This window comes from Rattus norvegicus, chromosome 18 (assembly GCF_036323735.1).
Source record: "Rattus norvegicus strain BN/NHsdMcwi chromosome 18, GRCr8, whole genome shotgun sequence".
Lineage (NCBI taxonomy): Eukaryota > Metazoa > Chordata > Mammalia > Rodentia > Muridae > Rattus > Rattus norvegicus.
The window spans coordinates 69,517,315-69,589,403 of NC_086036.1; the positions used below are offsets into that span (position 1 = coordinate 69,517,315).

Below are 72,089 nucleotides of genomic sequence, written 5' to 3' on the forward strand. Positions count from 1 at the left end.
TCCTTCCAAGGGCTCTCAGCTAATGGCGCGACAAGTTAAAATTTAACAAGATCTAAAGAGAGAACACTAGCCAGTTGCTAACAGACAGGGAGCAAACACACTTCACATGCACAGACACTTCACAGCATTGCAGGAAGACTCCCTTCTCCAGACTGTAAAACTTCAGTTACTTCCCCTCCAACGTCGCTAATACAAACCACACCATTCACCACAAAACTCAATTTTTAACTTTGAAATACAGCACGGCTAAATACGTGTTTGCTGATCCTGCGGGTGTGTTCCTCAGCAGCTGATCCTGGGTATGAACCTGCACTGCTTACAGGAGCGATGCATTAGGGCAGTGGAAAAGACTAGAAAAGCAAGTTCACGGCAGTGGTTTATCCTCAGCTCTGTGCAGCAGGAGTGGGAAAGGAATGGTTAAGGTAGATTCTGGCCTAGAAAAGAATCTACTTCCAAGCAAATAAAGGCAATACCATTAAGGACCTCTTTAATCATGCATAGAAAGGCACGAGACAAAAGTAGAATGGGGTTCAAACTGGGTGGGCCTACTTCACTCTCCCCCAGCGTAAATCTGAGCTATGACTTAGAAAAAAACCCACCCAGAACCATACTCACATCATAATCAGACTCTAAGAACTACAGAAACTATTTTATCTCAAAATTTTTAACCTTAGGGGAGTTGTTTAACGTCTTATTCAAAGATAGTGATGTATAAGGAACAGAAACAGATTAACTGAGCTGTCAGGGATTCTGGGCTCCTTAGAAGCACAGGACAGGCAAATTACAAACATCGTCAATAACTAGAAATAATTTCTATGGCTCTTAGTAAGAAAACCAAGACAAGGGCTTGGCTCTGAAGAGATCCCTCTTAGCAAATATTTCCCACATACTTTATGAAAATGATTAAATATGGGACAGTTTCCAAACTTTCCATAAAGTACAAAAGGAAGCATCAAGTTACAGCACTGCATGGTCGGATAGCCTGGGCCTTTAAAAATCTGCTACACTAAAACTTATTTTTCTCACTCCTAGTCCCCATTCATAATGAGACGGATCTAAAGGCAAACATCTCTAGAGAAGGTATCTTTTTATAATTCTGTCAATACAACATTTTTTTAAAAAAAATCAAACTTATACAGATAATTAGGTCTGTAACAGAAGTATTTGTAAGTACATAAGAGTAGAAACTGGTGAAGAAGCTTCTTACAAAACAAGATGTGTACGTTGGACTGAGATGTACACCAGTCGCAGCAGCACTCTGGTTTCTAGGAGCCTCCGGAACCTTCTGGCTTAGGCAGGCTGCAGGATGTGTTCATTTCTGTTGGCACAAAGAGAACGGCTATGCACAAGTGTTTCCAGAGCTCAAATGCCTATTGTAAGTTAAAATTCACAGAAAACTCTCAAAGAGTAAAAACATCTCAATGATGATCTTGGTTTTATTCACACTATTTTACTGTAGCCTATTTTTTTCGCTACAGAAAATAAAAACTCAAAAAATAACCAACTCTACACATGATCCATAATGTACATGGGAAAGTCCTGGTAGAGTGTGAAGGAAAACCAGAGCTGCCCAATACAACTGGCTGTTGCCTGTCAGTTAGTAGAAGGTGTCTTGCCACTGAGATTGGATTCAAAAGTGCAAAAGGAAAGCATTTTAAAAACCAAACCTAGAATTCAACTTCGTATATGGACTCAGTTTTATTCACTCTAGTAACTAGGTAAAAAGTATACATGTCTGTGGTACAGTCAATGCGTCCCACGCTTCTACTTCAACGTCTACAAAGTCACCACCAAGGGATCAATGATGGCAAACGAAGGGCTTAGGATAACCAAAAGGTATAAAAAAGTTTGCAGTCTTGCCCCAAGATACAAAAACTGAATTTTAAACAATGTCAAAACATACATGATTTAAACAGTATATGAAAAAAAGTCACACATCAAATCAAGTACAAAAATATCCAAACTACCTGTTACCAACTGCACGGTTTCCGTTATTCTGCACAGTCTTTAACATAGAATTTAGCAGTTTCCAAAATAGTCATTATTTCAGTTGAAGCACTGCCACCTTGCAGAACAGTGAAGCATCAGGCAGAGCAACTCTGCTTTTAGTGTTTTTATAAATACAAAACCTTCTCCCTATGAATTAAGGGAAAAAAAATTCCTCCCCTAGGCTTTGTTTTTTATAAGCAACCTTGCACCTAGAAATATAGAAGAATTCATGTACTGTTTAACAGGGCACAGTGTATCTCTCGGGGATGGCCATCCATTAGGGATAAAACTGTAATTTTAAATGGCATTTCTTTGACTGGTAATTGTAAGGAATTGTCAATATGCACACAGATTAGTGTTTTGTCTTGGGGAAAAACCCTAAAGTCTGCAAGACACTATGAATTTAATTCACCTTCACTGTTTAACTTGCAAACACCATTCTGAATAAAGACTGACAAAAGGCTTTAAGGGAGTGAAGCTGCTTTTGGAAGACTGGACTGCCACTTGCGTGCAGCTCGTTCAGCAATGACTTTGCCCACTAAGTAACAGGTGACTTAACTTTGAGAACTTCTCAGCCTTAAAGTCAGCAACAGTGAATTTATTCTGCAGACAACACATCAGTGTCCTGCATGTAAGGAGCTCTCTCTCGCATACTTAGAGGGCTGAGTTCCCAGCACTGGAATGACTCCTTCATACATAACAACCAGTGAAGACTTAGTAAAAATTGGATCTTCCTGATCTTCGAGCTCTGAGCCATGCCTGAAAGTTCTAAAATAGAAAAACAGTTTTAATTCAGTTTCTGTCTGCTAAGAGCAAGGCAGCAAACACATCTTTCAACCCTTTATGAAAAGACAGAGCAGAACAAAAATGCAATAAATCTTCAGATTATAAACACGAGTATATTTCATAGTCCACCATCCTGGAAATGGTTAGGGCATCCATGGTGTGAGATCTCAGTCTAAAGGCTGTGGGTCCGCAATGGGCATGGTGTGCAGGACTTCATCCAGGAGCTGCAGAGCTCGGTGGAGGTGAATCTCAATCCAGCACGGGGTTTCTTTGATGCTCTGTCTCGGGTAGTCTGGGCCCCAGCCCTTCACGAAGCTCATCCTGAGTATGCACAAGCGCCGGAGGTCGTCTACACCAATGCCAGCAGCAGCAGACAGACCTAACGGGGGGGGGGGGCAGAAGTGGGGAGGGAGTCAGGGAGCAGGGTCCTCTCTTCCCACCCTCCCCAGTCTGCCTTCTGTACTTATTTTCCTCTCAGCATACAACTTCTCTATCAAAGTGTCAACAGTAAGCACAGATCTAAACCTTATCACTGGCGAGTAAGCATTCAGTTAAGATAGTTTATATTCCACATATGTGTTTTAACTGCCAGAGAGTAAGTAGATTTCTACGTGCCACCAATAATTCCCCACTCTCCTCTTCAGAAGTAGAGGACAGGAGTGAAAATCAACTGATCTGAAAGTCAGGGCACGTCCACAGTTCTAAGAACTGCAGAACCTGCACTGCCATATTAGATCAGGACAGAACTAATAGTCAGAGGGCCATGTTCTTGGCCTCCCTTAGACTCTCCGTTGACTTGTGCTGTCTCTTGTTTTCAAATATAGGAGGGAGAAGCATGAATAAAATTAAGGAATTGAATACTAGTCTGAATTCTTAAGAAAACAGATCATGTCTACAACATTAAAACTAGCAAATGGTTTAGATCCCCAATCTTATTTAATTAGTGATGTCTTGTGTATGTCTAAATTGTGAACTCTTGAACGTATGTCCCAGCAGACTCTGTATCTCACTTCCTAGTCAGAACACAGTCATACAGTCAGTCCACATTTATCACTATTACCATGACACTAATGGGAAGGGCTTGCACGTGCTGTGGAGAAGCCTGCAGCGTCCGTCACTGCAGTTTTCTGAGGCAGTGTGATTGCTTACCACACTGCAGAAGTTAAGAACAGGGGTTGAATGAATCACTAGTTATGCCTTCAGACATGGAAGATGAGTGCCACGTGTTTCCATCATAAAAGTCTATAGTCAGGAGTTTAACTCTGCAGTAAAAAATTCCCCATCAGTGTGAAACCTGGCACAGTTCAGTTTTACCCTAAAATTAAGTCTACAAGTTATAAACTGCCACCCTCACTTTACTCTCTCTGTTTCTAAATGGAGGTGTACAGTTTCGAACCTTCAGTAGCTGTTCCCACCAGCCCGAAGCGTAATAGGAGACTGGTACCCCCTTAGGCCCTGATACAAATAGGCTCCTACCCCAGACAAAGGGGAACTGACATAGAAGATGTTTACAGATCAAATGTTATAACCCAGTAAAAAATTAATTTCTATTATTGCTTGAAACAACCAACTGAGTGAGTGAGAGTCAAAGTCACCGTTGCACTTTGAACAGAGAAAACCAAAGGCACACGTACTGATGGCCGGGGCTATTCCACCTACGGACCCAGGACCAGGGATGTTTCCTGCCACAGCTGCCGCCTGGGCAGCAGCTGCGGCTTGCGCGGTGGCCGCCTGCTGCTGCATCTGCCGGTGACACTGCCGCAAATCAAAGACCTTTTAAAAGCAAAAGTGTACGTTTAATATATGAGCACACTACCAAAGACTCCATTTCATCAAAAGCCAACAAGCGCTGTACAACAACCAGAGTTCCATTTGCATCTCGTAAGAGCGAACTACAAGTTTTCAAATTTCAGGGCCTTTCCAAAGTACCTAGGCTTGAGTCTCAGCAGCCACACGACAGTGTGTGACTATGTACATGCAGTCCTAGGGGATCTGATGCCCTCTTCTAGCTTCCAAGGGCTCCAGACACTCACTTGGGGCACAGACATACATGAAGACAAAGCACCCAGACACACATAATTTTTCAAAATAAGTTTTTAAAATTTTATAGTTTGGATATCAGCAAGAGGTGCATTTCAGTGTTTGGAACAGATCCATGTGAGTCAGCTGTCCCTTGCTTTGTAAAGAGCTACCTATCTGTGTCAAAAGAACAAGTAAGAAATTGATCTTTTCAGAATCAAACTACTAAATTGTCTTTTAAGCTACAAGGGACGGCTTTGATATCTGGCCAGTATCTTTGACAATGCTTGAAAGTGAAAAAGTTTAGCAAACTGCACTGACACTATATAAGAAAATATCTAGTTATTATATTTAAAACATTTACTGGTGTGTGTGTGTGTGTGTGTGTGCGCGCACACACGCGCACGTGTGTTTATGTGCGACGTGTATACAGATAGCTGTGAGATACCTCATGTAGGCTCAGAACCCATCTTGGGCCCTCTGGAAGACTGAAAAGTACTTTAAACTGAGACCCTAAAGCTTGTGGAGAAAGTACTTTGCCAACTGAGCCATTTCTCTAATCTTTACCCTAGAAGTTAGTTTTAATGAAATCCAAATTACAAACTGTTTTTATAAATCAAGCCTTTGATGTTTTATCTAAAATTATCATCATCTGGGTTTAATTCTAATAGCTTATATGAAATTCATATTTTGTTGTTTTACATTGCCTACATGCAATCGCTTTTTAAAAACCCATCACTAATCAAGTATAATACATGTAAAATTCTTCTTTGGGGCTTGGGGATAGAGAGGTCTCACTATGTTGTCCTGATTGGCCTGGAGCCCACAGAGATGTTCCTGCCTCTGCCTCCCAAGTACTAGACTATGTACCACCCTAGTCCATATGTAACATTGCTATTTAAACAAAGGCTAAAAAAAAAATGTTCAGCATTCCTTCCTACCCACCACAGATCATGAAGTCAACCAAATAATCCTCACATTTGGGCACAGTACAGTTGTGTTGTAAATGACCACCTATCCAGCTGGACGAACAGTACACCAGTGGCATGTATTACAAGAAACCACAGAAATGAGAACTGATGATGTCAATGTGAAGATGAATAAAAACAGTGGCCAGACACTGCGAGAAGCCTTTCTTCTACATGATTCATGTGGCTAACAATGCTAAGAGCAGAGAAGGGTCAGCTCTCCTGACTGGGAAAGTGCAACCACTGAAACACAGCCATCTTCCTTTCAGAATCATGTAAGTTACAAAACAGTATTTCTGACCCACCCTTCCTAAGCCAAGGAACAACTTAACTACAACTACTTATGATCATGCTTTCTGCAGTTACTCTCAAGTAAGTTTATTACAAACTCATTACATAACAAGTGAGTATAATATTTCAGTGTACTTTTTTTTCAATCAAGAGCCAAATTTTGCATTACTTTTATAAGCCTCAATTATAATTCTGCATCAGCTTAAACTATCATCAGGAAAGAGCCTAGAGAAGAAACACACAGTGGTGTAGTGCGTGCATCTGTATTAAGACTGCATACAGGATTTACTAAGTTACTGAACTAACTAAAGGAAGAGATCGAAATACGGGACTGAGAAAATGGTGCAGTGGTAAGAGCACTTGTTGTTCTTACAGAGGACCCAAGTTTGAGGCCTGGACATGATGGCTATAGCCATCTATGATCCCACCTCCAAGAGACCGCCAGTCATTTCTGACCTCTGCAAGTACTAGGGATACACGAGGTATGCATTCATACGTAGAAAAATAAAGAAATGTAATTAAAAAAAAAACTCAAAATGCAGATGCTGGGAATAAATTAAACTTAATGGGTTCCTAACACTTTTAAAGCTCTCTCTACATAAACATATGCTTGTTTTAAAAGAATCTTCTTCTTTCCCCCAACATGTGTACGTTCAAAAACAAAGCAGATTCAATATTCAAGAAATGCTAATAAAAACTGCAATAGGATGGATGAAAAACAGATAAAATGGAACCATCACACACTAATGAGAATATATGGTTTTTGTAAAACAGTCTAGCAGTAGCAGTCTAACGGTAGCACAAGTAGGCAGATCTTTAAGTTCAGAGCTAGCCTGCTCTGTACACACAGCTATCCAGTAAGATGTCTCACAAGTAAGTGAGGAGCTGGGCATGGTGGCATATACGTTTAATCCCAGTACTCAGGAGGCGAGAGACAGGAGGATCTCTGTAGTTTCAAGTCCGCCAGATAAATTCTGGAATAGCAAGAACTACAAAATAAATAAATGACTTTAAATCTTAGACAGAAGTAGGACAAAATAGGATATGGTCTCAATGCCAAATACTGTCCTACATTTACTGCAAAAATCTGTGATTACCAAATGTTCAATGAATGATTCAGCCAAAAAGTAACTAGCCAAAGAAACAAACAACCCCACCACACTAAACTGATAATACGAGAGAGAGCGAGTGAGAGATCGAGAAAGCGAGACAGAGAGACTGAGAAACAGCCTTACTTACAGTAGCCAACTGAGATTGGAGTCATTAGCACTTCCAAGGCAGTAAGAGGGTAAAGACAGAAATCCAGCTTTTGTACTATGGAAAGGGACAACAGTCTAGTTTTCAGGGCTACAACTAGGCATCTGTCAATGAATCAAATACTAGCAAAATAGTTGGTCAGGTCAGATATGCCCCTAGGGTACAAATACAGCCTGTATCAGAGAAACTCAAGAGAATTCAATTTTGTGCATATCTGGAGGTGGAAATTAGTTCCCCAAAGGACAAAGTCTTCCTACCTCCTATTTAGAAAATTGGGTTCTGAAAATTGGGTTCCCGTGGCAAGCAAAACTGCCCACCAACCGAGGTGAAGCACAGGTCATAAACCCACGGCCAGCCCTGGACTAAACACAGGTCTGGAGTGACTCTAGCATCCCGTAAACTGGGTGGAGGGTCTCATGTAATCAGACTCTGGGGGGAGGGAAGAGGGTCGGCAGTTCAAGGTCAACCTTAGCTACTTCACAAGTGTAAGGCCTGGGCTGCAGAGAAACTGCCTCACAGTAACACAGATGACAAAACCTAAAAATTCCTGTAGAAAAGTTATAAACTGCAAACCCTTTCTCCTGGAGTGTCCTATAAACAAACCAGGCAATGATCACTGCTGTGGAACTGCTCCTCAGGAAAATTAACACACGAAAGGAACACGACAGAAACAACAGGGACTGGTCAGATCAGCTGTCACGTCCATAAGGACACAGGCCCACGTGGTCACTTCCTCCACACTCAGTATGCTTCCAAGTTTCACAACAGAAGCCGGACGGTGGATCATATATGTCCTCAAGAATTCAAAACCAGGCAGAGATATGGAATGAAACACTCCAAAACCTGCTAAGGAAGCCACAGGCATCCTTCACAACTGTAACCGAAAGGCTGGAGCCGGTTAGCTACCGGAAGCCTCTCCCCTTCTGTGCACACGCTCTGTATCTACAGTGCTACATTCTCTGTAGCTGAAGCCCTTCCTAAAGAAGTGTTAAGGCACTCAGTCCCACCATGTATGACTGCTGGTAAGAAAGGAGCTCAGGATGAAAAATCTCAAATAAAATACAATTAACTCACTGCACCTATATTTTTCTTCCCAAAAGAACAAGTGTTAAAAATAAAATTGAACCGTGCTTAATATGTAAAAATAAAAAGGAATCTGTTTCTCAGCATCGTAATTTGCAGTTTTACGAAGGGATGAGACACTCCATCCCTTGACACAACTTTACAGCAGTCCTCCATAAACTCTTAGACACTGGCCGAAATGAAATGTTAATTTTTCACCAATTTCGTGTTCTAGAATATAGGTTTGGAGATTTTTAGTCAATGTTTTCAAGAATTTATGTATTAACTCTAAATGACTTCGAAAATCTGAAACCCTAGGACCACAAAACGAGCCAGCTGCTCCCAGTTCAGCATAGAACCCGAGCAGGAGCGCACGCTGCTGTGGTGGAGCTGCCGCTTGTTAAGACGGAGGCAGCCGAGGCTGGCCTGAGACTCACAAGCCCAGATGCCGTGAACTCAGGGGCCTTCTCCTGCCGTCCAGTGACTGTGCCCACTACAGCAGTCTCTCCTCCTCTGGACAAAACAGGTCAAACTCACACAGCCTTCTACTTCCTCACCTCTGTTTCCAGACTTCAAGCAACAGAGGTTTGTAAGCCTAAAATATTTACACGTAAAGAGGACTGACCTTTATATACGCACTCGGGTAGATCTTGTGGACGGCGTCACCAGGTGCTCGGCCAGCTTCACGGTCCAGGTAGTAACTCTGCACGAAGACGGCGTGGTCACTGAGGCACCTGACCCACACGTCCCCTTCACCTTTACACTCCAACTGCACTCCTTTGCCTATGTGCAACCTCAGGAGGAAAGACAGAGCCACATTCACCTCGTTACAGCCTGTCTCAGCTCAGGGCACAGCCAGAACAAAGACTGTAAGACAACACCTCAAAGACAGCCATTGTTAACAACTCTTACACAGTACTTACTATATAATAGTTCTCATACAAAGTTCATTTAACCAAAATAACACAGTGATGTAAATTCTATAGTTTTAAGATTCTGTGTGTTTTGGGAGAGGGCACCATGAAGGTCAGAGGTTGGCATCAGACCCTTTGGAGCTCCAGTTACAGGCAGTTGTGGTGCTGAGAACTGAACTCTACTCAGACAGTAGCATGTTTTTAATGACTGACCCTCTCTCCAGCCCTATATCACTTCTATCACAAAGCCATTTAAGATCTATGTAAATTCAGCTATTCACTCACATGAGCAATGCTTCAAGTATTCAAAAGCCATTTATGATTACCAGCTGTCGAATGGGATAGCAGAGACAGAAAGCATAGTTATGAAGCAAAGAAAGCTTGCTTTTTTTTTTACCTCTATATTTAGCAAGTACCTACAATTAAAATGGAAGCTCACAAGTTCTAAGTATTGAAAACGACCTTAACTCTATATTTAAGACTCCTATTCATAGAAAAACAATAGTCTTGAATAAAAGTTAATGTACTATTCAATTTTTACCATACCTTGCTCTCTCAATAGCTTCTGTCCTGTGGACATTGGAGAGTTGACCCAAGCAAAAGCGATCTCCTCCAGAAGGATCCACGTATCCATCCACAGTTACAATAGGACAGCTTGAAGGGACTTTAAATGTCTCTCCTACCTGAACATCCATTTCAAAGTAAGCAATGGAACACCAATATTCAGGAGCTGCAGAAGACAAAGGAAAAGGAACATGCACCCCTGTGACAGGTATTAGGGAGGGAGGCGCTGACTACACCAAACAAAACTAAACCAAGATGAAGGGGTAATGGGGTAAGGAAATGAAAGAAGTCTACTAAAAGAACGTAGTACACTTAAAGAACAGTGATTTCCACATTATACTCACAGTACTTATACCCTGACACTCTAAGGACCAAGTCACCTGAGAACTTAACAACATCAGAAATCAGACTCCAGCTGGGTGGCAGTGGCGCATGCCAGCACTTGGGAGGCAGGGGCCAGGGGCCAGGGGCCAGGGGCCAGGGGCCAGGGGCAGGCAGATTTCTGTGAGATAGGCCTGCTCTACAAAGAAGGGCTCCAGGACAGGCAGGGCTACACAGTGAAACCGTGTCCTGAGAAACTACATAACTAAGTCAATCAGACTCTAAAATAAACTGTTATTATGATAGTTCATTCTATTGCACATCTGTTCTGTGGTCTGAATTTTCAATTTTAAAAACTACACCAGCCCTAATACATAGTCTTTGTTATGTTTTTACATAACAAAGGCCCTAATTAGAAAAGTCCCTAAATCAACATATTCCTGCTTATACTTAAAATTATGTAGTTATTTTACAGGGAGATTACTGTCTCTCAAAAATCAAAGGTCATTCGCCCCACGTACACACCCCATGTATGCACGGTGTATTTCTAGCAACTGCTTCAGTGAAGCAGTACAACTTCAGCTCTGAGCACACACTTAGCTTGTCATGTGATGACTGTCAGGTGGCGTGGGGGAAGAGACAACACTTGGTTTGGGTTACAAATGTAGTTATTTACTTCTGATTCTGTTTGTGTTATTAAAGGAAACTCATACATGTAATTTTTTGTTTTCCTTTTATATTTATTTACCACCTATCAGGAGAATCTTTTGGTGATACACGGAAAACAGCAAATGAAAGAGTTTCCAGTCCCTCACAGATCTACCTCAAGCAGGTTCAGGTCAAATGAACAAGTGAATGTGAAATGCACATCATGAGTAACATTGCAGAGAGAATCGGAGGGGAAGAGGGAGGAGGGAGAGGAAGGAGAGGGGAAGGGTAGGCAGTGGAGGAGGAGGACAGACGGGGGTGTAGATAGGGTGGTAGAGGAGTGTCACAGAACAGAAGATGGCTGGAGGTCACCAGCTTACAAAGTTGAGGGACAATCTACCCGAAAAGTTGGGACCTGAGTAAAAAGCTCTGCACTGGCCCCAGAAGAGGAATTTATGAGAGACTAGAAAAGGAGTAACAGTTCTGTCTGCAGACTCCTCTGTATCATGGTATGTTATAGTACATAATAATCTGAATCAAAACTTTCAACAATCTAAAACATTACTTAACATGACAAAAAAGTCCCTCCCAAGGAAGTAATGACACTTAAAACTTAAAAGGAAATAATATAAATATAATACTAATGAATGAATTTCCCAAGAGAAAAATGTAATTGAGCCGAGAGTGGTAGATGTACACCTTTAATGCCAGCGCGGAGGCGAAGGCGGAGGCAGAGGCAGGTGAATCTCTGTTAGCTCAAGGCCAGCCTGGTCTACACAGTGAGTTCCAAGAAAAACAGGGCTATGTAGGAAAAAAGAAAAGAAAAAAAAAAAAAAGAAAAGAAAAAATGGAAAATTTTAATTAAAAATAAACAAACAAAAAACCTAAACAAAACACTTTATAGGATGCTGGTTAATACTGTCAACAGGATCTACAGTCACCTAAAAGACAAAGCTTTGAGAATGTCTGTGATAGTCTCTATACTGGGTCAATAACTAAGGTAGAGAGACCCACTATAATGTGAATGGCACTAGTCTAGAGAGGCTACCACTCTGGACTGAAACAGGAGGGGAGCAGGGCACAGGTACTGCTTCCTGACTACAGATGTAATGTGCTCAACTCCTAACCCTCTTGCCACAATAACACCCTAACTATGACAAACTGCACCCGAGCTGGAATTAAACCTTCCTTTCTTATGTCACACATTTCCTCAAACAAGCACAACAGAAGCACAGTACTGAAAAGTGGGGTCATTGCTGTGATCCGCTTGACCACGGGGTTCTTAAGCCTCGGGAACAAAGAAGAATGTGGAAGTTTGGAACTTTGATCTGGAAAAACCCTAGAATGCTGGACACGGAGCTTAAGGGGTCATTCTGGTTTAAGTTTGAAAGTAGAATGCCAAGAGAAATAAAGACAGTTAAGCCCAGGCACTGTATCTGAAACTGGTTAAAGCCATTCTCATTATAGCCTGGCTAGACTCTGGCTGAAGCCTGCCTGTGTTCTATAAACTTTAGTGAGGACAAACTTAAAAGAAATGGGTTCATGTGCTTGGTGGATGAAATAAGTCTTAGCAGAATATTCAGTCTGTGTCATAGTTACTGCTCACAGCTCTTATCAGATTCACAGTGAAAGAGAAAACAAAACAAAACAAAACAAAACAAAACCCACAATGGGCAATAAAACATGAAAAACACACACAGTTGGCCAAGAACAACAAAAATGTGAGCTTAAGTCACACAGAAGTAACAGCAGCAGTAAACACTGAAGAGATCAGGTACCACTGCACCTCAACTATGTATGGTGAACTACATTCTCAAACTGTGGGCCAAAATAAATCTTTTTTAACTTCTTTGTTGAGGTGTTGTCACCGCAGCAGAAGTAGCAAATACACAAAGGCACCTAAAGCTGTCACACAACAGAGAAAGTGCTCACCAACGACATTATCAAGACACACAAAGGCATGCCTGGGACACCAGCACCCAGGAAGCTAATGCAGGAAGAATGTGAGTGACGGCAGCCTGGACTACATAGGACTCTACGGAAGATTATGCATTAAAAAAGAAAAAGAAAAAAGAGTAGGTGACTCAAAAATGTTTGAATACTTTGTAACATCAATCCAATTAATTCACTGTAAATCTAATTCCTTAAATGTACTTGTTTAGGACATACAAAACACACCTCAATGACTGTTTAGAACATACAAAACACCTCAATGTTTTTAAACAGAGGTTTCTGAAACATTTCTGAAGTTACTTTCTATAGTAAAAATCTTTGAGATATATTTATTTTCATCTTGTTTGTCTGCATGTGTTTGTGAATTGCATGTGTGAAGAGGCCAGAAGAGAGCACCAGGGGCCCTAGAACTGCAGTTATAAACGGTTGTGAGCAGCTACCTGGGCAGCAAACCCAGATCCTTCGGAAGAGCAGCCACTGCTCTCAACTATAGTTAATGAAGAGATCATATTATGTTATAAACAATAGTAGTCAGCAAATAAGTAGGTATACTGGCTGAAGCAATTTAAAAACTACCCAAATTTATGACTGTAATAAAAACTAATACCATTTACAAGATCTCTGAGTAGATAGTGTAAAAACAAAAATTTTGTTAGGAAGTGAACATGATGCTGAGTGAGGCTTCCAATCACAATGCATTTCCAGTCTACTGAAGGCTGAGGCTTCTTAAAGGCAAGAGTCAACTCAAAGAAGAAAAAAGTAAGTTTTATAGCCTCCACATTTAAGAAAAATAAACCTTTATCATTGTCAACTGAAATATCTACACATACATGAAACCTTTCATACTTCCCTGCCACCAAGATCCCGCGTGCCGAACCCCAGACCCCGCCGGCAGCCATGCTGTAAGAGCTGCAGCCTCACTCAGGGCCCACACACTGCCTGCTGACAGCTGACAGGCGTTTACACAATTGAGAATGAAGAGGAAAGTGCATAGGTCACAACACAGAGCAACGATGGAAACCCAAGACCTAAGAAGGTGAAAGAAGGAGTCTCTGTCTCTGAGGACACAAGGCTACACGTAAGCTAAGTAGGGGACAGCTTGGTACTGCTGGGCGACAGACAGCCTACTTCACGAAAAGCTTCTTTATTCTCAGCAGTCAGAAGGCACTGTTTTTATTTTAAAAACAATGGAAAGCTAATAGAAAATACCCCTTAAGCTTTTTTGCATATATATCTTTGCTATTTTGCCTCAAAGACAAACCACATAAAAGAAACTTCTGTAGCTTCTAAGGAGTAGCAGGAAACAGGAAACTGGGACTATTCATGTGCAGGCAAATCCTGAGTGAGGGAGCCCAGACCGAGAAAGACACACATGGTGTGCACTCACCTCTAAGTGGACAATGGCCATAAAGTACAGGGTAATCATGCTACAATCCAGACCCAAAGAAGCTAGCAAGGAGGGCTCAAGGGAGAAAGCTTGAATGCCACTCAGAAAGAGAAATAAAACAGACATTGGGGTAGATGAAGGAAGGAACTGGGAGGGGGGGAGTTAGGTGCGGGGAGGTGAGGCAGCAGGGGAAGACTGGGAGAAGGAAAATTGAGGGGCTCCCAGGAATCTATGGAGGTGACCCTAGTTGAGACTCCTAGTAACTGGGGATAATGGCCACCTCCTGTGGCCAAGTGGGACTTCCAATGGAGGGAGGGGGACACCAATTCACCCATAAAACCTGTGACTCAGAATCTGTCCTGCCTATAAGATATACAGAGATAAAGATAAAGATTGAGGGACAGCCAACCAGTGACTGGCACAACTTGAGACCCACCCCATGGGAGAGAGCCAACCCCTGACACTACTAACCCCTGTCTGCCATGCTTGCAGACAGCCCAGCACAGCTGTCTCCTGAGAGGCTTCATCCAGCAGTGGATGAAAAAGGATGCAGAGACCACAGTCACACATAAGATGGAGCTCAGGGAGTCTTAGGGAAGAGTTAGGGGGAAGGACTAAGGAGCCAGAGTGGTTAGGGACGCTGTAAGACCTACAGTCAATTAATCTGGGCCTGTAGGGGCTCAACAAAGACTGAACATGTGTAGGCTAAACCTAGGCCCCTACACATCTGTGGCAAACGTGCGGCTTGGTCTTCATGTGCGTCCCCTAGCCTGACTCTGGATCACTTCCTCCTAGCTGGGCTGCCTTGGAGAGAGACGGTGCACCCAGACCTGCTTCAGCGTGGCGTGCCAGAGCGGGTGTGGGGGACTCCCCTTCTCTGAAGAAAACGAGAGGGAACAGTCGAGAGGGGGCTTATGAAGAGAAGGAGGGGTTGCGATTGGGATGTTAAAGTGAATAAATAAATTAATGAAAAAAAAATGAAGACAATCACATGATTTGAGGTTCTTTTGTTTTTGTAATATAAGAAATTCAGCTAAATACTGTTTGTAAAGGGGGTGTGGACTGTAAAGCACAGGTTTTATAAAAACTGTACAGTTGTAATGGAAAATGTATCTCTCCAAAGTATTCTTTAATTTCTGAAAATAAAAATGAGGTAATACAAAATCTGGATGGATACCTAATGGACTCACTGAGTTACTCTTTTTATTCCTCAGATCTGAATGTGAGCCTATAAATCTGGTATGAGCATATGAATATACTCCTGAACCACAAACACCGCAAAGACACTGAAGAAAACACAACAGAGTGGCTGACCTTCTAAAGAATATGTAGGTAAGGCACTGGCAGTGCACACCTTTAATCCAGTACTCCGGAGGCAGAGACAGGAGGATCTCTGGGAATTAAGGTAGCCTGGTCTAAATAGTAAGTTTCCAGGACAGCCAGAGCTACATGGTGGGGAGAAGACCATATCTATTCTACCTGTCCAATAAGGAAAGAAGATGTGACGCTGGTTACCGTGCATGAGTGTGGCTAGCATCAGGTAGCGTCGGTGGCACTGACAGGGGAGGGAAGGACACAGTTGAACGTTTCTTGCCTTGACCCTAACGTCTTCGCGTCTCTCTGACTCTGGATCTCTACTGCTGTGGGAACACACCGTGACCAAACAGCTTGGGGGAAAAGGGTTACTTCATCTTACAACAGCCTCAAGCTGCCTTCCATCCCTGAGCAAAGTCAAGGCAGAGCTTAGGTCAGGAACTGAAACAGAGCCCATGGAGGAGCCCTGCTAACTGGCTTGCTCCTCTTACAGCAACCAGAACCACCGACCCGACCCAGTAATGGCAGTGCTCAGAGTGAGCTGTGTCCGCCCATATCAATCATCAGGCAAAGCCCGAGCCCTGACCTACGGACTTCACTAGAAGGATAACTGCAGAACTGCAGCCAGGTGGACAAAGTCCCTTCACCCTTCAGGATGCATTGGCCACTTCTGTGATCTACTGAACAAGAGGTAGCCATGCCAGCACAGGTGCACAGAGGTATCCTCACGTACTGAATATTGTTCTCTAAAAGCAGGGGCTACTGTGAGAAGACAAAGCCAATCACTGCCATCACTTACTGCACTATGCATTCCACTCGTGTTACGTCTCTCTTCAGAACTGTTCCATCCCCTACTGAGCTACATATGAAACACTAAGTTATCCTTTAACTCATAGCCATATTTTGAAAGTCTTTATTAGACACACAGTTGTCCTGCGTCCTGTAGAGCCAGACGCCAAAACCTGCAGTTGTTCAAGTCTCTTACGTAAAATGATGCTTTGTTTGCAAATAATATACTAAAAGGCATGTGTAAATCATAGGAGAATAGATACCACATGGTCTTACATAAAGGGCTTGAGTAGTCTTAGAACTGGGTATCTGAGGGGCATCCAGGACCAGAACTCTGTGACTACAGAGAGGCAACTAGCTGTAAGTGTATCTTCCTGAGTGAAGAATGAGAAAAACTCCGGTTCCTATTGTCTGTGCCTTTGACATCTCAAGGTTTCAGGGTTTTCTGTGCTCAAAGTCTGTGTCTACCACATGGCCCCGGGAGTCACACCCAGTCCCATCAGACTTGGCAGCAAGCCCCTTCACCTACTGACCCACATCGCTGGCCTCCCCCTGGGTTTTAAGCCACACTTCGGAAGCTACTCTACTGCCGCTCAGTTTCCCTCTGCTGCGTATTTATGTATTCAATGCCAAAACCTGGCAATTCTATACATAATACCTGTTTTTAAAAGGTTTTTACGTTTCTTTCAGACAGTTAAAAACTATAGTCTATAACCATCACCTGCTCTTAAACTGCTGATTAAGTCAGTGATTATTACCCTGTCTGAGTCTAGTTACCCTGTAAATAATCCACCGGCATTCCCACACCAGTTATTCTAATAAATGTACATACGGGAAATCAATATTGAAATGCACTTACCAGGATGATTGGAAATGGGAGGCTGGAATGCAAGCTCATTGTGAACCGGCCCTAAAAAAAATAATAAAAACCCCATTTTATTTATTAAAAGTTTTCTAGTACTAAAACTTTTAATAAACCTTAAATACAAATATCATAAGCCTTAAAATTTATTTAAATCATTTATGCCAAGAATTTAAAAGTTTATTTCCTGAATTATTTTGTGAGATTAACAGCTAACCTCTTAGTGTTATCTGACAAATTCTATTTAACAATTTACCAGTTATACATGCAATATTTAATACAGATTATAAATTATTTATATAACAATAGTATAATTAATAATGCAATGTATAGTAATTTAAATTGCTAACCTTTCTAAAAATCAATGCTTATATTAAGTTAGGGGCATTTATATAATAGAACAGTAGCAATCATAATTGAAAGCTTACTTATCAACACACGGTGCTAAAAACTTCACAGAATTACTATACTCACTTTTTACAATATTGCTTCAAGCAGATAAAATTACAACCCTTGAGGCTTAGTAAGTTTAAACAAGTGACCAGCAATCATAGAGCAAACCCAGTAATTGTACACACTGGTCCAGGCAGCCATTAGAAATCACACTCTCCGAACACACGGGAAGGTAGTAATGTAACTGGTATGTAACAATAAGCATACATACATATCACACACACTCACTTATGTGACTGGAAGGAGAGAACACTAGAAGTATCCTCTAGTGTTATTATTTATGCCTTTTGTACTTTCCAATATTTTTGTATTATTAATCTTAAAATGAGAGGAAAAGTGGTATGTAAGACTTACATTCCTCACTTTTTACTTCATCCCTATACTTGTGATTTTTAAAGTCAAATGAACAGTGTTTCTATTCTACTGAAGCTGGACTGTCTGTAGGGTGTTGTCCCAAGACGCCTGTATGAAAAGGACACCTACACAGATCCAACATCTAAGATCTCTTGTATCTACTGCAGTGATTCTGTGGTGAGGGGAACCTTGAGATCGTAGTACTCAAGGCTTACGTCGACTGTGGGTGGGTACACATACAAGACCTAAAACATAAAGCAAACAAATGCATGGAGGTCGATGTAGTGTCGATGAGCCGTCAGCGACAGTGAGATGATGAACAGCGTGCAAAACAGACGTGTGACAATTAAGAACTGCTTACAAAAATACTGCGAAAGGAAAAAGCACTAATCATTTAACAAAATTAAATTGTAAGATGAATAAACGATGCAAAACCATTTTTAAGAAAATAGAAATCAAAGTACTAGCTAGAAAAGAAAAAGGCCCTGCGTACAATGAAAACAAGAGCTTACAGTAATGTCCAGGATGGGGCGGCATAGGCGGGTGGTGCTGAAGATGGCCGTTTTGGTGGTGAGGCAAATTAGGTGTGTATGGTGCAGTCCTACTTCCAGTCCAGGTGGTAGTGCTGTCTAAAAATTAAGGCCCATATGCATTAATTTGCTTTTATAACGGCTGCCTCTTTTTCTCAACTCTGAAAAGATTTAAAAGGCGTGTACATACTATGGTGGTAAGTAGCTGGCTGAGCAGTGAATCCATTCTGCTGCTGTCCTGGCTGAGGCCCTGAAGCTATCTGCAACAGTCCTTCACTATGGCTGCCTGCCAGAATGCTGGCCGGCTGACCTAGAGAGACAAGAAGACGTTAACACAGCACATGTGGAGATGCGGGTCTATGCTTTTATACAAAGACGAAGGTCTGATTATATCTGATGATCCACAATTATAAACGTGGGCCAAAGGCAGAACTCATCCATTACCTACCAAATGTAAAACCTAAAAGCATCTATAAAGGCAAACCTTCAGACGCTGTTCAAAATATCCCTTTCTTAAGCCATGTCTTCCTAACATTAGTAGCCTATTTCTTCAGACACTCTCAGATGCTGAGAAATGCAGCTGCACGGCTAGGCTATTGTGACAGCGTTAGAAGCACGTCAGTCAGCTCAACCAACCCTCCCGCACCTCACGCAGACCACGCTGGACTTTCCTATTAGGATCTTCAAAACCCAGGCAAGAAAATGCTGCCAACATAAAGTTAAATGTCATGGCACTGGTGCTGGTGATGGCAGGACAATGGCATTTAACAACAAGCACAGGAGGACATGTTTTAGATGGAATAAGATGGCAAGAGTGAAAAAGTAACAAAAATAAAACTAGTTCCACATCACACCAGTACAGCATTTGTAAAACAACCAACAGAAGCCTATCCGTCAATTTTAAACATTTTCATATCCTTTTTACAAAGTCAGAATCATGCGAACAATGTCACTGTACACCCACATTTATATTAAATTAGTTGCTCCCTCTGTAATACACCAGGAAAATAAGTTTCATTTGGCTCCTATTCTGTTCAAAATAAGTTTCATTATGTTTTATTATCTGGCATTTTAAGGTTTTATTTTGTAAGTGGAAAAGCGTATTTCTTTTTTTCTTTTTCTTCTTTTTCTTCTTTTTTCTTTTTTTCGGAGCTGGGGACCGAACCCAGGGCCTTGCGCTTGCTAGGCAAGTGCTCTACCACTGAGCTAAATCCCCAACCCCGAAAAGCGTATTTCTTAAAGCAAGCATTAAGTCACATTCATCCCGTGTGGAAAACACTGAAAGGTTCTCACTATCACTTGTCACCCACACTGTGGAGTGACAATCAGAAACTCAAAGTCACTGCAATCCAAACCATCAAGAAAGAGGAAGTTGCCAGGCATAGAGGCACGTCCACAGTCCCAGGAAAGCTAAGCAAGACGAATTCAAGGCCAGCTGAGCTATAATTACTAAGATTCTGTCTCAAAATAACAAAAACTAAAACAAGGACACTGTCTCCCCCTACATAGCATAACTCCTTAAAACCAAGGACCGCAAAGCCACTGCACTCATCCATCTCTAGTGAGCACGGTCACCAGTGGACACGATGTCACAGTGTAAGCCCAGTCATGCAAAGGCCTTCCCATCCCTGTTTGTCTAATTTCTTTCCGTTAATTCTATCAATATATCTTTTTAGATGTAGGGGAAAAAAATCTCACAAGTTCTAGAATCTACAATATTTATATTTCAATTACAAAAATCTACTTTACAAAGAGAATTGGATATATTTTGTTCACACCTTTTACTGGCCTTCAAGCACAACTTTCCCTGCAGAAGGAGAGGGACAAAAGGTGAGGAAGAAGTCATTTGGAAATCCCTGAACAAAGCCTGATTTTCAGAGACCATAACACAAGTGCACGGCTAGGCCCCAGAAGTGATCCCCACGTAGGAGGATGTCATTACATTACTCTCCCATCTCCACCGCTTCTGTTAGCCACACTCCAAATGAGTAAGCCTGAACACTAGGTAGGTGATATGCGGCCACACATGTAATGCTAGCATTTCAGAGATGGAAACACACAAGTCAGCAGTCTGAAGTTGACCTGGCTTATGGAGTGAAATCTTTTCTCAACCCCTGCCCCCAAAGAGCTACACACACACACACACACACACACACACACACACACACACACACACACACACGTCAAATGTGCTAAGGTGGTGACCACTGAAAAAATACTATACTACTTTCACGTGGTAGGAATGGACTAATGAGAAACTGTGAAAACATGACAAGGGCTGGGTATATCCAGTGGGAAACTTCTTGTCTATCATGGGTGACACACTAGCTTAGAATCCAGCCTGGGGGGGAAAGGGGTGGGGCAAAAAGTTCAGAAACAAACTTACTTCTCCCCAAGATTAGAAGTTCAATGTTGAGTCTAACATAGATAAAATAACATTCTCTTAGGTGGTAACAAAATATCAATCCTTATCAATCAAAATCTCTTGCCAATATAGGTTTTAAAACAATACTCTTAGCAATCAGTGCAATTAACATTATTCCCATGCTCTATAAGTCATTTAAATTTAAAAATAATAATTAGGGTCTAAGAAGATGTCTCAGTGCATAAAGCACTTGCTTCCCATGCACGAGGACCTAAATTCAAATGCCCAGAATCCACATTAGGCTACATAGAATAGCATGCGTCTGTATTTCCTCCTCGGAGGTAAATCAAGAGTCACTGGCTCACCAGCGACTAGCAGATGCAGCTCAAACAAGAGACCCTGACTCAAACAAGATGGAAAGAAAGAAAGGACCAACGATAGAGGCTGTCCCTGACTTTTCCATGTATACCACAGCACACACACCAGCATTCACACCTACACATATATATCATACACATTAAAAAGATTTTTTAAAATTTTAAATTAAACAAGCAAGTTGCTCTATTTTGCAAAGCAGGAAGTTGTTCAACCTTTGGTGTTGTAAAGCAAACAACATAAAGAAAACCAGATCACACTGTCTTTGTTGGGCTCCCAGAAAAACTTAGCCTAGGCTGAAGGTGTAGCTCTGTGGGCGAGGTCTTAATTTTAATTGAGGTGATCAAGAAACAAAGAAAGGAAAAGAAGGAAGAAAAGAGAACAGAACAGAAAGTAAGCCTCCTATGACACGGTGTAAAAGGTAACATTTTTACCACAAGAATCCTTTTCAGAGACATGGGTTTTAGTTTTATACTGAAACTGGTCAAAATACTTGAATGTCTCCCCACTGAAACCAAGTCTGTTTTAAGAGCCTTTTTTCCCAAGTAGTCACAAAAGAAAATTGAGAAGACTATTATAAAGTTACCTTATCAGATAAAATAATGGACTAAAAAAAAGGCTTCATGTGCACATCTTCATTATAAACATCTTGGTTGAGAGCTGTTTGCCGGTCCAGTGAGACGGCTCAATAGGTAAAGGCTCTCACTACACAAGCTTGGTAACCTGAGTCACCAGGAACCCATGTAACGGGAGAAGGAGAGAAATGACTTCACAAAGTTATCCCTGCTCATGCACATACATGCACACACACAATTACACATGTAAACACATACGGTAATAAAAAATTAAATTAAAATTACTTGTTAACTACTTAACTATTTCTCTAAAATCTCTCTGAAAAGTACAGGGGACTTTGTGCTCACACATACAATAGTAAACAACATGTGTAAGATTTCAACTGAAGATCACAGTCAAAGTCACTATATTAGTAAACAACATGTGTAAATTTCAACTGAGGATCACGGTCAAAGTCACTATATTTGACTGTGTGTCAGTATTAGAAACTTTAAACAAATTACAAACACTACTTTCTCCATAACGAATTCAAATACCAACCTAACATATGTTTACTTCCAGGCTGAGTGGTATGGCTCCAGAGTGAGACTTCACCGGGCATGTATCAGGCTCCATACCATACCCAGCACCAGAAAGACCACAACAGCTCCAAGTGACTACAGATACATATCCCATGGTTAGGAAAACTTACGACTCTATCTGACTGCAACACTCACTTGTGGAAGCCACAGGAATGTTGGGGAAGTTGGTGGTACTGGTGGCATTAGACTCTGATGGGGCTAACAGAGCTGGGGCGCTGTACGTCTCCGTGGATGCGCGATTACTTGGTGGATGTTGGATGGTTTGAATCGAATGTCCTTCCGTGGGTAAGGATGGCTGTCCTTCAAAGTCATGAACATATTCATCCTTCACTAACATACTTGGTGGAGCTATGCAAAAAGAAAAGACACATTTTTATATTCTTCCATTTTCACACACACAAAAAACTACATACCAAGTAATATGACAGTATCTAAAACTTAACCATAATATCAATTCACATTCAGAATTGCTTTTCATATTGCAGAAAAGCATTTTCTCAGCTATAGCTACATTAGAGATTTTATCAATTTGACTCACTGAAATTTGAAGACATATTCTTCAGTTTTCTGACAAACTTAGAAGTACATAATCATCTAAATAAGTAAAAACCAATGCCTAGCAAAATGAGTTCAGTCCCTCCATCAGACATAGGATGTGTCTATGCCTTCACCTGGTGAAGAAGAATTCTGCCTCCCTGAGGATTTCCCACGTTTAACCTCATCCTCAAGCCATTGGAGACAGTGCTGCTGTCACACCTGAGAAAAGGCACCTAAAACCACACACGCCAGTGCTCTTTCACGATCACCAACATAAAGATACCGAGTCAGTCTACAAGCACACAGGCAGGCACTCAGTCTGACGCTGTCCATCGATGACTCCTCCATCTCTCACAGGCTTGACTCACTTGAAGCGATAGTGCAATCCACATGGAAAGACATCAGCAAGCAGAAGCACCATCTTAACACGGTGACCACTGAATTAGCTGAACTTAAGAGCCAACTTCCAGACAAGGGGCTCTGCATCCAAAGTACCAAAACTAAGACAGGAAGGATAATCAACTTGTCTCTGACATGGCCCAAGTGTTCGTAAATATGAGCAGAGGAACGTCACCACAGTACTGGCAACACCCACACTAAAGCCGCATGGATCACTGACTACTGACTCCTGCTTATTCTACTCCAGGTTGAAGAGGAAGCCTGTCAGGTGACAGGAGACCATGTTCCCCAATATGATCCTAATCCCCCGCTCTTTCAGCATTCTTACATGCCACTTGGCTGAGGATCTCAAAGCTTTCGGTAAGTGCCATTACAGAAAGCCGGAGTTCCAACAACCTTCAAGAGGTGCCAGGTGAGCCAATCAAAGGTCAGTAAAAGGTCCTCAGCATAGGCCACCATCCTGTCCACTCCAGGAGAACTCATCATTTCTCTAACAGTCCTGCTTCAGTCAAGGATATTAAATTCAAGGAGGAAATAGCCCAAGCCCATCATGCAAGTCTGAGGGCCATACCTCCTGCCTGTCCTGCAAGTCTGAGGGCTGTAGCCAAAGGAACCACAACATTAGGGAAATGGTAGGTCTTATCTGTGGAACTACAGAGAGTTTTATTGGGTTAAAAATGTAGGAGAGAGTTCAGTAAGCTTTGGAACTTTTCTCAGCTGTGTTAGGTTGTCGGCCATATTATTAAAGTCATCTTATCCTTTAATTGATTTGACAAACATAAAAAAGATACACTTTAGGCACATGAGAAAAGACTGCTCACAGGTACTCCATGGGTTGGAAAAACCATGCTAAGGAAAGAACTTACATCAAGACCAAAAGCCTGATCATCATCTATCATGGAGTCTGACAAGATGGCTGCTCAAAATGGACAGATGCTAGCACAAGTCGTGAGGGATATGGGGCTTACAGACTATGAGCCCAGAGCTATGATCAGATGTTGAAGTGTGCCTTCCAATATGTGACCACAGTTCTAGATGATGCTAAAATGTATTCAAGCCATGCCAAGAAGCTACGGTTTATGCAGATGTGCACTGGCAATACAGTGTCTGCTGACCAATCTTTGATGTCTCCTCCTCTGAAAGACTTAATAGATTTTTCGAGACAAAGAAATGATGACTGTGATAAGCTGTAATCCACCCATAATACTTGTAACAATATATGCTTGTTCTCAAATCCACTGCACCAAAATTAAGTAGTATACTGCATGTGTTCAAGCTGTATTTTAGAATATGGTACATTAATTATACTTAATTATACTATGGTTTTCAATTAAAATGCTGAGTCTATTTTAGTAGAATTAGTAATGGTTTTCCATTGACTTTTAGGTATAGAAATAAATTGCCAAAAATTTCAAAAGCGCAAAGAAAGAAGGGAAGGAGAGGAGGAAGGAAGAAGGGAAAGAGGGAGGGAGGGAGGGAGGGAGGGAGGGAGGGAGGGAGGGAGGGAGGGAGGGAGGAAGAAGGGAAAGAGGGAGGGAGGGAGGAGTATGTTTGGAAGTCCTGCCAGCCTAGAGAAAAAAAAAAACAAGTCACAAAACACTATGGTGATACACAGATTTAGGGGCTCAGAAGATGATTTGCTACCAAGGCTAGACACCTGAGAACGGTTCCAGAAACTCACAGTAAGAGAAATGATGCCAAGTAATCACATGCATGCACCCATGTGTGTGTGTGCACACACAGGAATGCATGCATCCACATGCACATACATACTTGCTTTAAAAAAAGAACCCACCAAGGCCCAGAAGTGTTCACAGTTTGTGATTTTTATATATAAAAAAGGGAATAATGCATGTATTTTCTGCATGAAAAATAAAGACGCCCTGGAAGCAAACACTAGGACCTAACCAAGTGACCACACAAGCAGAGATGGGAGCACTGGGAGCCAGCTTTCACCAGACACCTTTCTATATTGTTTCATTTATGGACCAATTATGCTGCTTATTAAAAAAACCAATTAAAAAATACAGTCTATACTTTTTAAGTCCATGAAAAAAGACTCAGTTCTCTACAGGACTAGAACTGATAAAAAGGGTTTACTAGAGTGGCTCACAGAATGCAGTCCAGCTAGTCCAGCAATGGCTGTCTCCTGAAGGAAAGTCCAAGAATCCAGCATGGGTTCAGTGCACGAGACTCCGTGTCTCAGCAGTCTTCAGTATACATGAATCCTGGAGGAGGCGGCTCTGGCAGCAGTGAAGGACTGCGTCCCCTCACCAGCAAGATCTATGAACTTGCCAGTGAGTGTGCAAGAAGGCAGAGACAAACATTCTTTGTGCCTTTGTATAGGCTGCCCTGAGGTGCAGTCAGATTTAAAGTGGGTCTTCCAACTTCAAGCAGTCTGCATTTAAAATAGGTCTTCCTACCTCAAATGATCCAATTAGGTAAAAACCCCTCACAGGTATGCCTAGTGTAGGCTTGGGATGTTAGTAAATCCAGATATAATCAAGTTGACCATCAAGAATAGCTAAGACAAGTCGTCTACTCCTTGTCAAGCCAACACACCATCACATCTTATTTCATGCTTAATTTCCAAATAAAACCAACAATCAGGTCAAAATTTCACCTAACCTGACATACTATCACACTTACAACCAGAAGCACATTATGTACTTTAGAGAAGGTGACAATGTTTTTGGAGGACATTCTTTTAGTACCTCAAATACAATTACACTCTGATGTTATCTCAGTGATGCTACACTTCAGGATAAAAACGTAACAGGAAAGAAAACACAAATATCTGAGCAAACACATTCTTAACAAAATATGACAGAAACACTTATGTCAATTATAAACATCATTTCTGCAGTTCGTCATATACTCTACTCCCATCTGTATTTCCTCCGCCCTCAGCAAGCATCTCAACAGGTCACTCTTTCTGGGGACGTGATCCACACTTTCAATCCTGAGGAGTTTGTGTGCTTTATCACCCTTCCTGCATAGTTCCCACTGACTTGATTCCCATGCCATGGCAGCACCAACAGACACCCTGAAGGATACCCTGGACTCCAGACCAATCTTGCATACCTCCACTGTGGAGAAGCAATACACATTCCCTTTTGGTAATCTGGATCGATCACCTTCCTGACTCTGTTACTATTTCCTTAGACTAAAGGTTTGTGCATCATAACCCTAAAGTGGCCAGGAGAAGTCTGAGCTCACAGTCCAGTGCAATGTCTGCTGTAGCTTCTGGCACAGGCACTCTCGCTCTGCAACCAAAAATTCCTAGGCCAGCAGAATTTAAGGTTCCAGGACAGAAAGCAAAATGATCCACCCCAAGTGGATCACCTGGGGTGATAGTGAGTAGAATTAGTCCCTTTTCCATCCCTTAAGTCCTGAAACTGTCAATCCTATGGGAGAAACCATAATATATAGCGGGTGTGATTCCGAGCATATGCTGCCTTCTGAAGAACCCTGCCCCAGCCCCCCAGGCTGCTGCCACCTAATCAGTGCTGTAGCTGATCTGTGGTGAGAATTCTGGAATTTTGGTTTCTTTAAAAACACAGAAATATTCTATGTTTTTGTTTTAATCACAGGTGTGGGATATGAGGCTGCTTCAGACTGTCCACAGCAGCTCTGAGTTGCCCCGTTCACTGGTGGGGGGATAGGAGGCCTTGATTTTGTCAGCTGCAGATTCTGCAATTCTGTGATGTTTGGAATTCTGGGACTTTTCAGAGGGTATATAAATGCTAGAGCCCCGAGAGGTAGGGTGGGCTGTTGGTTACTGTTAATTGCAGTTTGTAAAGTAGTTATGTGCAAAGAAACAACAAGAAGGAATTAGACATCCTAATGGCAAAGACCAAACTTGGCTCAAGGAACTCTATGTCCCTAACCAGCAGGAATTAGTCTAATGATAAGGTCTCCCTCCCCCCTTTCCAACCCCTGACTTTACTCAGGAATCTCTTTCCTTTCCTCTCCTTTTTTCTCTCTTATCTAGTGTTAGGGATAGAAAGGGTGGGGGAAAAGGGTGGAGAAAGACAGAAGAGAGCAGAACCCACAAAACAGCAGAAGACAGACAGCTGCACTGATCCATTCCTCTGTGACGGCAGCTGCAATAGACTCCATGGCCCTGTCACATTTCCCTGGCTGTGACATGGGTTCCTTGGTTAGAAGCAATGCTGTATGGAATACCATGATGGTGGAAAAGACACTCTCTAAGTCCATGGATGTAATGTTGGCAGAAGTATCACGTGCTGGAGACAGAAATCCATAACCAGAATCCGTATCCAATCCAGCAAGGACAAAGTGCTGCCCTCTCAGTGAAGGAAATGGTCCAATGTACTCAACCAGCCACCAGGCTTTGCTGGCTGGTCACCCTAGGGAATGGTACCTTATCTGAGGATCAGCAATGGTCTCTGTTGTTAGCAGATCAGCACTGAGCACGCAGCAACAGCAACAGCCAGGCCAGTCTTGATGAGTCCATGTTGTCTCACTCACATGTAAACTCTATCTGTGCCACAATGGCCACTGCTCATGGGCCCACTGAGTAATACCAGGGAGGGCTGGAGAAAGGCTGTCCACAGAACAGAACACTTCGTCCTATCTTCTTGATTACTGAACACCTGCTGGTCACCTTTTGATGTGCATGGGACACAAGCATCTTCAGATACTTAACCATTCAGAAAGATCAATTCACATACCTCGTCCCCAAATGCCTTTCCAATTTTCTAATCACATTCTTTCCAACTCCTTGCCTATCCCATCAAACCACTGGCTACAACCAACCAATCAGTAGTAAACAATCTTGGACCTGACAACTTCTCCTTCATAGCAAAACTACAGACACGTGTACTATTTATTATCTGAAGTTCTGCCTACAGTGAGAACTTACTTTCACTGGTGTCTTGTGGAGTTACCCTAGATGGTTCCTGCTTAACATGTAGAACCAACAGAAAACTAGGCCCTAGTCTTCTCTTTCTCAGTTAACCAATCATAAGGGACATCCCCTGAGTCTATAAGACGATGCCTGGACCTGTTAAGAACTTCTCCTATTCCAGGCCCTATTCTAAGCTGGCAGCATTCCAAATCACTTGGTATATTAGTCAAAATAACACAGCCAAGGGAGGAATGTGCTGAACTCTGAATAGAAGAAACATGCCACATTTTTCTTAATATCCCTTAGCACAGCAGCAGGCAATAAAAAAAAAATCTCAATATTTGTAAAATGAATACATAGGTCAGTATGGTCAGTTTCAGGAAAGAGATGACCCTTGCTAAAACTGATGACCACACAATCCCAGCTGACAAGAAAGGAATGTTTCATTTTTCTCAGCTTTTCATGAACCAGCCTACTATTATTTCTTTGTCCAGTTCAAAAATGAAATGTGTGAAAAATCTGTTTTCTAAGCAATTTAAAGCAGGCAAGACTGTCTACAGAACTACCACTAGGGGGATCCACTAATGTGGAACCCTCACAGCCACTCCATATTGAAATTGTGAAATTATCACGAGTTTCCTAAACCCTAATTCTAAGAGCATGGATGAGAATGGTAACACCCTGCAAGGCACTTATTCACAAGATGTCCTGAGCCAGCAGAGGAAGAGGTTTCAGCAACCTTAAAGCCATCACCCCCAGAATCAGGGCTCCCACTACCACCAACCACAGTTCTAGAAACCTGTAAGCCACACAGTGGATGCCTCTATTTCAGGCACTTGGAAGGAAGAGCCTAACGCCAGGCAGGCTTTCCAGAACTGTAAAACTGTGGGAGACCACGTTCACTGCTCTACGATGACGATGCAGCATCTCCGTAAGTTAGGACTGAGAGGGTTCAGTTCCTTAATAAAGCCATTTTTAAAATTCCATTTTCATATATACTAAAACACCCAAATTAAAACCAAGTGGCTTTTCTCATCTCAAAACACTTTAGCCTTTTGTTTCACTGGGGCTTTGATGCCCCTTCTGGCTTCCACAGGCAGCCGACACATACGATACACAGGCATACACGCAGGGAAAACACTCAAATGCATAAAATAATGTAGTAAGTCCAATTTTCAATGTTACTACATACCTCCCTACTAAATCTGCATGTTCAGTGTAGCAACTCTTTTCTTTTTAGTGTTACTAACTCCTACACAAAGCACTTATGAACAGGAAATAAATAAGACATGTTAAAAGAAAAGAGAAAAAGTTACAAGAATCTAGTTACTTACCATTACTCTGCAGTGTTAATCCAGAGAGATCTTAATTTTTTTTAAGGAAAAGAAAATGAAACATAAATCATTACCATGAACATATCTTCCATTACATTTTAAGTTATAGAACATCAAGTTAAGCCAGAGATTATAAAAATTCATGGGCCATTTCAGTTTAAAAAGTGAAGCAAACATTTACTATATGTGTATCTAAATTTCTATTTATATAAATACACATACACATATATATATATGTCTCTCATCTTATTTATAACAACAATGTACAAAAGAGGTAAAGGATCAATTTTATATACTCAGTTTTAGAAGTAAAAAAACCCCACAACTTGTTCAGATTTAAGCATTTACATCATCTAACACATCTGACTCCTGAGCCAGGCATGGTGGCGCGTGTCTCTGTGACAGTGCTCAAGACTGGGAGGAAGAAGAGCAAGAGTCACCCTTGGCTACACGGCCAGCTCTTGGCCAGCCTGGGACATGAAACCCAGTCTCAAAATGAATTTTAATTCTGATTCTTTAACTTCATTTGAAGTCTTGAGTAGTCCTCAAATACAAGCTTTAACTTCGAGAACTTAACATGACTGGGGTCTTTTCCCTTTACACATCTGTGACGGTTCTGCAGTGACAGTCCACTTACCAATTCCAGGTGAGACAACCCGCTCATAGTGATATGGGTTCACACAGACGCTATCACATTTTAAGTCAAATGCATACTGACAATATTTAACATGTTTTAGTTCGTTCTTGTGTAGATCAGGCCACCTCCACAGACGGGCATAGATCACATGAGGAAATCCTTTCCGACCAGCCACCTAGGACAAGAAGCAATTATTAATTTATTAAGTATAAGTTATGCAAGGGACTGTACAGAGTGAGAATCCATGACACTGCGAAACACACGCATGGCCTTGTTCCAATTTCCTTGGATACAACTAAAATCCTAGGCTTCTAAAAGTCGTCTCTTCTTTCTGAGGTCTAAGCCAACTGAAGTCTAGAGCTCCCAAGCATCATCAGAAGGGGACAATCACAGGAAAGACCATGGTAGAACTTTAGCCCCCACTCCCCAACCTCTGCTGAAGGGAAAGGTTACAATGTAATATAGAGCTGATAACAATGTTAATTTATGTCTAGGTAATTAAACCTGCAAGAGAAAAAAAAAGAAAAGAAACAAAAGAACAGGGTTTGAGAGCCTGGGATAGCTGACCACGTGGTTATGGAAGCTGGTCCTCCTGGAGAGGCTATGGAGGTTTACCTTGCCTATGCCTCTCTCAATCTGTAGCCCTTGCAATAGCCTTCATAATGGTAAATATGGTTTCCTCAGTTATGGGAGATGCTTGAGTAAATTACTTGAGCCTGTGGGTGGGACTGTGGGAACTCCTGACAGCAGACAGAAGCACAGGTAAAACAACCAGACCATTATGATTGGCATCTCCAAGTAGACTGGGTCAGAACTGAACTGAATTAGAGGATGCTCAAGGACGTTACCTGAAGACCGGCTTGTTTACCAAGATAAAAGAAATCTTCATGCCTTTTAAAGTCATGTCTTCAGCATATACTAGGAAAAACAGGTTTGTGAGTCCCACACACAATTCCACCCCTGCGGCCAATTTCAGACTGCGACTATCCTTTCAAAGACGAGAAATCCAAAGTTCAAGCTAATTGAAACATAGGAGTACACACCTGTGATCTCAGCCCTCGGGAGGCTGAGCCACAAAGAATAAACAGCCTCTCCAGAATCTCACTACAGCAAGAATTGGACTCCCACAGTTCAATTTCAAGGCCTGCACTCAGGTTTTTAAAATGCAAAAGTGTGAAATTGTCAAAAATTATGTCTAAAATCTAGAAATAAAATTCTAAAATCTACCTTCACATTTCCAAACTTCCTCACGCATATGATATCACTTGAAAAAAGTGACCACTGAGTATTGCACTCCAATGAAAATAGTCTAACATCCCTAAATGACAAGAGTCCAGTGTTATCAGTTAGGATATTTACAATACCAAAAAGGGTTGGCAGGTGGCGAGTGTGAACTATAAGATGAATGCCAACGTGCTATACAGGAAGTTCGCTTTCAACATTGGGTTTCTCATTTAATTTTTTAAAATTGTTCTTCACTGCATGATTTTTGAATAATAACATAAAAAGATAACATCTATCTTTTATGTATTCTTCCACATACTCTCATCAGGCACACTGGCAAAAGATGTACAGTATGTCGAGACAGAGCTATGGAGCTCGGGAGATAGCCCAGCACTGAGAATGCCTGAGGCTCTGCTCTGAGGCAGCATCCGGGAATGCTCTCTTCTGGCCTCTTTCAGTATCTGTACACATGTGCACACAAACACACATAAGCAACAAAAATAAATCTCTAAATATATGAAATAAATATATGAAGATGGAGCTCACATTAAATTGGTAGTAACTTAAGAGAAAATTTTAAAAGTATCTATTACTCTACCAGCCCAGAAGACGTTCAGAACTCCAGACTAACCTGCAGTCGTCCATCCAGTGTTCTCTGTATGGTGACACACTTGCTGGGGTGAGCTCCATTTGTAGTGATAGCTGTTATTAAAGAATCCAGTTCATCTTTCTTCTCTTTCAGCTTCTTTACCAGACTCTCAATTGCTCTTTTGGCAAATGTCTCACTCTCTCCACCTTGTCTGTGGCACATCAAACTGTGTACAATGCTCAGACAGGCGTCATTGCTTGTCGGTGTATTTGTAATAGACATATTGTCCATCTGTTCACGTTTTTTCTTTTAAATCAAACTTTCAAATTTCTGGAGTAATTTTGATCTTTTGAAGGCAGTGAAAACCAATGGCCAATGTTGTAAGAAAAATTTTCAAGACATCTGGTGAGCAGGATAATCTAAAAAAGAAGAAGAAAGATGAGAACACGTTTCAGAAGGTAGATACAATCATTGTGGGAAAGTTTTGAAAAACTTTTCCACTTAAATCAAAAGACTCAATGCCCATAGTTTTTAAGAATGTTTAAAGTTTGAAATGACAATTATAAAATATAGTTTTTGATACTCCAAATCATTAAAAATTCAGGCCTTCTCATCACAAAGGCACACTAAATCAAGTCTTACCAAATGTGCCATTACCCCAAACTTTTCCTTAGTTATTTCTGCACCCTATTTTCTACAGCACTGCTACAATCCTGACCCTTCTTAGCATTTATACTCGCCATTGTTATTTCACATTCACCTTCTCTAGAGCAGTGGCTCTCAAGCCTCGCAGTGTTGAACCCTTTAATACACTTCTTCATGCTGTTGATTCCCAACCATAACATTATTTCATTGCTACTTCATAACTATAATTTTGGTACTGTTTTGAATCATAATGTAAATATCTGATATGCAGGGTATCCGATATGCAACCCCAGTGAAAGAGCCATTCAACCTTCAAAGGGATCATGACCTACAGATTGAAACCGTTGCTCTAAAATATTTTTATAAAATGCTTCTCAACTCCTTATATCCCCACATAAGGAAGCAAATGTTCGTGTCTATCAATAGTTATCATTTACTCACATGCATAAATATAAATAAAAAGATGAAACAAGGTCTTACTCTGTAGCCCATGCTGGCTGGACCCGCCACAATACCCCTGCATTAGCTTCCTAAATGCTAAGGTTACAACCAGCTAATAAACTGTCATCAAAGAGACACTTTCCAGATAACTTTTTGCACGAGGATGTGGAATCAGAGATCAGGATTAGGATTCCAGTTATACTAAGCAGCTAGACAACGAGTTACTTAACCCTTGAATCTGGAACTAAAAGAACTCAAGGGAGAAAAAGCAGTATGAAGCGCACTGTACAAGGTTTCAGCACAAATACTCCCTGCCTGAATCCTGAGGTACTTGTTTTTAAAGGATGTTATCCGAAACACATTATACACTCATTTATTATATCTTCTCCTAGTAAAGCATTCCACAGAAAATATAGGAGACAATGACAGTTTAGCCACTGACAGTTCAAAGGCATACAGAAGGTTAGATAAAAGGACAACCATGTGTGCAGCGTCCACAGTCTCACTTTTAAATAATGATGATTTGTTAATGGAGAAAAGGAAGAAGGGAGAAGTATAAGAAATCACTGTACAGTCAAAAGAAGAAAAGAGAAACAGAAAGAGAAAACACAAATCCTGGCTAGGCATGTAGTGCACACCTGCAATCCCACCTTCTTGGGAGACAGAGACAGACCATAAACCCAATGCCAGACTGTACAACTCAGTAAGAGCTAACTGCCTGACACACACCCTATACACACACACACACACACACACACACACACACACACACTCTGCCAGACTGTACAACTCAGTAAGAGCTAACTGCCTGACACACACCCTACACACCCTACACACACACACACACACACACACACACACACACACACACACTCTTTTCCTAAGGCTAAGTAATAAATTGCCTGCTTAGCACGCTGTGAAGCCCCAAGATTCAAGATTTGGACTGGAAGAAAAAAGCTCCACTCTAACCTGAGAACTACTAGTCTGATACCTCTCACTGCCAGACTCACTAGTTTAACTTCTATATTACAACACCTGCTGTGGTAGTTAGAATAAATATGCACCCTATAGGTTCAAATATTGGAATGTTTCATCACCAGGGAGTGGCACTATTCGAAAGGATTAGAAGAATCGGGAGCTGCAGTCTGGATGGAGGAAGTGTGTCACTGGAGGTGCTAGGCTGTGACTTTCTAAAGCCCTCCCCACACCCTCTCTGCCTGCAGAACAGCTACTGCTCCCACTAAGATGATAATGAACTAAACCTTTGACACTAAGCCAGCCAGCCCCCAACTAGCCTTGGACTTGGTGTCTCCTGTGTCTCACTCTTCAGCAAATGAACAGTATGACTAAAACACCTGTGGACCAAAAACTGGAACTGTCATCCTCATCATTATATACCCATTGCTAGGACAGGACAGGTAAGTCCCGCATACTGTCCAGCAAACACATTGCTGTGTTTCACATGCTTAACTCATAGCATTCTTTAGCCTAAAACATTCATCCCCATTTTAACCACTCGGTAATTAAGCCCTAGCTTCCTTTCAAATTACAGCTAAAATATTAATTGCCCCCATAAGGGTTTCCCCTACTAAGCTGTTGCCTTGCTCTCAACCTCAGTTACCTCCCTAATATGCTTATGTTTCTTATTGATCCCCTCCCTCAAATTTAAATTTAAATTTTAAAAAATATATATTTATTTTGTCTCTCAGTTCTAACAGTTAAATAACACTACAAATGTAGAGGGTCAAGAAAACACAGTCTCACATTTCAAACTCCCAATACCATGTAGCTCCTGACTATGGTGATATGAATAAAAATAGCCCCAAATACTCCTATGTTTGAATACTTGGTCCCAAGTTGGCAAGGACCAGGAGGCATGACCTTGTTAAAGGTGTGTCACTAGGGTCTGGGTGGTGGGATGGGTTCTCATCATTGTCTTCGTGGTCACCACCTCATGGTTGTGTCTCACCATGTAAGCTCTCACTCCCCACCATGATGACCAAGGACTGACCCTGTGAAACTGGAAGCCAGCCCCAATTACACACTTTCTTTTCTAAGTTGCCTTAGTCATGGTGCTTTGTTGCAGCAGTAAAAACATTAAAAAAAAAAAGACACACCAACACATACCAAGCCAAGTGTCTATAGACTGACCTGACCATTTTTATTCTGTGGTACTCTCCTCTCAGGACAAACTTAAGTTTGCAAAGAAGCTCTTTTATATTCTAAAATTATTATAAGTTTGTACCAATGTATAACTTAAGTATCTAACCATTTTTCCACAGTGTTAATATTAAAGGTTATTCTTTATTAAACTTAAACTGGGGTCTGGCAGTATTACATACAAACGCTACATCAATTTTAAGTTTCTTTGAACACAAAAATAATACATAAATATGTATATATGTATTTCTACATTATATGGCTTTATACTATAAAAACATGATGGACATGAGCAAATACTAACATGATAAAATAAAGCTGTATGTTCCAACTAAAGTTCTAACAACATAAATGACCTCCTTCAGTCTCTCTCAGTGGTCTCATCTATGAAATGAGCACAGTATCTATTGGTCCTGCCCACCCTACAAACTACCTCAGTAAGAAAATGCAACAGAGGGGTTGGGGATTTAGCTCAGTGGTAGAGCGCTTGCCTAGGAAGCACAAGGCCCTGGGTTCGGTCCCCAGCTCCGAAAAAAAGAACCAAAAAAAAAAAGAAAGAAAGAAAAGAAAATGCAACAGTGTATACAAAGCCATACAGAGCCGTAACTGACTAGAGCAAGGAACCCACACTTGCAAACACTCTGGAGCTACACATCAGTAGGCATGGATCAAGAAGGCATTTTCTCATTTCTGTAACATCCCATTTCTGTAACAACCTAGAGCACCTCCTTTGTTGTCTTGAAATTAAAATGCAATCTGATTATTTAAGAAATTTAACTGTCTTGGGCTGGAGAGATGGCTCAGAGGTTAAGAGCACTGGCTGCTCTTCCAGAATTCCTGAGTTCAATTCCCAGCAACCACATGGTGACTCACAACCATCTGTAATAAGATCTGATGCCCTCTTCTGGTGTGTCTGAAGAAAGCTACAGTGTACTCATACATAGAAATTTAACTGTCTTAATAGCTAGAGGAAGCAAAGACTCACATAGTTGAGACCTATATAAAGGCACACCAGATCAGAGATGTAAATAAAGAAGTTGGAGCCCCAGAATGTAGCTCACAACATATATGTAGCATGGGTTAAACTCTGGAACCCACTTCTAAAAGGGAGTTAAGATGTTTATACTGTATGTGGCCTCATAAACATGAGTTGTATATTCAGACTTTTTAAGACAAACATGTTGGTGACTTTGATTTTTCTTAAATGGTGAACAGATAAAGCTCGAAAAAAAAAAACTGAACTATACACTAATTATATTTTCCTCCTATGTGAATTTGTAGGATATTTTCAAGTCTTGTGAGATGCCAAGATAATTCTTCCCTGTGTCTTCCAGAATCCTATCCCTTAGACCCCACCTACAAGGCCACCTCACAAAAATGTCTCCGATACTCCTTAAGGAGCACTGCTTACTCAGTAAGCGGTGACTCTGGCTGGGTGCAGTGGCCTCAGCTAACAAGGAAGGTGGGACAGGAAACCACCTGGACCGCAGTTTCTTATGATCCCATCTGGGGTTCCTGTGGAGGTCACACACACACACACACACACACACACACACACACACACACACACACACACACACAACAGCAGTAGGTGGTTTGTGAACCCACAAAAAACAATAAAGCCAAGGCATTTCTGGTGGTGCTTGCCCACACTGTGTGACGTCACTGCAGACAGATTGCAAACGACTCTTCACAAACTACAGTGTTCTTACTGCAGTTCCCAGCTCTTACTACAACAGAATGGTTTAACTGCAGAGGACACACACAGTATTTTCCTACCAGCATTCTTTAACATGTATCAAGTTAGTGTAATTATGATGTTGTATTAGAATGTTTGATTTTAAAAACTGTCATTTGAGTGGCTGACCTGAGTTTCATTTTCTTTTACTTGCGTAATGAATTTGGGTTTGGGATTGGAACTAAATTTCCAACAATTGGGAAACAGCTCTAAACATCTTTCTTCATCTTGTACTGTGTATGTATGTGAAGCAGTATCCTCAGCACTGATGCTCATAAAAATCAAAATACCGACCAATTCCGAAAACATTCTCCATTTGGCAGTTTCAAATATTTAGCAAAGACATAATTCTTTATGTAAAAAATCAACAAGCATGTCATGTTATCAGTACAAATTTACTCTAATCTTCAATAAACTGTAAAACGTTATATACAGCAAAAACTTATTGAATAAATTATGCTTTACCAGTAAGTGTTTGGCTTGTATGCCTATTTTTAGATGCTACATATCCAAGTCAAAGAAAAAAATGTTTTGAGTTCAAAGTTTTAAAAAGCTGGGCAACATAGTAACATTTCAATTCATAAAATAATAAATATTCTTTTTTCTTTTCTTTTTTTTGTGGGGTAAGGGGTTTCAAGACAGGATCTCTCTGTGTAGCCTTGGCCATCTTCGATTTGCCTGCCTCTGCCTCCCAAGTGCTGGAATCTAGGTTCTGAAGGCAGTGGTGAGACATGTGCTGTCTAGGGTAAAGTACTGGGTTTAATCCCTAGTTCATGCAGGTATGCACAACATATCTAGAAAACTCAAGCATATTACCAAACACATAAGAACTAAAGATATGGAAGCAAGTGACACAACATAAAATGTTCCCATCTTGATATAATCATTAATCAAATTAGCTATGCTACAGTTATAACCAAGTCCCAAATACCTATCGTTTTCAAATGTATTTTTTAAGCTCTTTATTCAGCGCAGATTTGCGTGGTGGTACTACCCACTGCCCATCCGAGACTGACAGAGCGCTATCTCTCCATGTTAGATAGAGGGAAGGGAAGGAACAGTATGCATTACCTTTAAAGGTTATTCCTTAGCCTTGCCTCCAACTGGCCATAACCATATTGTAATACCAGTGATTCTCAACACAGCCAATTAGTCTCTTAAGGGACATCTGGTAACGTCTAGAGACATTTTTGGTCTCTGGTCATAACTCTGAATGTGCCTGTTCTCTGATATTAGAAGTAGAGTAGGGTCAGGCCGAGTTAGCACTTAGTTGAGCCTAATTTTTGACGGTCACTGAAGGGAAGGAAAATTGAGCAGCAGAGTACCACTGGCAAAGGATAGGATAGTACCAAACATCCTTCAAAAGGCAGACTATCCTTCAGAACAGAAGAAAACTACCCAAAATGTCAGTAGTTCCTAGGCTATGACAAATTCAAGAAGAGAAGAGAAGAAAAAGGGGGAAAGCCAATTCTCCCACAAGCCAGGAGGGCCATCAGAATACTTGGTAAAATCTCATACTATCTACACACATGAAAATCAACTGCCAGGCTGAGAGGAGTGAGGGCGACGTGAAAGAAACGCGGGAAAAAAGCAAAGAAACAAGAGTCACACACTCTGTCAGATAGCCTAAATAACTTTTATAAAAAATAAATCTTTTCCAGAACACAAAAGTTAGTAGTAAGAATGACACTATTTAACATCTGTGCAAATTTCTTTACTGTGTAGATTAACAGGTAACAGCTGGATTCTACCTTCTTTAGCATTCAGTCTGCTGTGGATTTCAAATACAGGAAGAAAACGTGACACAGATATGTATAACTGGCAAGAATACTTTAATATTCCTTCCAAATAATAATGGATATTCACCTTTTATTCAATACCAAAACTTAGAAAGTGGACATCAGTTAGGGTCATGAAGAGGTGAAGAGCAGTCTGAATTCTGAGACTCTGGGTCTGTTGTAGAGAACAAGCATGTGAGACCTGAGTGTGAGTCCCTAAACCCAGGCCAAGAGAAGACAAGAAAAGCAGAGCTGAGCAAGCATGGCGGACACGCTTCAACCCCAGTGCTGTGAGGTAAAAGCAGACGATCTCTGGAGCTGAGACTAAAACAAAACAAAGTCAAGAAAACTAAAAGCAAAAGCAGACCACTGCTGACAGACAGCACCCAGGATAACCCTCTGGCTTCCACAATCGGCTGCAAGCAGTACAGAGAGCACTGCCCATGCAAAACCGAGTCTCTCCACCTCACTCTGGACATATTATAACCTTAGGAACTGGTAACCCAGGAAACACTGGTTCACTGAGTTATGCAGATTTCCAAATGCTGACCCATTCATTTCCTTACAGAATATTGTTTGTTCATTTGTTGTTTGACACAGGGTCAAGCCGTAGCCCAGGCTGTCTTAGAACTCACTATGGAGATCAGACTGGCCGTGATCCTCTTGCCTCCCCCTCCCACATACTAGGATTACAGGCACAACTATGCTCAACTTTCATGTATTTAAAAAAAAAAAAAAACCACATTCCTTAAAAATCACCAACAATCTCACTAGAAAATCTTTAACACAGACAGAACCACGTTTTCCATAACTCTAACTTTTTCTTTGACAAGTCCATCACTTTCCTTACAGTGCCAGCCCACATTATTCAGTTGACCAAACAGTCAGGTCTAGAGGACGGCAGCCTCTCTACAGGCGCTCTTCTGTGAAGGGAAGCAGCGTTCAGCGTGATAGCTGATGGCTATCAATCATGGGAGTTAGTTTTCCTAGACATGAGCAGTACACTCGAACATGCACAAATGTTTCATACACACTTCCCATTTAATCACATAAAACACAGACTACTTAAAAGCTAACACTGTTCATTTACTTTACCATCGGCATTCTTAAGCGAAACTGCATTTTTTTCAAATGCTCAACACATTACATGAATGTGAAAAACACAAGTAAACTGTTTTAATTCATGCCAAGGAACTTACTGGTCTACCTACCACTCTTGTACCACAGTGTAACTGCACACAGGAAGACCAAATGTCTCGACCCTACTATGAAAATTATTTTGAGCTCATGAACTCTTTAATAAAGAGTATGGGGCTTCCCAGAAGTCCACCAAGCGTATTTTGAGAACCACTGTTTAAAAGATTAGAAATGAAGCTGGATTTTAATACCCGGCCACTGGACGATGGCTGCCTCAGAATCCCACAGAAGCCCCAAGCAGCCACAGCAGGTGAAGGCCTGCCTGCCTTACAGCCCAAGTCTGAAGTGCTGTGAGCTCTACAAAGCACTCATCTACTTCACAGGCTTCTCTTCACACATCACCAAAACACAATAAAACAAATTATACCACCATGAATAAATGTACCTAATTTAAGAGTAACAACAAAGTGGCATTTAAAAATAATTACCAACTTCATTTCAATAACTACGCACACTATCCTTTCAATTAAAAGTCTATCACTTTTGCTTTTTGGTTTGCTTGAAAAGGCTTTCTTTCACTGTGAGGCCTTGGCTGTCCTGGAACTCAAGAGATCCTCTTGCCTCTGCCTCTCGAATGATGGATGAAGGACTGTACCATCACACGAGTCTTCACCTGATCTATGTAGGATCCATAGCATTATGTGCGTTCAGTGTCTTAAAAAAATGAACTCTCCACACCTCACTCTGGACATATTATAACCTTAGGAACTGGTAACCCAGGGAACACTGGTTCACGGAGTTATGCAGATTTCCAAATGCTGAACCATTCATTTCCTTACAGAATATTTTGTTTGTTCATTTGTTGTTGTTTTGACACAGGGTAAAACCGCAGCCTAGGCTGTCTTAGAACTCACTATGGAGATCTGGCTTCAGTTGACTAATTAACCACTAGTTCTGTCATACTTCCACCAAATGATTCAACTGGGATTAACTAGTCAGTAGTTACCACTAACAAATACCCTCAATTCATTATGCATTTATGAATATATTTTGAAGTAATCCCATTACTCAAGAGCTGAAGGAAGATCTGAAATTCAAGGCTCTGTGGCAAAATATACATATATGCACATGAACACACACAGGCACAAGCACACATAACCCGAGAAAGCTCAAGCTGTATACATTCAACTATATTTACAAAAACCATCCCTTACTAGGACAGCAAGTATTTATCAGAAGTCCTTTCTATTTAATAATAGAAGATGCATTCAAAACATGTAAATTAGAATTTGTAAGTTCTGAGCAAAATACTCAAAGTATTTATTATCAAAATGTTAAACAAATACAGAAATAAGAGTAAGTAGTATAAATAACCACACACTTCACAATCAAGGGGCTTTATTTCCTAATAGTGACAGCCATGATTCTTCCCTTCCACTCCTATTCTGAAGAGTGTGTGTGTGTGTGTGTATGTGTGTGTGTGTGTGTGTGTGTGAGAGAGAGAGAGAGAGAGAGAGAGAGAGAGAGAGAGAGAGAGAGGGAGATGGAGTTGGAGTTACAGGACAAAAGCAGTTACATGTTTATAAATAGTTCTTCCAAAGCCAAGAGACACAGGTAACTTTATAGACCAGCACTCTGCCACGACTTCAGGTTGAGCAACTTGGAAAGGGGTAGAGTAGCTCAGTGGCATAGCACTAGTCTGACCATGTGTAAGGCCCTAGCTTTTAATCACTGCAAAAACTTTAAAAAGAGACCATACGCCCCGAGGATCTCCCTACAGCACTGCCAACTAGTTGGGCTAGTTGGGCAACTTGGTCCCAGTACATAAAGTAAAGCCCCGACTGCACAGGTTTAATCAGTGCAGCTTTCTTCTAAAGGGCCAGGGAAGTCAGGGTTAAAAACTTCATCACTTCCAAGCTGACTAATCCCTTAACACAACCAAATTCCAGCGCTGAAGACCTGACTAAACAGTTAGGAACACAGCTTCTTCTATGGAGACTGGAGTTTGGTTCCCAGCACCCATCTTGGGCTTGTGGCCTCCTTAGTAACCTGCAAAGACACACACACACACACACACACACACACACACACACGTGTGTGTGTGTGTGTGTGTGTGTGTATGTGTGTCTAAAAATTAATAAGAGGCTGGAGATACAGCTCAAAAGTTAAAAGCCCTGGTTGTTCTTACAGGACAAGGATTCAATTTCCAGAACCTATGTGGTGGCTCATCTCTAACTCCAATTTCAAGGTATCCACAGCCTGCTCTCCTTGCCCCCCAGACACCAGGTACACAAGTGGTGAAATTACACAAGCAGGCAAAATATCCATATATAGTGGATATTTTTAATAGAAATAAATCTTTAAAAAAGAAACCAAATTCCATTGGAAGTTTAGATGTTAATTTAGAAACCAATTGTATGATCATAAGAAATTCAGCTTCCTGGGTTCGGTCCCCAGCTCCGAAAAAAAGAACCAAAAAAAAAAAAAAGAAATTCAGCTTCCGGGGTTGGGGATTTAGCTCAGTGGTAGAGCGCTTGCCTAGCAAGCGCAAGGCCCTGGGTTCGGTCCCCAGCTCTGGAAAAAAAAAAAAAAGAAAGAAATTCGTCTTCCTAAAATTTGTTACTAAACAATACGAATCATTTGAAAATAAGTGAGGGGGTCAGGAAGAGAGGGATGGGAAGAGAGGAAGTCAGAGTTGCAATGGTCACCTTCTGCATGGATTTATCACTGCATTAGCAAGAGTGTAAAGGGGAACTGTGTCGGCAGAGACAGGGCTGCCCAAAGCCCAAGGCCAGTCCTGACTACACCATGGGACCTGACCCCAGACAAATAAAACGAGAGAAGAGCATAAATGATCATCTTCAAAGATGAGGCCCCTAAGGCTCAACTACTGTGGTCTTTAAGCTCGCTACACAGCCCAGTACAACTAAATCAAAATTTCTGTGGGAAGGAGTCAGGCATCAGTGTTAAAGCAGTAGAAAGGGATGGGAGGGCAGCTCTGTGACAGAACATGCCTAGCACTCATGAGGACCTAAGTTCTATCCCTAGCAACAGTGGGGGACTAGCACCAAAAAAGTAAATAAATAAACCCCATATGGTATCGAGTTTCTAAGCTAGGAAAACAAACTTATTTAAGATATGAATAATGCATGCAGTTGTGTTGAAAAAGACAACCAACACCTAACTGACTAACACAGGTAAACACGTTGTTCTATGAGTGTCTGACCTATGAACCTTAGCGATCTAAGCAACTTGAACACCTACCAGCCTAGGTTTACATAAGTCCCATCCTCGTCCTACCTCTCCCAGCCCTCATTCACATTCATATTCAAAATAAATGTTCCTGGGTGCCAGCTACATCATGTAAAAGTGTCAAGGTGACACAATCTTGTTTCTGAGAAGCTGGTATTCAGCCAAATTTTCCATTACAAAAATTACACATTTTAAAGTAAAGGGAAAAAAATCCAGCAACTCTAAATGTGTCTCATTAGCAAGAGCTGTGGGTATTTCGATCAGAACAAAAGTAGCTCCCGTACATGCTATCTATACACATTTATCAGTTATCTGAATGTCTACCTCAGTGAACCTTACTCAACAGATGGGGGAAGAACTAGATAATTTGAGAAAGAGGTACTCAACGTGACATTCCCTTCTAACTTGAGCTTTCATTTAGCCCAGAAAACAACGAAAGCATTTAGTCAGGTTAGTTTTATACATAATTAAGGATCACCTGAGTCAGTCTTCCTCACGGCTTTAACAAAACACAGTGGAGGGTGGGAGGTGTCCAACCATACAAGGAAGCACTGAACAGGACCTTTATAAAGAGACATTCATTCTGGGTGAATGAAAAGTGAAAAGAAAAACCAAAACCTAGGCATCAACTAGATGGGGGACAAAAAAGAACTGAAATAGGTAATACTTCATCAAAAAAAAAAATGAGTATGTTCTCATTAAGAGATCAAAGTTTTAAAGAAGTCCATCCAAATACGCACTGTAAATTTAACTGACTCTGCAGACTGGAGTTAACTGCCCTGGTAGAGGCCTCCTCAGTCATGCACAGCTCAATTAGAACAGTGTGTGCCAATGTTACTGTAACTCTGGCTCAATCAGAAAAAAACAAAAAACAAAAAACTCAAACAGGTTCTAACTGAGAGTGGTGTGTGTATGTGTGTGTGTGAGAGAGAGAGGGGGGGTGGGGGGAGGCTGTTCTGCATAAATTAGTTTAATGCTCTACTATTAACCCCTCCCCGTGTGTGTGTGTGTGTGTGTGTGTGTGTGTGTGTGTGTGTGTGTGTGTGTGTGTGTGTGAAGCAGAGAATCGGGAGACACAGCTCACAGAGAGAAAGACTTCAATTAACACGTAGCATAAATGAAACTGACCTTAAAGAAAGCAAGATCTGTACACCTCATGTAAGCACAACTATTTCAAGAGCAAAGCTATCAGGAAAGTTCAGGTCCATATAAAAATATTCCAAATTATTTCACTGACTTGCTTAGCACAAAATTTCCTTAATTCTGTAAACACAATGTTAACTCTTCCCAATTAAGATTTACAGCAGAAGCTTTTACTCCAAAGTATCAACTACTTTTTCAAAAACAAAAATATGTAATACCTCTTTAATGCATACTCACTCAAAAGCCTAGAAAGCAAAGAAAAAGGCCACCTGTCTTACAGCACTCACTAAAAGAGCCTTAAGAGTCTTGCCAATTCTCTTCAGAAAGGATTTGTTTTAATTCCATCAATTTAAGTCTACATAATTCATCACATCAAGGTCTGAAGCTGCTTCATGGGTGTTAATCTGCCTCTGTGCAGGTTTGTAACAAGCTCATTTGAAGAAAACAAAATCCTGAGTGTATGAGCATCCCGTCCCAATTTTGTATTCCAGCACCTGAGAAGCTGAGGGACAGGGTTGGGCAGGAGTTCAAAAAAAGTGGTACAGGAAGCCCTATACACTCGTGGCAGTACATTAAACACTAAACGAAGCATTAGGGAGAAATTGTATTTTTAAAAATATTATAGCAATCATTTACATTTTGAAATAACATGTACTAATCCCATCAGATATATCCAAGACACAGAGTCTACAGAAGGGAACAGTTACTTCTAAACATCTTATGCTACATTTCAACTGCAAGTGCTTCATGTCCTGAAAGCAAGGTAAATTTGTGAAATCTATAATAAAAGCTATTCAAATGCAGTGCTTGGATTTCTGTACTTAAAGTTAAGATTCCACATGGATTTTGTCAGAAGAAAGTCCTGAACCTGATTCTTAAAACGTTCAAAGAATAAAACTGCTACTGAGGGAGAAAAGATGCTAAATCTGGCGAAATTCAACGATTGTTAAAAAAAATTAAGCGAGATTACAAGCCTGCAGAACATGAATTCAGGGTGCTTAAAATAACTCCCTCTTTATCTTGTAACTTTATTTCTAAGTGACAATCCCACCTTAAGTTATCAAAAACTAAAGGCATTGATAAAGTACTTTTAAAATGAATTACCTGGAAACCAACTTTAAAAATTAAGTTTACTCCAGGTTCTGTGGGGTGGAGGTGGGGCAGTCGGAAGGAGCTATCAATAAACAGGGCTTTTTAAAACCTCTGGCAAAGGAACCTTTCAAGTTAACTAAACACGCCCTTGTCTTTGAAAATCTGGCTTGAGAAATCATAACAACAGTTTTGGGTGCTGAAGCCAACGCCCTCCACCCTCCACCAATTTCACGCTCCATGCATGTAGCCCTAACAATAAAATAAACTACGCCTTTTATTAGGAGACACATTTTATTAGGGGAAGGAGGTGGTTCAGTTAGGCGCTAAGAATGTTTCCCGCATGCCGCCATCACCCACAATACCCAAAAAAGTAAACAAATCAAAGCTACAAACGTAAACTCAGAGCACACAACCAGGAAGAGAAAGTGGGGACAAAGAGAAAACAAACACTTGCTGGGGAGAAGGCACGAGAACCGACCCGGGGCATCCGGGGTACAACACACTCGGGCCGGCCCGACGCGTCGGCCCGGGCCGCGGCCAAACTCCTCCCGAACAACAAAGAGCGGCGGCGCGGACCGGACCGGACCGGCGCCCGAGTTCCCGGGACGGCGGACGCGCCTAACTGCGAGCGGAGTTGGGGCCCGGGACCCACGCGCGGGCACGCGGAGCCGGGGCGCGCGGGGGCGACCCACCCGAGCTCCGCCGGGCCCGCGCTCGCGCCGGCCGCCTCGGGAATCCGCCCCGGGGCGGGGAAGCGCGGGCGCCGAGGCCCGGACAGGGGAGAACCGCGCGTTACCTGGGCTCCGCGCCGCGCCTCGCCGTCGCTTCCCAGGCCCCGCCCGCGGCGTCCGGCCCAGGCGGCCCCTCTCCCCGCCGCGCCGCGGACTGCGCCGGCCGGGCCGCAGGAGCTCCGGAGCCGCCCCGCCGCGGGGGGCCTCGCTCGCGGGCGCCGGCTCCGGTCACGCGCTCCCGCGCCGGGGACGGCCGCGGAGCGGAGCGCGGCGCGGGAAGGGCCTCCCGAGGGCGGCGGGCGGGCGGGCGCGAACACGGGCTCCGCCACCCGAGCCGCTCCGTTACCGCAGCGGCGACGACGACCAGGGCCGTGTTGTTGCTGCCAACTTGTCGGAAGGACACTGAGCATGCGCGCGCGGAGACCACATCCGGGTAATTTCAGGGTTTGGCCCTTTTCCCCCCCGCAGCGCTCCTTTCTCCCGGCTGCCCCCGCCTCCCGCCCAGAGCAGAGAGGATCCCAGTGCGCAGGCGCCCGCGGGCAGCAGCGGTGGCGGCCCAGGCTGAGTGCGCGCAGCGGCGCGGATGGGGAGTCGTCTTCTGAGACGGAGTGCGGCTCTGAGTACCCAAGCACCGTGGGACAGCTCGGGACGAGCGATGGGCATGCCTGCCGTGTTGGGTTGGGTTTTGAAGACCTTGATGGACACAGCCGCACCGAGGGCGCGTGTTTGTAGCAGTTTACTCTGGAGAGGGGTTTCTGCCCCTTTCATCACACCGGCCTGAAAACCAGCTCCAAAGGGTAAACTCGGAGGCGCAGGCGACTGTCAAGGAGGCACCGGTTCCAGGGTCTTGCCCGGCGTGGTTGCCCGGTGTGGCCAAACGTGAGCTGTTGGAAAAGAGGCGGGGATTTCGAGTTGGAGGCGACCTTCAAGACTTGCTTTCTGTACACCTGCTAAATAGGTTGCGCAGGCTAGGATGTGAAGCCCCGTTTCAGAATTTCACACCTTACAAAACAACCCAGAACTATCTCCCATCACTTAGGTGGCCCGATATCTAAATATTTCAGGGCAATCTAAAGGGACAATTCAAAGTTTGTTGTCCATATACAAAGCCTTGGATCCATCCCAGTACCACAAAAGTCAAAGGGTGGTGAATTTTGGTGGCAAAAGGCCTGTCTCTGATTTTGACTTTGTACTTACTTTCTTTTATAATTTTATGAATTTTGTACTTAGTGACTAGAACATCAGATTACTTTCTGGTCCCGGGCTCTGAATCAGAGCCCATGCCTGTAATCTTAGCCCTTGGGAAGCAGAGGCCAAAGGATCTCCAACGTGGTGGATTAACGTGGCAAACCAGGACTAAATAGTGAGACCTTAGCTTTAAAACTATTTAGACACCTAGAAAACATAAATTTTATGGTGTTTTTTGTTTTGTTTTGTTTTTGTTTGTTTGTTTGGGTTTTTTTTGTTTTTTTGTTTTTTTGTTTTTTTGTTTTTTTTTTGCTTCGTTGTTCACCTCTTATCAGGATTCCTTCAAGTCCAGCTATTCGACTAAATCATTTTTTTCCCTCCCGGAGCTGGGGACCGAACTCAGGGCCTTGCGCTTGCTAGACAAGTGCTCTACCACTGAGCTAAATCCCCAATCCCGACTAAATCATTTCTTAAGTCTGTTGGAGAAACTTTGCACAAGACAATGTGTAAAACTCCCAGGGTAAGCCAAAGGGACAATTCAAAAGTTGATGTCTGCGTTGAGAAAATAAACTACTTAAACGAATCGATATTAAATTCCTTCGCAAATCCAATTCTTCACTGTCGTCAAAATTGGCGGGTGCAGGCGCTGGGGATTTAGCTCAGTGGTAGAGCGCTTACCTAGGAAGCGCAAGGCCCTGGGTTCGGTCCCCAGCTCCGAAAAAAAGAACCCAAAAAAAAATTGGCGGGTGCAGCACAAATTGGGTTATAAAAAAAGATATGAAGTTAGGAAAAGGATATGCGGGTTGGGGGAGTTCAGGAGCTGCTGAAGACTAGGGGTGGATAAATCTATATACAATGTATCCATGTATGAAACTCCCAAAGAATACAGTTTAAAGATTGAAGGGATATGTGTCAGCTGACAGATGTTAAAACTGATCAGTTGTAGATCATGACTCTTTGGATGCTCCTGAAGGGAAGTATGTTAAAAGTAAGTAGTATTACTACCACTAAACTTCTATTCCATCCGTATCAAGTATATATGACTATGTAATATATTATACTTCAGAAAATTAGAGCAGTACATACTGTCTGTTCCTACATTGTCCAGGCACTGATCCTCTACAAAAAAGCAAGACTCCCTTAGGAAAGAATTCATTCCCTCACACAGTTGTCAGCATTCATTGCCTGTACATCACAGGGTTGGAGGTCTCAGTCTCTTGTGTCAGGTAGAGGCCCTCTCATGTACTCTATAGCAGTGGTTCTCAATCTGTGGGCCACAACCCCTTTGAGGGTCAACCCTCCTTTTCACAGGCTTCACATCTCAGATATCATGCATATTAGATATTTACATAATGAACCATAACAGCAAAATTACAGTTATGAAATAGCAACAAAAATAATTGTATGGTTGCGGGTCGCCACAGCAAGAGAAACACCATTAAAGGTTTGCAAGCAGTAGGAAGGTTGAGAACCACTGTTCCAGAAGAAGCCTTCAATAGGGTAGCTCGCTTCTTCAGAGCCAGCTGAGATAGGAGTTGCATCAAGGTTTTATCATTGTTCTGTCTCTCTCTCTCTCTCTCTCTCTCTCTCTCTCTCTCTCTCTCTCTCTCTCCCTTGGAGCTCCTCCGTGTGTGTGTGTGTGTGTGTGTGTGTGTGTTCCTGTTCCTGCCTGGGGAGTGCATGTGTATATATCAGTGCGTGGATATGTGGAGGTCAGAAACCGCCAGGTGTCTTCCTCTATCAAACTCCACATCATTATTGTTTTGAGATAGGGTCTCTCACTGAACCTGGAGCTTGGAGATTTGGCTAGACTAATTGTCTGGCAAGCTCTAGGGATCCTCTTATCTCTGCCTCCCAGTGCTAGGATTACAGACATGCACCAGCACGCCTAGAGTTTTAACAGGAGCGCTAGGCATTGAACCCAGATCCTCATGCTGAATGATAAGTACCTTACCAACTGAACCACCTCCACAGCCCCATCACTATCTCTCTCTCTCTCAAAGAGATGTTCCCAAAGCTGACCCAAACTCCTGGGCTCACGTGATCCTCTCGCCTCAGCCTCCGTCGAGCGGGGACCACTAACACCTGCTTGACTGTGGTCTTCTGTGGCATCATCACATAACACAGAATCATACGGGACCTAAAGCAAAGCACTGGTTGTGTTTATAAAGGGGGAAGGACCACACGGCACGAACACTAGGAGGTGCAGGCCATGTAGGATGAGGACCTCGTGGATCCAGGAATACTTGGTCTCTTCTTCACAGTCCCCTTCAGGTGCCCTTTGCTTTTTTGCTTAAGGGGACTTGACTATTCCCTGGGACACTGCCTCTCTCCATCTCTCAAGCAGTGGGAAATGTATTTTCTACTATGAGCTCCTTGTACTATATCTTCCCTGGGGATGAGTCTATTAAGTGGTTATTCAGTACTAAGGGATCAGTCCTGAAATCATATACATTCAAGTAAATGGACTGATCAAGTTGTATTTATTTAGGTATATATGTTATTTTTATATTATTTATTTGGGTATGGATATAATATATACATATATGTGTATATATATGTATAATATATGTACATGTTATATGAATACTATATAATGTATATATATATTTATATATATATATAAAAAAACAAAAGGATGCTATGAATTCTAGAGGGGCCAAAAAGGGTATGTGAGAATGGTTGAAAGGAGAAAAGACAAGGGAAAATGATGTACTTATATTTTAATGTCTTTTTAAAAAGCAAATAAATCATCTGAATTTCCACTTTCCCAGACCCATGACCTTTATTTTACCATCTGAGCCTGCTCCTCCCTCCTTGAGTTCTAAGGAGGCCACTCACACACAGGCTGAAGCTAGCTCTACGCAGAAGGTGGTCCCACCCTTCTTACCAGGCCAACAGCTCTGCAGAGCACTGTTCCCTCCTTCCTGTGACATCGGTGTTCCCTTCTCCTCCTTCTGTAGGCCTACCAACAGCTGTTACTTCTCCACTCCTACTGAGCCTTCTCTCTGCCCCATTTGCAGAACTTCTACAAGAGTGTTACGTAGAAAATACTTCATTTTTAGTTCTCCCTTCCAGAAGTGGCATGCATACATAGGGTATAATTCTGTTTCTATAAAGTCCCTGAATAAGTGATGTAATATGTCAAGACACACACATGTGAGGTAGTGATAAGCTTGACAGCCCAGCACCCACATAAAAGCCAGGCGTGGTTGTACCCTCCTGTAATCTATCACTGGGAAGGGGGAGACAAAAATATCCCTAAGGCTCACTGGCCAGTCAAACTAATCGAATTATTGAGCCCCGAGCCCCTTTCTCCAAAAAAAAAAAAAAAAAAGGTGCCTGAGGAAAGTCGCCACTATTCCAAATACATGCACAACTATGCACACACATCTGCAGACACACACATATGACTGCAGACGTGAAGCCACAGATTACCGTACTTCCGCTTGTCAGCTGAAGTGGTCGGTCCTCGACCCTCTCCTCAGCCCTTCCCATCATCCTTTGCAATTGAACACTCTGTATAAATGACTATTGGAAAGGTTAATAATGAGCTTCGTTTTGCCTAATGGTTAGGTCCCATCCTGATAGACTTTTTTTTATGTCAGCCAACACAGCTAATCACTGGGTAGAGCTGTGTTTTGTGTTGTTTTATGTTTCAGCCTCTTGGTTTCCATGGTGTCTCTGTCCCTGTCATTTTGCTGGCTCCACCCCTTCTCTCAAACCTTTTAACCTTGCACTGGTGGCCCCAGACTCACTCCTTCAATCTCCTCTTTTTCTTTTCAACCTATCCATGTTTTCTCAGTGATCTCATCCATTCTCTTGACTTTCAGTACCATCGGAGATATATGATATCATCACAAGATGACAATGGTCAAATTTATATCACCAACTCAGCCCTTTCATCTGAAGCCCATATTGTGGTTATCTGCCAAATCCCAAACTCTACAAGTCACAAACTGAGCGTTATTCTCCCCCCACACCGTGACCTCATACCTGAGTCAGGCTGCATCCTGTGCTTTCCCATTTCCAACATAACAGCTAGAAACACATCACTGCCAGTCAAGCATGGTGGCACACCCAGACAGTCGCACCAATCAGAAGGCCGGAGAGCTCAAATCCAGCCTGAGCTAAACAGTGAGATTCTGTCACAAAGGGACTAAGGGCTGCTTCTACATGTTCCTTTTTGTTCTTAGTCTGAGAGGAAGAAAAAAGCTGAGAAGTGGGCAAAGCAAAGGCTCCATCTTTCTGTTTCCCTCTAAAAGTCACTGTCCAAGCTGGATTGAATGGAACCGTAATGGACCACGGTGGACAGAGTCCCAAGCAGGGAAAGTGGTAAGGCGGGAAGGAAGGAATTAGGAGGGGAGGGGAAAACCCACAGTGACAGCTCTGTGGTGAAGCGCTTGCCCACCATACACGAGACCTTTAAGTTTGATCCTCAGTACCAAAATAAATAAATAACAAAGCCTCAAATCATTCCTTTTTTAACGGTCCCCATTTTTTTTTATATGTGTGAATACACTGTCACTGTCTTCAGACACACCAAAAGAGGGTGTCAGATCCTATTACAGATGGTTGTGAGCCACCGGGAAATGAACTCAGGACCTCTGGAAGAGCAGTCAGTGCTTTTAACTGCTGAGCCATCTCTCCAGTCCAACGGTCCTCATTTTGTTTGGAGTGAAGGTCCCCGTAGTTATAAGAGTTCTAAGTCGGGGCTGGGGATTTAGCTCAGTGGTAGAGCGCTTACCTAGGAAGCGCAAGGCCCTGGGTTCGGTCCCCAGCTCCGAAAAAAAGAACCAAAAAAAAAAAAAAGAGTTAAGTCGAGCACTGCCCCCCTCCTACCATCGCCTCTATGTTCACACCGTTGCATGAGTGTAGGGGTCAAGACTAGCTTAGGCTTTTGGGCTTGGTGGCAAGTGTCCTTGCTCACCGAGCAACCTTTTCCAGCAACTCTAGACTCTAACTTTAAGCCTATGCCAGAATTTGTTTGCCATGCGTGGTAACAGATGCCTGTAATCCCAGGATTTAGGAGGTCTAGTCAGTATTGTAAGCTCGAGGCCGTCTTGAGCTACATAGCTAGCTCTGGGTTACACAGAGAGGCCGTGTTGTTTTGTTTTTATGTGATTTCTTATATTGTTTGTATCAATGGGTATTAGTGGGGATTTGAATGATAAGTGCCCCACACAGGCTCATGTATCGAAAAGTCACTCTATGCGTATGGTGCTGTCTAGGGAAGTTATGAAACCTTTAGCTGCTGCAACCCTGCTAGAGGAAGGACGTCACAGAGGGCAAGCTTTGAGAGTGTGTAGCTCACCCCAGCTCCGGTTTACCCTGCTTCCCCTGTGGGGCTGAAGATGTGATCTATGAGCTTCCTGCTCTAGCATCTGCTGCCATGCCGACCCCCCACCACCACACACTAGGGCCTCTCCTCCTGGAACTGCCAGCCGAAAGAGAATCTTTCTTTTTCTCGCTTTTCCTCGTGGTGTTTCATCACGGCAACAGAAAATCGAACAACACGCACTGTACTCCTTATGCAATCGAGACGGAGTTCCTCGCTGGGTGTGGTGACTCATGTCTTTTATCCCAGCACTGGGAAGACAGAGGTAGGTGGGTCTCTATGAGTTCGAGGCCATCCTGATGTACATGAGTTCTAGGACAGCCTGGGCTACAAAAAGAGACCCTCTCTTAAGAAGTAGACAGCAACAATAACAATGATGACGTTGACAATGGGTTTTCTTAACCTTAAAAGACTCCAAGACTCTATTTTATAAAGGTTTTTTTTTTCAAATCAAAGGGAAACATTATAAGTGGATCAATAAAAAAGCCTTTCCAGCCTAAAATATTACACTAAAATGCTCAGAAACACGTGTAATGGAAATACAAGATCAGAGACCAGAGAATGATATAAAATTTCTTTTAAAGGAAAGCTTGTTCATGTTTTTTGGGTTTTTTTTTTTTTTTGGTTCTTTTTTTCGGAGCTGGGGACCGAACCCAGGGCCTTGCGCTTCCTAGGTAAGCGCTCTACCACTGAGCTAAATTCCCAGCCCCATGTTTTTTTCTTAATGGATGATAGATGGGTTATTCTATTTAGATTCCTCTGGATATACTGAAAGAATGATGTAACAATCTTATTTTAAAATGCCAATACTCACAATGTGACAGACATAATAAAGCTACCATCACTTAAAGCTAAAACGAAACATCTTAGATATGACCTTTAAAAGTACAAGGAATGTAGTTTCTCAAATTTCTTTTATGAGGCAAGGGAGGAAGTCACTTTGAAGACCACCGGCCCAAGGCACTGGTGAGAGCCAAGCCACCACCTTGCGGGGCTTTTCTGGGTGAGCCACTTCTATTTCCATCCACATCTCTGACCTGTGCAGACTGAGGCTTCAGAGGGTTGTGTCCCTGGATCCCTTAAGGGGTCCTGCACCTCCTAGGAACAGTCCTCTCCCATGAGAGACAGCCACGGACTCCTGCCCCTCTATGAGGACAGGGACAGTCCCCATAGAGACAAAGGAAAGAGCAAAAGTGAACACCGTGGGAATAGCCTAACAACTGACAGCTTCAAGCACTTCACTGACACATTTTAGTGTTTCTGAGGCAGGGTCTGGATATGTAACCCAGGCTGGCACCGAGCTTGAGCTCCTCCATCTTCCCCCACCCCACATGTGCTGGGATAATGGGTACACAATACCATGTCCACCTGTTTAACCCAATGTCTTTTTAAAGAAGAACCCCAGGGTGCCCTTCGGTGATTCAGCAGTGGTTTGCCTAAATGGGAAGTGTGTTAGCAATCTTTAGCTTCATGTCCAGGACAGTACCCTTGAGGGAGACTTGGGTGTACATTTGCCTGCCAAACCTTTTGTTCTTAGTTTGAGGGGAGAAAAAAAAAATCCGAGAAGTGGGCGGAGCAAAGGCTCCGTCTTTCTGTTTCCCTCCAAAATTCTGTGATAGCCGCTGTCCAAGCTAGATCAAGCAGGACCTTCATGGGCAGCTACAGACAGAGTCTCAAGTGGAGAAAGAGGTGGGGTGGGGAAGGAAGGAATTAGGAAAGGAGGGGGGAAACCCAAAGTCCATCTTTGTCCAGCCAGCAACCCTCAAAATCCACAGGAGGCCCCTGGCATCACTGATGGAGAGAGGGCAGCACAGCACTGCCTTAGGGGCTCTAGTCGCGCCTCTTCAGGGCATTGGATGTTGTACTTGGTCCCTACTATGTGCCAAATACTGAGAGATGAATCTACTAACAAACATTCTGGAACAGCTCCCAATCTTGTGGGTGACAGTGAAATGCCGAGATAATTCTGAAGGTGTAGGAGTGAATATTAAGGGGAGTGGGGGTGGGGAATCTAGAAGGCCTGAGGGAAAAAAACGATTCTCCAGCTGAGTTTTGTGAAGCAGTCATTAACTGGAAGAAGAGAGGGAATTTTTCAAGGCAAAAGAAACAGACTTAGAAACACGAAACTGGGGTGTTTGTGGAATGGTTTTTAAAAATCAATATGTAGCCATGGAAAAACTTGCCCATGTAAAACAGCCAGAAAACTATTCATAAAAGATTAAACAATAGATTATTTGCTATAGTAAGTAGAGACTGATGTTTATCAAAGAAGAAAAGACTTCAATAAGTTACGGTTCATCCATGCAACAAAAAATGTCAGACCTTGTGCCCCGGGTGTGACAGCCATGAAGCAGAGTGCTGGCATTTAGGCTGTATGGAGGAGAAATAAGTGTGTCACACTATGGGGGTACCACACAGGGTAAGAACAGAGCCTGACAAATACAGAGGCAGGTGCTGTCAACCAACCATTGGACTGAGCATGGGGCCCCCAATGGAGGAGTTAGAAAAAGGACTGAAGGAGCTGAAGGGGTTTGCAACCCCCTAGGAAGAACAACAATGCCAACCAACCAGACACCGCAGAGTTCCCAGGGACTAAACCACCTAACAAAGAGTGCACAGGCAGGGATCCATGGCAAAGGATGGCCTTGTTGGACATCAATGAAAGGAGGTTCTTGACCTGTGAAGTCTCAATGCCCTGATGTAGGGGAATGCCAGGGCGGGGAGATGGGAGGGAGTGGGTGGGTGGGTGAGCATATTAGCAGTTCAAAAACTTAGATGTGAACTTGATTCAAACTTGAAATTTAACACGACCAGGACCTAGACTCTCTGGGACTCTGTCTCAATCCTGTTTTTTGGTGAGTCTCTGGGACCAACTCTGTATCCTCCCTGCCACAGACAAACCAAGCTGCAGGTTCCCTGAGGCTGCAGCTTCTCAAGTCCTAGCATCAGCCTGAACACAGTAAGTGTCCCACGGGATGTGAGCACAGAGACAGACGGGTGGAAGAGGAAGAAAACGGATGTGGAGCAGAACGTGAGGAGAGACATGCTGGTTAACTCAACTCTTAGGGCCATACACACGTCTGACTTTTTATAGTCTTATTGATATATGATATTGAAATCTCTTTTTCAGTAGACAGTTTAACGCATTTCTGTAAACGTATGTGTCACGAGGCTGCCACCAGCTCAATCACGTTTTAGAACAGCGCATCCCTCTAATGGTCCCTCGCACCATCCTTCCCCTTGGGCCCTTTTGATAAGTGATGCATTTTTCTAAGAGTTTTCTAGAAGTAGAATCTCATGCACGCAGGCTTTTGTATCTGGAGTCTTTCAACATGTCTCGTGATCCAAAGTGTCGCCGTGTGCATGAATGAACAATCGGATCCTTTCGTTGGTCAGTATACTCCACTGTACACAAATCCACGGGTGCAAAAGTAGGCTAGTAGGTCAGTAATGGTCATCAGGCCATGGGAGGGAGCCGAGGGATTATAGGGTCTCCTGTGGGGAGGATGGGAATATTCTAGAATTAGATAATGCTGATGATTACACGCTGAACTCTATAAGGTTAAAATGGTAAGTTCTGTGTTATATAAATTTTATCTGAAGATGGCATTTTAAGAAACACTGCAGGAGTCCTTACTAAGCAAATCATCCTTGAAGGCCAGCTGGCCTGGGTTCAAAGAAGAATTCCGTTCCAAAGGAACCTCAAGGGGCTGGGGATTTAGCTCAGTGGTAGAGCACTTACCTAGGAAGCACAAGGCTCTGGGTTCGGTCCCCAGCTCCGAAAAAAAGAATCAAAAAAAAAAAAAAAAAAAAAAGGAACCTCAAGAACTCGGACAAAGGAGTCTGCCTCAGTTCCTCTTCCAACTCATCTCACAGAACTGTGGTAAAAGCCGAGTGATAGACTTCAGCTAACTCACCTGACTTGGGGATTGACATAGCCTAATCAGTGTTGGCTTCTGTTCAACTACCCACACGTGCCATGTGCTAGGCTGGAACTGGATTCAGCAGGAAACAAACACTGCGATCCTTCAGCGAGAAATGACGCTGAACCATCAAAACGTTAAGAAGTAGGGTGGGCTTGGAGGTACAGGCCTCTAATCCCTGCTATTTGGAAAGCTGAGGCAGGAAGATCACAGATTTGAGACACACATTAGCTACAGAATGTGTCTAAAGCAAGCCTATCATCACTCTATGGAAACATTGTATCAAAGTGAATGGTAAAGGCTAGGGCTGGGCATGGCCGCATTGCTTATAATCACAGCACTCAGAGGAGACAGAGACCAGAGACCTGTGAATTTGAGACTAGCCTGGTGTACATATTGAGTTTGAACTTATAGCAAGTTCTAGGCCAGACAGAGCTACATAACCCCTCCTCAAAGACAAACCTAAAATGGACAAGATCCTCTTCAGTTCAATCCTCAGTACCTGGAGGAAAAATTGTCCCCCTACTGGGGACATTCTGTAAAGTAAGCTGATTTAAAATATATATCAATATCGTTAAAGACAAAGACCAAAGGAAGGCTCTTCTACTTCCAGATTAAGGAGACAAACAGACATGCCTTTTTATTTTTGCTACTAAAGATACTATGGAATAGAGATTAAGTAATGATATCGAACAGATTTTATTTTGTCTTTGTGTGTGTAGGCAACGATTGGACCCAGGACTTTAATACATACTAAGCACATGCAGAACCACTGAGCCCATACACCCCAGGCCTGGTGTAGGAGTGTGTGTGTGTGTGTGTGTGTGTGTGTGTGTGTGTGTGTGTGTGTGTATTGGAGGTGCTACCCTTTGCCCAGAGCCTCAGATGACCCAAAGGGAGTCCTAAGAAATGTTTCTGCATCCTTAATCTGCACACATACACACACACACACACACACACACACACACACACACACACACACACACAGAGTTTGAGAGCCTTAAGGAAGGGTTGAGGCAGACACTGCTGGTCCCTAGACCATGGATCTCAAGAAGCAAAAGTCCCACACTGCATGGCACAGACCTGCCAGGATCCAAACACCGGTTTCATTAAGGGAACAGCACTATAGAAAGAAATAACAAGATGTGGGAGTCATCCAGTCATCAGCCTGCCCCCTCCAAATGCTTTCTGGCAAGTCGAGCTGCCTCTTTTTCCAACACACCTTCATTCACAGAATGTGCAGAGAGTACCCACTGGGTGCTACACTTTAGGATGCAGAGCTGGACGAGGTGAACATTCTTCACTGAAACAGTTACCCTTATCCGGCCCATCCCTTCTCCTGGGAGACTCTGAGTCAGCCTTAAATCCAAGCAGCGTTGAGTCCAACAGGTAAACTTGTCATCCAAGTCTCAATGTCACAGGCACAGAGAGGACATTGCAGGAAGGGAGCGCCAGAGATTTCAAGTTTCTCAAAAGCAGGGAAAAATAAAACAGGAGTTGGCAGTCTTGCTGTGGCATTTGGGTGCTAAAAGTCTCTTCTAATTAATATTTCTGTTGTTTTATTTTTAGTTCTCAACCTTAAACTGCACTACCTAACCAGTGCCAGGTTCTTTTCGTGTTTAATATTTTCATTTTTAATTAACTGTTTGGGGGTGCACGTGTGTGAGCACATGTGCCAGAGACATTGAATCCCACTGGAGCTGGAGTTACAAGGGGTTATGAACCCTGACCTGGGTGCCGGGATTCAGACTTGGGTCCTCTCTGAGAGCAGCACGAGTTCTTATCCACTTTACCATCTTCCCAGCCCTAGTCTCGTCGTATGTTTCAAACATTATTCTTGGAATAGATACTTGAGATAAATAATCGGTTTTACATAGGACCAACATCAGCTACTGTTGTTAAAGACCCTGGGTTAGTGTGATGTCACTCTCAGAGGTGGGAATTCAGCTCAGCAGATAGGTGCTGGAAAGCAGGATGCTAAGTGCGTATGAGCAGATGGTGCCTCGTGGAAGATCTGGAAAAATGGTGAATGGGTCTACCTGCAGCACACTCACCTCCCTGAGGCCTCCTGCACACACCCATCAGCACCTCAAGATTATCCTGCCCCTTTGTCTTTGCAAGTGTCAGCTGTCCTCTGTCTGCCTTTGTCTTCTCTTCCTTTCCCAGGACTGACTTTGGTTTCCCTGGTACTTCTGAGTAGTTTCATCCAGCTGCTGCCCAGGAACTGCCCCCTCCCCCTTTATCTCTTTGCCTCTGGTGGCTACTGCCTTCCCCAGCTTCCTGGGCAGGGCACACATCTTCAATAAAGAAGAGGACACCTCCAGTCAGACAACCCCTCCTGCAGCAGGCTACCCCAGAACTTTTCACTTCCTTTCAGAATGGCTGGTTCCCAGGTCATCTCCCTGAATCAACAGTATCGCTGCTGATCATCTTTTTTTTTTTTAAAGATTTATTTATTTATTTATTTATTTATTTATTTATTTATTTATTTATTGTATACGAGTACACTGTAGCTGTCTTCAGACACACCAGATCTCATTACAGATGGTTGTGAGCCACTATGTGGTTGCTGGGAATTGAACTCAGGACCTCTGGAAGAGCAGTCGGAGCTCTTAACCGCTGAGCCATTTCTCCAGCCCTGCTGATCATCTTTTGAAGATGCCCTTGAGTCTGGGGAGATGGCTTAGAGGGTCAAGCACTTGAGCACGAGGACCTGAAGCCCATGTAAAGCCAGGTACAATCCCAGCGCCCCACAGACAGATGGAAGGCGGAGATAGAAGAGTCCCTGGGGAGACTCATGGGCCATTTAGACTAACTATAAAGTGATAAACAAGAGACCCTGTCTCAAATGAGGTAGAAAGTGAGACACCTGCAATCACTATGATATGTGTGCCCCAACTCACACATGTGAAAACACACATGAAAGCACACACAACACACATGAAAACACAATGCACATGAAAGCACACATACAAGACACACAACACACATGAAAGCACACATACCACACACATGAAAACACAAAACACACATGAAAATACATACAACACTTATGAAAACACAATGTACTTGAAAGCACACATGCAACACACATGAAAACACAACACATGAAATACATACAACATATGAAAACACATGACACACGTGAAAACACATACAATACACATGAAAACACAATGTACATGAAAGCATACATGCAACACACAACACACATGAAAACACAAAACACATGAAAACACACATGACACACATGAAAACACATACAACATACATAACACACATGAAAACACACAACACACATGAAAGCACACATACAGAACACATGAAAATATACAACACACATGAAAACATGTACAACACACATGGAAACACATACAACACACACAACACATACAATACACACAACCCACATGGAAACACAATACAGCACACATACCCCTTTTTTTTAAAGGAAGAAAGATGCTCCGGGCGAAGTCTTCTCTGAGGCTCACCCTCCTTGTTCAGCAGTCAAGGCAAGTAGCTCTTTGCCTGAGAGTTGCGAAGTTCACCTGAACTTGCTTGAACTTGTCCAAAGCTATACCTGTGAGTTAGAATGTGGTCCAGACTCCAGTTAACCAGGGTCTACTACAGCTCTTTGGAAAATGTTCTCTCCTTACTGCTGTCCTGAGAAGGGAAAATCCAAACAAGATTCTTCAGCCAAGGCCAAGAGCATGGTGCACAGTGAGTAGCTCACAAGGTCTGGGATGAAGCGGACTGCTGCTTCCCTTCCTTCCCGGACTTCCCAAGTATCATCAGTCTGAAAGGCCCAGCTCGCCTCCTCCCAGCAACTCCATCTCCTCTGATCTCATCCAGGGGGCCGCAGCTCTGCTCTGCTCTTGACTTTTACTGTCCTGTGTGTTTACATTCTACTTAATTAGGAGCCAGTAGCACAGCATCCTGGGTTATAAATGATCTTTGAAGTCAAATGGACAAGGCATTAAAGATCCTGGGCAAGTTACTAGACATCTGAACCTCAGTTAAATCCTCTACATTAAAAAAGGCTTATATGTGGATATTTGTACGAGAGGAGAGGGATGTTGTTTTGTTTACAGACGGCCCTCGAACTCCTGGTTCCCCTGCATCCACTTCCCAAGAGCTAGGATTATAAAATCCCATACCTTGCCCCACCAAGTAAAACACTCTCCTTTTTTCCTTTTCTTTTCTTTCCTTTCCTTTTCTTTTCTTTTCTTCTCTTCTCTTCTCTTCTCCTCTCCTCTCCTCTCCTCTTCTCTCTCTCTCCTCTTCTCTCTCTCTCTCTCTCTCTCTCTCTCTCTCTCTCTCTCTCTCTCTTTCTTGGTATTGTAAAACGGTTTAATTTTTTTTTCTCCCAAACATTAAATGAAAGCTTATATCCAGTAAAAATTTGCCCAGTATCTGTTAGGCCCAGCTCTGGATGGGAACACACTGGCAGCCAAGGCAAACTGTTTCTCCTGAAGAACTTACATTCTAGTGCGATTCTACACACGATAACTGTGTAGCGGAGGGAGGCACTCGGGGTAATCAAGCTGCTTTTTTGTTTCCTTCAGGAGATCACGATGTGCAAAGAGAAGTCAAATGCAGTTTCGCACGAGAAGATCGGGAGGCTCTCTGAGAAACTGACCTATAAGCAGAGACCTGAATGATACCAAGAAGGGCGCTGTGAGGCCAGTGCTCTGAACACAGAGGGGCAGATCTGCAGGAGGTCAAGGCTAGTCTGGCCCATATATCGAGTTCCAGGCAAGGCAAGGCGGTATAGTGATACCCTGTCTCAAAGCAGGGGGGAGTGGGGTGGGGGGTTGGGGGGGGGGAAGCAAGCAACAGTGATACTAAAACAAGAAGTGAGCTATGCACACATATGAGAAGAGTGGATGGAGAGTCCTGAAGCAGAGGGAAGTCTGCCCTATTCACAAGACAATCAGAAGGTCAACCCAGGGCAAGGCAAGAGAGCTTTGGATCTGCAAAGGAAACCAGAGAGATGATGTGTGAAGAAGAGGTTTGGAATACAGAACGAGCACCAGAAGTGACAGCTCTGAGAGAGCTGATGTTTTCCTACTGAAGTTTCACACTCTGTCTTGCCTTTTTTTTTTTTGGAGGGGGGGGCTTGATTTTGGTGTGTATGTGTGTGTGTGTGTGTGTGTGTGTGTGTGTGTGTGTGTGTGTTTGTTCCTTTTTGAGACAGTGTCCCCTTTGTTACCTACACAGGCCTTGAACTCCCAGGCTCAAAAGATCCTCCAGTCAGTCCCAGCCTCCCAGGTAGCTGGGACTACAAACACATTCATGCCACTGGGACTGAGTAATGTTGTCTTAGCACATTCATTTACTGAGCAAATCTGTACAGAGTGCTGTCAGACGCTAAGCGTTATGGTACACGATAAATACGTCATATTGAATGGCATGGGTGTGAGGGAAGAAAGCCTGTGAGGAGACTGAGGTGAGAGGACTGGAGAGTGCCGGGGCTATCTGTTGCAATTTCATAAGCCAGACCTTTCGGCACCCCAAACTTGCCATTCTGTAGCCTAACACTGACGCCCAGATGTGCTCTGTGAGACATTTCTCGAACATCAGGAGATGGAAAGTTAACGGGAAGTAGAGAAGGGTTGCTGTTCAGAGTCAGCTTGGCAGGATTCAGAATCAGCCAGGAGATAAAACCTCAGGGCTTGTCTGTGAGGGTGTCTCCCGAGAGGAGCTTCAGGAATACCCACATTGAATTTGGGTGGCATGTGGGCTATAGTCCCTGGTCTGAATAAAAAGGAAGGAGAAAGCTCTCTGAGCTTCCTGGCTGCAGACGGACGGACAGTAAGCAGCCCTGTGCCACGCCTGCTGCCCCAGGGAACCACTCTCTCCGCCACTTTCCCCTGACTGTCATGAGCTATATACCCTCAGAGTATGTGACAAAGCAAAGCCCTCCTTCACTTGCTTTTGCCAGACACCGAGGACAGTGGGTAATACACAGGGCTAAGGTAGACCTAATAACCCTGGGGAGAGCACACTGCAGCATCGTTCAGAAGGGACCCTAACAGAGAAACAACCGATAGAGAAGACTCCGTTAGATTTGAAAGGCTTAGGGAGTACAAACTGCATCCCTTAATGATACAGCTGTAAAATACACACCAACGGTAGACAGACACTAGTTTACTAAAGTCTCTTAGAACACTGGTAGACCACTAGCTCTCCTGGCACAACTGAGTGTGGCACTTACACGGAATCTGATAGTCGAACACTTCGGTGTGGACAGTACATGCAGTTTGTGAGACATAGTTTTATCAGGTGGCAGAGGCTGGCTTTGAACCTCTGACTCAGTCCCTCCAGTGCTAGGATTATAGACAGGTGGCCCTCAATAGTCTTTGTGAATGCAGGCCATAGTAACGGATTCCAGCCTAATTGTGAGCTTCATGCCCCCACCCCCGAGTGAATATTCTGTCTTTTGAGGATGTGGAATAGGAGCTGAGGAATGTGGCCCCAATCCTGGGGTCCTCGCTTGACAGGGAGGAGGCCTCAGTTGGTGTTCAGCACCACAGAAGCTAGGTGTAAGCCTAATCCCAGCACTTGGGAGATGAGACAGGAGGATCAGGAGTTCGGAGGAGGTGAGGCTGGGATGGATGCAAGAGACCCTCTCTCAAAAGCAAGCCCACAATGCTCAACCAGTCACTTCCTGATCATTCGTATGATTATCTATTTGAAGTATTTATATCATATATCCAGTATTTACTGAACACAGTGTAATAAACGTAAAAACTAATACAAAAGAAAGGATAGTTTAAGTTTCCTTGAAGTTCAGTAATGTAAGAAATACATATTTTAGGGGTTCTTGTGTGTGTGTGTGAGAGGGGGGGAGGGAGAGGGAGAAGAAGAGGGAAAGGGAGGGAGGGAGAGGGAAGGAGAAAGAGGGAGGGAGAGGGAGGAGGGAGAGGTAGAGGGAGGGAGAGGGAGGAGGGAGAGGTAGAGGGGGAGAGAGAGAGAGAGGGAGGGAGAGAGAGAGAGAGAGAGAGAGAGAGAGAGAGAGAGAGAGAGAGGCTGTTTGTCCCTCTGGAGGCCAGAAGAGACCTTCAGATCTTTAGAGCTGGAGTGACAGGCGGTTGTGAGTAGCCCCACTGGGTGCTGGGAACTAAGATCCCCGAAAGAGTAGAAAATGCTCTTAACTGGGATGAGTGTCTCTACAGCCCTAGTATTTAGTTTTGAAGCAAATTGGGAAGTGGGGACATAGTCAGTGGTGAGAACCCGCTCAGCATGTGTGTGAGGCCATTGGGTCAATCCCCAGCATGGGGTCACAGGGAGAGAAAAGAAGGGAAAGTAAGAACAACTTTCTAACACGAAAACTCCACATGTCAAAGTATGTTTAAAGTAGCACTGACAGGTTTATAGTGTCGTAGCCACTTACACAATGAACAAGACATAATAAAAATTAAATAAGACAGTATTCAGAACAAAAACCTAGAAGAAAAAAGTAGAAATTAAATAATAAAGATGAGTGTGGAGAAAACTAATAAACAAGAACAAAACCGAACATTTAACGAATGAATAACTAAAGGTGTCTGTTGCCTAGAAGATAAGGAGGGTAGGAAGCCAGACAAATCAACAGCACAAAGTAAAAGGAAGAAACTATTTACAGATGAAATTTCTGTTTTAAAATAATAAAAACCGATTCTTACCATTTGACTATATATAAATGATACAAGAAAGAGGGCACTGGAGAGATGGCTCAGTGGTTAAGAGCGCTGGGTGCTCTTCTAGAGGACCCAGGTTCAATTCCCAGCACTCACAAGCAGCTCACAGTTCACAGTGTGTAACTCCAGTTCCAGGGGATCCGACACCCTCTTCTGCCCTCCAGACAGGCGCACAGGTGGTCCACAGACTTCCATGCAGGCAAAATGCCCATACGTATGTAAAATAATCTTTAAAGAAAATACAAATGAAAGAGATACACGGTTGGAAAAAATTTAAATATGGTACAGAAGTCATCGAGATGGTTCAGCAGGTAAGGCGCTCGCTGCCAGGCCTGACAACTTGAGCTTGGTCCCAGGACCCACTGGACGTGAGAGGAGAACCAACTGCACAAGTGGAACTCTATCCTCTATGTGTGTACTATGGTGTGTGTGCACACAGACACACAGCCAAGCACACACACAAATAAATACATGTAAGAAACTAAATGTGGCACAAAAGAAACATCATTTTAACCGAATATCATCAAACACTTTGAAGTCGGATATGAAATATACATTTTCTTATATTAAAGCATGATGGGAAGAGGCCAGGGGAGCAATCATTCCGTCAAGAGCTCGGTATGGCCTTTACTAAGTTCAACCTCCCTAGAACCCACGAGTGGAAAAACAATGACAACGAAAACGGGTCGTAGTAGCTGGTGAGCTTACAGTCTCGTCACTGGGGAGGCAGAGACAAGCACCTCCCTGCAGCTCTCTGAGCATCCAGCCGAGCCTAACTGGTGAGTTACAGGCCAGTGGAGATAATGTCTCCGAAGATAAGAGGGTAGAACCTGAGGAATAACACCCAAGGACACACACACACACACACACACACACACACACACATACACGCGCGCACGCATGCATACCCCTGTACACACAAGTGCACCCACATGAACCTGTATGCATACTCATGTTCACAAACAGGCACATCACAGGCATGACACACAATAATGGAAAAGGCGGTGTAGTGGTTTATGTGTGTGCGTGTGTGCGTGTGTGTGTATGTGTGTTCTCAAGCACAAAGTGATAAGAGTATAAATTAGTCATGGGGAAGCCTGTGTTTGATCCTTAACATGGAAAAAACTTAAAATTAATAATTTGACTCTAGGACATACTCAGGGATAACTCGAATGAATTGCAACAGACCCAGAAGTGGTAGATAGACAGATGGCAGACAGACAGACAAGAATATTAACTACTTTTGATAATATTGCTGGTGAAGTTCGGGTGACGTCTTTCCGGGACTTGTGTGCATAGGTGATGGTGTTATTTAGAACACTTGACAATACACCATGTGCTTACTTGGGTTAAGACTTCTACCCTGGGAGCTGGAGAGATGGCTCAGTGGTTACGAGCACTCGCTGTTCTACCTGAGGACCCAACCAGGTACACTCTACATCCTCTCGGGCCTTCTTAGGCACACTCGTTCATGCACACACAGGGCATACGCTGAAAAAGACACACACACATGCACGCATGCACACACACACATAAACACACACACATACATGCACACACACACGCACATATGCACACACACATAAACACACACACGCACGTGTGCACACACAAATAAAAACACACACACGAATGCACACACACATGCACACACACATACACACACATAAACACACATGCACACACACATACACACACATACACACACATGCACACACACATAAAAACACACACACACATGCACACACACATAAAAACACACACACATGCACACACATAAACACACATGCACACGCACATACACACATGCATACACACACATGCACACACACACGCACACACACACATAAAAACACACGCACACACATACACACATGCATACACACACGCACACACACATGCACACACACACACACACACACAGATTAATTTAAAAAATACCTTTACCCCAGGAAATAGGGAAGCAGATATATTCTAAAGTGTGGTCCCTTGCCCCAGCCCTGTGGTTATGTAGTAAAGTCTAAGTGAAAGATCCAAAAGCCAGAACATTCTAAGGGGATAAAATGGCCCTTAAAATACAGTGACTTGGTGGCAGCTGCAACCTAATGACTGCTCTGTCCCTCTGGTAGAGAAATTCTATTGCCTCTCCTTCCTAAGCAGTAAAACTCGTAAATACATTCTGACTTGTGTTGACCTGTTTCAAGCCTTATAAAAAGCCCTTCCTAGCAAATAGGCCTTTATCAGAGGTCTTGAGAAGTTAGTGTAACATAGGGGTACCTTGTATGTTATTATCAATGACCAGGGCACCCATATCACAGGAAAAACTGCCCAGGTTTGAGACCAAACACAAGCACATAAGTACCTCAGGTAGCAGGGTTGGGAGAAAGAAACAGTCATTTATAAAAGCAACAGACACGGACCTTAAGAGGCAAATCGCTTTGCCTGGATAGCTTGTGGTCCTTAGAGAGAAACCCCAGTAGATTTAAATACCAAGACAGACTTCCTCTCAGGAGTGCTTGGGGCTGCAGCCCTTGCCCTAACACGATCAATATCCCAGGGATTCATCCAGGTTTGTACTGCCAGAATTGACATGTGAACGAAGAGCTTTGTCCAGAGAGGGGACAACTCAGTGGGGACCAAGTCGCTTATTGCTTGCAATGAGTTGACCATTTCTTGTCACGGTATATGTGTCCTCATGTGGTACATGTATGTGTTTGTGTGAGAACATCAACATAGGTGTAGCTGTGCATGGGAGGTTTCACATTGATATCAGATGTCTTGCTCAATTGCTCTCTACAATATTGGGGCGGGGGGTTCTCTCACTGAACTTGAGGCTTATCAATTTGATAGGCTGACTGGCCGGTGAATGCCTGTCTCTGCCTCTCAGTACAGGGATGACAGACCTGTAATAACACACCCATTTTGGGGGTGGGGTGGGTCATAGAAGCCAAACTTAGGTCCTCGTGCTTGTGTGGCCGACACTTGTGTGGCATCTCCCCTGGTTAGTCTCGGTCGCCAACCTGACTAGATGACGTCACTTAGGAGACACACCTCTGCGCTTGAGTGTGCACCCAGTTTTAGAAAGGTTTAGCTGAGGAGGGAAGATCCCCTCTGAATGTTGGCAGCATCATGTCAGGCTGAATATAAGGGAGAGAGTGAGCTGAACACTCGCTCAAGGGCGGAGTCACAAGCAGAGGAACAGAGGCAGCCAAAACAAATGGAGAAAAGCAAAGAAATGGATTCTTCTCTTAGGGAAAGAAGTCACCCTTAGCAACATGTCACGATTTTTGCCCGGTGAAATTTCTTTGGACTTCTGCTCTCTAGAACAATAAGATTATGAATTAAATAAGTCTGTATTGTTTTGAATTGAATTTACGACAATGTGTGGCGATGGCTATAGGGAACTGATATGCTTGCTAGGCATGGTTGTTACTGGTTCCACAGGCCTGAGTTGGGAGCCTTTTTTTTTCTAATGCCAACCAAATTCCTCACCACCAATTTACTAATAAGGCACTACGATCTCCGTCTGCTTCAAGTGTAGAGACTTAATGGAGGGCTGACCAACCCTAGTAATCCATGCCGGCCAATCACAGCCCTCTGGGAACGTATACGTGAAGCCAGAAGATTCATTGTGCTGGGATTTGGTTGAAGATTCGAAGCTGTAAACTAAGGCAAAGCATCAGCCTGTGTGGCTCGCAGACATCTGAGTGGGTGGAGAAAAGGATGTTTGCATTAGGAAAGAAGAGAACAGAACAGTGAGGAGAGTTGACCACCGGGAGAGAAGGACCCATGTTCTTTGGAGCCTCAGAATCCAGTCGCTTCTGATGTTGGTGTCACACTTGTCCTTCACCTATGACAAGTCAATACATCGTGCTACTGTTCACACTCACTGAGCAGGCTTTCAGTGAAATACGAAGACGTCGTAACCAGCTTTCTGAGCTGTTACCTGCAGTGGCTAGAGAACGAACGGGTCCTTTGTTCATCTGTCTTTCTCTTCGTCTCAGTGTCCAACACTGTCTCCACTGTGTCTCTGTCACTTTATCTTAGTCATATGGTAGCATGCAAGTTACAAAGAGACTGTAGTCGCTCTGTGTCTACACCTTTACTAATACCTTTATGAAATGAGCAACTCCAAGTCCATTCCCAAAACATACTCTGGCCGAATCGTCTATCTGTCTGTCTGTCTGTCTATCCATCCGCCATCTATTGTCTGTCTATGTTGAAATTTAATTCATACTTTGAAAAACTCATACATGAATACATTGTATCTTGACCACATTTACCTTCTGTTCCTCCTCCCCATTCCCCTACTTTCTCAAACCTACCACTTTCATGCCCTCCTCTTCATCTTTTCTTCTTTTTAATAATCCGTGAACTCCGATTAGTGCCCACTGTATGAGTCTGAACCTACCTTCCCCTGGTCCATTCCCTCTCCCCTCTATTTAATAACAAATTACTCTGATGCTGAAAACTCTGTCAGATGGACTGCTTTTCTTCAAAGAGTTCCACGTACAGAATTACTTCTGCTCTACCACATGGGGCATTTTTTTTTCCTGAGACCGAATCTCACTATGAAGTCCCAGATGGCCTGGAATTCACAGAGGTCTGCCTGCCTCTGCCTCCAGAGTACTGGGATCAAAGGTGTGCATCACCATGTCTGGCCTTATGTGGGGTTTTGTGGGGCATCTTTAAGTTAACCTTGTAAGCTTAGATTTTTCAAACCCTACTTTTAATAAGAGTTCTTAAACACTTTAACTTCCCTTCTAGCCCACCACCAACCAAAGGGGTAGTGGAAAAGAAGCTATTAGGATACAGGTGGAATGAATCTGTTTAGAAATTGTTCTTTGGGGGCTGGGGATTTAGCTCAGTGGTAGAGCACTTACCTAGGAAGCGCAAGGCCCTGGGTTCGGTCCCCAGCTCCGAAAAAAAGAACCAAAAAAAAAAAAAAAAAAAGAAATTGTTCTTTGGAACAAACCCCATCTGAGTTGTCAAGAAATCAGCAATTCAGTCCACAGGAATCAGCAATGGCAGCTTGATCCACTCACAAACACTTCACGAGTACACCAGCAGTCCAGTTCAGTAGTATCAGGGTAGCCAGAAGTTCTCTGCCATGCTCTCTCAACAAAGTAAAGATCATTGATGATGAAGATGTGAGACTAAGAAGCATTGAGAGCTAGTTATGCAAGACTGCCCTCTATGCATGTCAGGTCCTACTCATACTCTCTCCAAACATCACATGTTCTCCCTCAGGTCTTACTTCACCATGTGAGTCTGTCCTATCAAAGCTCCACAAGAGTTGTATCAGCTGACATCACTCTGGCAATCAGCCTGGGTCCACAGAAGCGGCAAGCCACCAGAACACCACCAGAAAGGTTTTTTGTTTGTTTGTTTGTTTCTTCCTATGAAGGCACAACGAGCGGCGCTCAGCAAAGCAATGTAAGGTGAACCAATACCTGTGTGTCAGTAGCAAAGCTTCCTTCATCTTGTGTCCTTTCACGTGTTTGCTTTAGCCAAACTTTCTCTCACCTATGTCCACTTCAGGAAAACACTCCTTCACATGTCTGCCCCTGGTACAACTGACTCTCCAAAGAAACCAGAAGTCGCCATGTCATGACCTGAAGTAAGGCATGAAGAGTTGGGTTATCAAGAAGGTCCTCCTCTTCTTCTAGTTACCTCAGCAATGGGTCTCCCCTTTCATTTGTTACATCTTATTCGTTTATTATTTTGTTTGCGGTATATCATGATGTGTGTGAGTGTACATGTGTATGAATGTGAGTGTGTGTGGAAATCAGAGGACAGTTTGTGGGAATTGGTCCTCTCCTTCCACCTTGTGGGTCTGGGACTCAAACTTAGGCTCGTTAGTAGGTAGTTTTACCAGACGAACCATCTCACCACCCCCAGGCATGATTCTTGGTTGTCTTTTAATTCCAAAGTTTCTCAGTCCTAGAATGTAGTATTAAATGCTATTATGTAAAAATATTTACATACTGTAATTCATCACTGCAATGGGGAGTAGGACTATGTCATTTACAAGGAGAGACTGAACACAGACTTTAATAAAGGATGACAAGACAGTGCCCAGAGGCTACCACTGACAGACACAACCCAGTCTTTCCTAGAATTGAGCTGTTAATCATGGCCAGAAGGTTGTTGTGGGCATGGCTTAGTTGGTACAGAGCTTGCCTGCCCTACATGTGGTCTTGGACTCAATTTCCAGCCCTCCCGAAGTTAAAAAAATTAGGGCTGTCAAGGTGGCGCTGGGTGAAGGTGCCCAACCTGAGTTCAATCCCCAGGACCCACATAATAGAAGATGAGAAAACTGTGGAACTCAGAGTTCCACAAGGCACCTACACGCATCTACACACACACACACACACACACACACACACACAGAGAGAGAGAGAGAGAGAGAGAGAGAGAGAGAGAGAGAGAGACAGAGAGCACAACGGAGACACAGACAATTAAAAATATAATTTAAATTAATTAATTAAAACATAAAAAATTGTATAAAAGGGGGAATTCTTGTCACTAGCCTCTGTCAATAAAATGGAGAGGCTCGCGCTGAGCACCAGGAGACCTGAGTATGGCGTAAGCGGTACCATTTACTACCATTTAACAAAGTCAGGCAGCTCAGCTGGCACCTCTTCATTCCAATGTCTTCATCTATGAGTTGAAATTCATGACCCACATTTTCCTGTCTCGTTGGCCGAGTGCCTGGAAGAATTAAGCAAAATGGACCCATGCACAGAACAGATCACCAGCGAAGTCAGGACTGGACATCTTTATTCAATCTTGGGACTGCGGGATCACAGCTGTTCTCCCTACCATGACCAAGAAAGAGAATTGCGCTGGAGAAACCAATTTCTTTAATACATGTTGTGAGTAGAGAATTATACAAGCCCACAGACAGAGTAGTACCAAATTCAGAACAGAAGTAAGGCTGCTACTATATGCAAATGGTTAAAGACCCAACACTCGAATGCACATAGCAATCTAAACAGATGCTACACGTTCCTGCGAAGCAGGTGGAAAACGGTCTTCCACAGATGCTTTGAAACTCTGCCTGAATTACAGCTTTTGAACAAGACAAAAAAGACAGTGGATTTGTACCAGAGATCTCTAACCTCCTCCACCCCCACAACTGTCTTCACTTAGTACAAAACTTGGAGCAGATGGAGAATCCAGCAAACAAGACAATGACGCCTGCATCTGCTAATAAACCGATACGGTTGAGCTGGCAGGGGGAAAGCTCTCAAGTGGTCTGTACATCTTAGTAGGGCTGGAAATAACTTATGCATGGGTTCCTGCTTTTGAGGAATTCACCATTTATATAACTCGGACACAACACTATTTGGTTAACACTTACTAGGTGTTTACTATGTACCTGGCACTCATCGAAGGGCTTGTTGACTCATTTGAGCTTTTGATGACCCCATGAAATAGAGACTATCCAGTTTTCAAAGAACTTAAGCTAGTTGGTCCAAGAGCGCATGGCTAAGTGACCACACAGAGATTTCAGTCCATGCCCCTAACCATGATGTTAAACCACTCTTTTAGAGAGACACGGGAAGGAGTAGAATATCTTTTGATTTGACTCATATTTACTATACATTGTGAATTTTTAATTGTCTGTGTGTGTGTGTGTGTGTGTGTGTGTGTGTGTGTGTGTGTGTGTGTGAATACAGGTGTCCATTACCCTCTCTATCCTCCCAACCCTGTTATTGAAACTATTCTTCCCCACAAAGTCTCCCACTTTCATGTCTTTTGTGTGGTGACCAACCTAGTTTAATTAGGGCTGTTTGGATGAACTTTCCTGAGAAGTTATTTACTGGATGGAACACGGGCAACTTACCAGTGGCTAGACCACTGAAGAATGGGAAATGGCTCTCC

At 43.0% G+C, this 72,089-nt stretch overlaps 1 protein-coding gene and 1 long non-coding RNA gene across 2 annotated transcripts; both read right to left on the reverse strand.

Moving 5' to 3' along the window:
* Positions 1-1,673: 1,673 nt before the first annotated feature.
* On the reverse strand, positions 1,674-32,370 carry Smad4 (SMAD family member 4). Its single transcript, NM_019275.3, has 11 exons — positions 31,994-32,370; positions 30,139-30,313; positions 29,502-29,531; positions 22,494-22,706; positions 18,652-18,771; positions 18,444-18,560; positions 17,122-17,172; positions 9,833-10,016; positions 8,998-9,166; positions 4,410-4,548; positions 1,674-3,154 (listed from the first exon to the last, which is right to left on the reverse strand). Exons 1-11 carry the CDS (start codon positions 32,240-32,242, stop codon positions 2,943-2,945), a joined length of 1,659 nt encoding a protein of 552 aa, NP_062148.1. The 5' UTR covers positions 32,243-32,370; the 3' UTR covers positions 1,674-2,942.
* A 23,286-nt stretch (positions 32,371-55,656) lies between these two features.
* Positions 55,657-62,699, reverse strand: LOC102551612 (uncharacterized). The gene is made up of 3 exons (XR_361469.5): positions 61,000-62,699; positions 57,740-60,180; positions 55,657-56,089 (listed from the first exon to the last, which is right to left on the reverse strand). It is a non-coding gene; the product is annotated as an uncharacterized LOC102551612 (long non-coding RNA).
* Between the last annotated feature and the right edge of the window lie 9,390 nt (positions 62,700-72,089).

Excerpts from the sequence above, each read along its gene's own strand:
- Smad4 (NM_019275.3), bottom strand. The coding sequence starts at position 32,242 with ATGGACAATATGTCTATTACAAATACACCGACAAGCAATGACGCCTGT. Across the intron at positions 10,017-17,121 it reads TCCCATTTCCAATCATCCTG|CTCCTGAATATTGGTGTTCC; the intron begins GTAAGTGCATTT and ends TGTCTTCTGCAG. Across the intron at positions 9,167-9,832 it reads GAAGCTATTGAGAGAGCAAG|GTTGCACATAGGCAAAGGAG; the intron begins GTATGGTAAAAA and ends TTTCCTCCTGAG.